Raw genomic sequence first — 72,089 nt, 5'->3', positions numbered from 1 at the left:
TGTGGAGGTATTAATCATTTGGCAAATATTTGTCCCTCTAGGAGATTCAGGCAGTTCTCTGGGTATAATAAAGAAACAAAGAGGAAAAAATCTTTGAAAAATGTTCCGTCTGTTACTATTGGCAGGGTTGAGGCGGAGATTGAAGGTTTTCCGTTTGCTTGTAGTTCCCGTTTTGTCCTGCCGGCTAGGGTGGCGCTAGAGAGCAAGAACATTTTTTGGGAGATTTTTGTGGATAGTGGAGCAGCGGTCAATCTCATTGATAATCACTTTGCGATAACTCATGGTTTCCAGGTGTGCGCTTTGAGAAAGGATATTCCTGTTTTTGCTATCGATTCCGCTCCACTTTCTCAGAAATCATTAAAGGGCATAGTTCACAATATCCGTTTAATTGTGAGTGATGCTCATGTTGAGGATGTGTCATGTTTTGTCCTTAGCGGTTTGCCCACCCCTCTGGTGTTGGGGCTGCCCTGGCTCACTAAGCATAACCCCACCATTGATTGGCAAGCGAAGCAAATAAATGGTTGGAGTGACTTTTGCAGAGAGAATTGCCTCATGACATCTGTTTCTGAGGTTGCTACTAAGACTATACCATCTTTTCTCTCTGAATTTTCGGATGTCTTCTCTGAGAGTGGAGTTCAGGATTTGCCCCCACACAGGGAGTACGATTGCCCTATTAATCTCATCCCAGACGCCAAGCTGCCTAAATCTCGTTTATACAATCTTTCCCAACCTGAGAGGATCGCTATGCGTGCTTATATCTCTGAGAGTCTGAGAAAGGGACACATACGACCCTCGAAGTCACCTGTTGCCGCTGGTTTTTTCTTTGTTAAGAAAAAAGATGGTTCTTTAAGACCTTGTCTGGATTTCAGGGAGCTGAACAATATCACAATTCGTGACCCTTATCCGCTTCCTCTGATCCCGGACCTATTTAACCAGGTTGTTGGGGCTAAAGTCTTTTCCAAATTAGATTTAAGAGGGGCATACAACCTGGTCAGGGTCAGAGAAGGGGACGAATGGAAGACGGCCTTCAATACCCCTGAGGGCCATTTTGAAAACTTGGTTATGCCTTTTGGTTTGATGAATGCCCCAGCCGTTTTTCAGCATTTCGTGAACAGCATTTTTTATCATTTGATGGGAAAATTTGTATTGGTGTATTTGGATGACATTTTGATTTTTTCTCCCGATTTCAAAACTCATAAGGAACATTTACGTCAGGTCTTGCTCATCCTGCGGGAGAATAAATTATATGCGAAACTGGAAAAATGTGTGTTTGCGGTTCCAGAAATTCAATTTCTGGGGTTTCTTCTCTCCGCTTCTGGTTTTCGCATGGACCCCGAGAAGGTCCGCGCTGTGCTTGAGTGGGAGCTTCCTGAGAATCAAAAGGCGCTGATGCGTTTTTTGGGCTTTGCCAATTATTACAGGAAGTTCATTTTGAATTATTCTCCTATTGTTAAACCACTCACTGATATGACCAGAAAGGGGGTAGATTTTTCTTCTTGGTCAGTAGAGGCGCGTAAGGCTTTTTCTGATATCAAGGAGAGTTTTGCTTCCGCTCCCATCTTGGTGCAACCTGATGTTTCGTTACCCTTCATAGTTGAGGTTGATGCTTCTGAGATGGGTGTGGGGGCGGTCTTGTCTCAGGGTTCCTCTCCTGCCAATTGGCGACCGTGTGCCTTTTTCTCAAGAAAACTCTCCTCCGCAGAGAGAAATTACGATGTGGGAGATAGGGAATTGTTGGCCATCAAGTTGGCTTTTGAGGAATGGCGCCATTGGCTAGAGGGAGCCAGACACCCTATTACCGTATTTACTGACCATAAAAATCTGGCCTACTTGGAGTCAGCCAAGCGTCTGAACCCGAGACAGGCCAGATGGTCGTTGTTCTTTTCTAGGTTTAATTTTGTTGTCACGTTCCGCCCTGGAGTTAAGAATGTGAAGGCAGATGCCCTGTCACGTTGTTTTCCGTGAGGCGGGAATTTTGAAGACCCGGGTCCCATTTTGGCTGAAGGTGTGGTGGTCTCTGCTCTTTTTCCTGAATTGGAGGCAGAGGTGCAGGCAGCCCAGTCAGAGGCTCCTGATCTTTGTCCTCCTGGGAGGTTGTTTGTGCCTCTCGCTTTAAGACACAAGATTTTTAAAGAACACCACGATACGGTCCTTGCTGGGCACCCGGGGGTAAGAGCCACACTGGATCTCATCGCTCGGAGATTCTGGTGGCCCGCGCTTTGTAAGTCGGTTGAGGGTTTTGTGGCAGCCTGCGAGACTTGCGCTCGTGCCAAAGTCCCTCATTCACGGCCATCAGGTCCTCTCCTTCCCTTACCCATTCCTTCCCGTCCTTGGACACATCTGTCCATGGACTTTATCACGGACCTGCCTCGTTCCTCGGGGAAGACTGTGATTCTGGTGGTGGTGGACCGTTTTAGCAAAATGGTGCATTTCATCCCTTTTCCTGGTTTGCCCAATGCTAAGACGCTGGCGCAGGCATTTGTTGATCACATTGTCAAATTGCACGGTATTCCTTCAGACATAGTCTCTGATAGGGGCACGCAGTTTGTTTCCAGATTCTGGAAGGCTTTCTGTTCTCACTTGGAGGTTCGGTTGTCATTCTCTTCTGCTTTCCACCCGCAGTCGAATGGCCAGACAGAGCGCGTCAATCAGAATCTGGAGACATATCTGCGTTGTTTTGTGGCGGAGAATCAAGAGGATTGGTGTTCTTTTTTGTCCCTTGCTGAGTTTGCTTTAAATAACCGTCGTCAGGAGTCCTCTGATAAGTCACCATTTTTTGGTGCATATGGGTTTCATCCACAGTTTGAGACTTTCTCGGGAGAGGGGTCTTCTGGTTTACCTGATGAGGACAGATTCTCCTCGTTTTTGTCATCTATTTGGCAAAAGATTCAAGATAATCTAAAGAGCATGAGTGAGAGATATAAGCGTGTGGCTGATAAGAGACGTGTGCTTGGTCCGGACCTGAATGTTGGTGATCTGGTGTGGTTGTCTACCAAGAATATCAAATTGAAGGTTCCCTCCTGGAAGTTGGGTCCTAGGTTTATTGGGCCTTACAAAATCCTGTCTGTCATCAATCCTGTTGCATACCGTCTTGATCTTCCTCAGACTTGGAAGATCCATAATGTTTTTCATAAGTCCTTATTGAAACCTTATGTTCAACCCATTGTACCCTCGCCTTTGCCTCCTCCTCCGATTATGGTTGATGGGAATCTTGAATTTCAGGTCTCTAGGATTGTGGATTCTCGTCTTGTCCGCGGTTCTCTTCAGTACCTTGTTCACTGGGAGGGGTATGGTCCTGAGGAGAGGATGTGGGTCCCAGTGATGGACATTAAAGCCTCTCGTCTCATCAGGGCTTTCCATAGGTCCCATCCTGAGAAGGTGGGTTCTGAGTGTCCGGAGTCCACTCGTAGAGGGAGGGGTACTGTCACAACCAGACAGCTGAGAAGCTCTGACAGAGGCCTTTCAGAACCTCCTCCTTGAGTTTCTGTGTTGTGGTATTCAGCTCCTCCTCTCGTTAGCCTTTCTCAGCTGTTATGTGTTGGACTAATTGCTTCCCTTTAAATTCTTCCCCAGAAGGCTTCTTTTCTGGGCGGCTTATATTTCTTCCTGGAGTAAGTGTGCATGCCCATCTGGTTCTCCTCTCCTCTACAAAGTTAAGTGTTATACTGTAATCTGTTATTTTCTGTTTGCTGGATCCCAGGTGACCCTGACTCCCTCCGTGTCCGGTGTAGGGAGCCGGTGGTCGTGTCCCCTCACTATTGTAGGGTGCTCAGGGGTTATATAGTCAAGGTACGTGGATATGCATACCTCCACCATTCGGATCTATGCATAGGCTGAGCAGCCAGGGAAAGTCCCAGGTCTTCTTCAGGGGTCTCCCTTTTGTTCCTTAGCTTCTGGATCCAGCGAGTCATTTATGCATGTTGTTTTGCCTTGTTTCCTGTACACCGTCCGTGACAACTTGTAAATCGCTTTTTTAGCACAATGAAGTCTTTCCTATCACTTTCCCTGCTGACGTCTCTCCCTGCACGAAGTACACTGGAAAATGGCTGAATCCAAGATGGCTGATGCTATTTATAGGGCTGTGACATCACAGGGCTGGCTGCTGATTGATTACATGGCATTGCATGGCATTGTGGGTGATAACTCATTCCCAGAGTTCCTTGCTCCACATCCTAACTAGCGATGAGCGGCATAGGCAATATTCAAATTGCTATATTTCGCAAATTTTGGGCCGAACCGTCCCGGCAGAGGTTCGTCCATCACTATATAGAATTATTGTGCCTCAGTATTAAATGTGGAGTAGGATTCTGGCTAACCAGGAGCAATGCCTTGGAGACTACTCAAACAAAACAATAGCTGTTCTTAAGGAGACCAGCTAAAGAAAACACTGTGGAGCCTCATTTAAGAGTCTCAACACAGCAATCCAAAGTGCAAAGCTCCCTGGGAAACAGTAATAACTGTAGAGCCCCAGTTATGGGTCTTCAACACAGTTTTTCCTTCCTTTCGGTTTTCCTTCCTTTGAAGGATATCTGGCTTTCTCTGTGTTGAAGAACCATAACTGGGGCTCCACAGTTATTTTGCATATTACTCTTTTTTTTTTTTTTTTTTTAAAGGGATTCATATCTACAGTTTTAAAAAATTATTTTTGTTTTTTCATTAGTTTTCCTTTTGACAGTACAGAGCCATTTACAATTTTAATGTGTACATTTTTAGACTTATTCTCAGTCTCAGTCTCAGTTTCATTTTTTGAAAGTTCTTCATTGTTTGTATTGTTTTCAGAGCATATAGTACGGGGCCCATTTTTGTTTTTTCATTTTCGTTTTTACCTTCCGAACATTTCAATAGCAATAACTTTTTTAATTTTCCATTCATTTAACAATGCAAGGGCTTATTTTTTGCGGGATACATTATACTATTTAAGAGCCATTCAATTTGCCATGTCTGCTATTGGAAAATGGGAAGAAAATTATTTCTGGGGTTAAATAGAAAAAGCAAAACTACAAAAACTTCCTTATTCTGCTGCTCATTACAAATACGATAGCAAACCTAAATATTTTTTTTATCTACCACTTTAAAAAAATAAAAACCTTTGAAAGAAATTTCACCATTTTCTGGCATCCATAACTTTTTTATATTTTGGTCTATAGAGCTATATGAGGGCTTATTTTTTTGGGGGGCGAAATTTTTATTTTACTGGTACCATTTTTGTGGTACGTACGACTTTGTGATCACTGTTATTTCATTTTTTTGGGTGAGGGTTGACAAATAAAAACAAATTGTGTGTTTTAATTTTTTTTCCATTACGGCGATCACCGCAAATGAAATTTTATTAATATTTTATTAGTTCAGACATTTTATAATGAGGTGATACCTAATATGTTTTTCTTTAATTTATGTATTTTTATATGTAAAATTGGGAGAGGGGGTTGATTTAAACTTTAAACTAAAGTTTCACTACGTTCGGTCCAATCAGAAAGGCAGAGGGAGGCGTATTCCTCTGCCTTACCTAACAGATGCCCCAATTGGTGTTGATTGCGAAATCTGATGGATTAAATGATGGGGTTCAGCAGGATCCCTATTCCCCATCATTGCTGCCAGGTGTCTGCTATATTATACAGCTGACACCAGTCGTGTATGGAGCGGACTCAATGAAGCAGGCGTACGGGTATAACTGATTTATAGACATTCATGACGAATGAATTCGTAACTAATCAAATTTCTTGTCAAAGTTCAGCGAATCAGCCGAATTGAATTTTTCAAAACTTCGCTCATCTCTAGTGATCACACACACCTGATGCGTCAATGAAAAAACTACTGATATGTGAACAAACAGATCAAAATCAATGTGTGCTATCCGCAGAAAATGCGGAGAGTGAATGGAAAATGGAAATGTGAAGGAGGCCTTATATATGTTTATTTTTCTGGATTTCTTATTACATATTTAATAATCTTATTGCGCAGTATCCATTAGCTTTCAGTAATAGCATCACGTTTATATGTTGGAATGCTTTAAACCAGGCTTCCTCAAACTGCGGCCCTCCAACTGTTGCAAAATTAAAACTCCCAGCATGCCTGCAGGTCTCAGCCTACAGCAGGGCATTGTGGGAGTTGTAGTTTTACAACAGCTGGAGGGCCGCAGTTTGAGGATGCCTGCTTTAAACTGAACCTAATTTTTCCCATTTCCTATATATACCGGTACAATATTTTTTCTCACGTTAGAAGTCAATAGCCACAGGGTGCAGCAGATGGCTAAACTAGTAGGTATCATGTTGTGTTTCATTCTAAAGGTGTCATTTTTTTTATCCTTGAAAAAATAAAACAGGATAGAAAACATAATGTGAAAAGCCCAACTCTGTCCTGCTAGATCTCATCCTCATTTGTCAAATAATTCTCACAAATCAGTTAATCTGGCCTAAAGATGGTAATGTACATTATTAGTGTTAAGCAAATTGAAGCCAAACAAATTGACTTTGATCTGAATTTCTGGAAAAAAATTCAATTTGCCTCGAAGCCGAATATCCTTGAGCTTCGTGGTAATGGATCTATTTTTCGTGAAACGGCAGGAAAAAAAACATACTTTCCTCATCAACTTGCTCTCGTAGAGGCCATCGCAGCCATCTTGATTGAAGATACCACGCAAAATCTCGTTACGAAGTAATTCATCACAAATCCAATTTCTTAGTGAAATTTGGGTAAGCAGCCAAATCAAATTATTATAATCATTATTTCACTCATCACCAGTGATGGACGAACATCTGCCGGGACGGACGGTTTGCAAACACGATCAAATGTTCGCGGACCGCAAGTTTGCGGCGGGTCCCATTCATTTTAATGGCAGGCGAACTTGAAAAACCTTCAGCTCATATTTGCAGCCAAGAAATAATTACTAGAAGTGCACAAATAGTCCCACAACATGGACAGTGACATACCAGATGTATTATTCAAATTTGCGATCTCCATTCATTTTATTTTTCATTGCGAAATATCCGCAATTCAATTTTCGCGTACGTTCATGCGCAAATGCACTATAAAGAAAGTATATTGGTATATAACACTCCGCTTCAATCTGTTTTTTTGGGGGATGATTGGTATATCACACCAGTATAAATTATTTGTTCCAATAACGCTTGTCCCTCTATATACCTGCAGTATCGCAGCAGAACCGCACACAACTGCCGCACAATACAAATGCACTATAATATACTGTCTAACATAGAAAGTATATTATAACATTGTACACGGAAGGCAATCCATTAGAATATACATGAAGATAAAACGTAACCTTTAATAATGTTACTATGAGGGTCCATTCACACGTCCGTAAGTGTTTTGCAGATCCGCAAAACACGGACACGGCAATGTGCATTCTGCAATTTGTGCACCGTCCAACGCCGGCACTATAATGGAAAATGCCTAATCTTGTCTGCAATTGCGGACAAGAATAGGACATGTTCTTTTTTTTGCGTAAACGGAAGCACGGATGCGGAAGTGCGGATCCGCAAATGCGGATGTGGATCCACAAATGCAGATGTGGATCCGCAAATGCAGACAGCACATTCCGGCCCTATTGAAAATGAATGGGTCTGCACCAGTTCCGCAAAATTGCGGAACAGATGCAGACCCATTTTGAGGACGTGTGAATGGAAAAGATATCCCTCAAAATTAAAATATATTAAATTATTAAAGTGAACCAAAAAGCATAGATGTGGTAGGCAATAAGAAGTGCTCGGCGGCACTAAATCAGGTGCTCGGCGGCACCAAATCAGAAACCATATGTCCTACCACAATCTGGGGGGTTCCAGTGCACATCCATGAATCCAGGAGGGAAAGCAAAAAACATCGATCCCTGGGCTAGATGATGATGTGGTATTGAAGGACAGGGTGAGCAAAGAACTGTCCCTGATATTGCCCTACAGAGGGGTGCTATTCTGGCCCTGATAGCCTAACCACAGACCACCCACCCTGATAAGAGCGACCTCGTCCGGAACCTTACCCTATATAAAAATGGCCCTAGTAAGCCCCTAGCCCCCTGACTTCCAGGTCACTATATAGATCTATGTGTTTTTGACTCATTATAAAAGTATATTATAAGTATCACACATATCGATAGCACACCTATACCAGTCCTTAAAAGGACTTTTGTGCTCCTATTAGCTAGCGTTTGGTGCCCCTAACAGCCTGTCCCTGCTCTACACAGCAACATCTCCCTACACTGGCAAAACACTGAATGTAAAATGGTGGCCAGATCAGATTTATTTATAAGGTAAGGGGTATGTCCATGTACTGAAATGTCTCAATTGGCTGTCCTGTACCAACTGATGGATGTGTCATGGGTCAAAGTTCTTCACAATGTAAAAGAATATGGCGGGTGCGAAATTCTCGATATGTTCGCATGTTCGTCGAATCGCAAACACTCAAAGTTCGCCGCGAAGCGTCCGCCGGGCGAACCGCAAGGCCATCTATACATCACTATACATTATGGAAAAATGGCTGAACCTAGCAATTTCTAATATGTATGGGGTTGTCTTAATTGCAGATGTCAAGAAAAGATACAAAAGGCAAGTTGAATTACATTTTCCTGATCCTTAACCTAGGAGATACGTTGTCTATTTTTCTTTTCTCACTGAAAACACATGCATAATTAGCCAAGTGAAGCATGCTTTAGTGTAGGTTGGCCAGAAGGAAAAGCTATTCAGTACTTATGGGATGCCTTAAACGGGTTGTCCAGGATTTATTTTTTCAAATTCCTTCCCTCAGAGGTACCTGTGAAGATATCTTTATGTACCTGTTCCTCGCCACTCCATTATGGCTCTTCGGTTTCCAGGCTGTGTTCACTGGTCTTCCTGTCCCCATTTATCCACTTCTGCATGAACAAGGTCAACCAAACACTGACCTCAGTGGTGATGTATATCCAAGTGGCAGGTCCCTGCTGGGTCACATACCACTTGGGGATACATCCCCACTGGGGCTAATAATTGACACATGAACCCGTCCCTTTAAAAGTTGACAGGTGAAGTGAAGTGAAGACAGCCCATGAGCCACAGAGCTGGAACGGAGTGGCGGGGATCAGGTAAATATACACTTCTTGACAGGCACCATGGGGATGGGGGGGCTTTTCACTTCTCAGCTTTGTGACTCTATATTGTTACTAAGTAAAATATACACATCTCAGTAGAATTTAAGTTATTCTCTCTACAATAGAATTTTTTTATATTTTATGCAATCATCATCAATATTTATATTGTACAAGCAAAATATTACTAAATATATGTCAGGCGGATTTAAAACTAAATTTCACATTCCTAGACACCATTCACGGCAGACATTCCTATTGTTAGCCTTTTTCCTAAGTTAATGCTTCAGTAATAGTCAGAGCAACACGTATAGTGTAATGATAGAACCATGAATTTAAAGGCAAGGTCAGGGATCAAATGGAGTCTGAGATTTTGCAGCAGGTAGGGAGGAAGTCTAACTGGGTGGGCCACATGGTTCCTATCTGCCAACAAATCATCTGCATCTAATACCCAATAATACTTAAAAAATCTACTTTTCTCAAGAAGCAAAGCGTTAAACTTCAACAATGCTTCCTGTATACAATGACACTTATGTATGTCTAAGAATTTACAATTAGAGGAGCTGCCGAGATTAATTCACCAAAATAATTCGGTTAATTCTGAACTTGTATCCTTATGGACCAGGCAAAAATAAAATAAAATATATATTACAAATTGTAATCTTAATTCATTGGTAAAAATAATCTCAAATAAAATTAGCTTCTTGTGTTCATTAGTTATTAAAAACAGCCAGAGCTTCTGGCTATGCAGTAAAAGCATTCATTGCATCAGTAATTGCTTAAAAAAAACTCAAGACTTGCAATGCAAACGACTTCCCTCCCACAAACATCTGTTGTTCTTGCCATCGCCTCATACTTCATTCGCAGGGATTAGACCCCTCATATTGCAGTTATTAGCCTGTTATATTTTTCTACTCACTAGAATATATCATTTTCTGATTGTTGACTTTGTAATGGGTGTTTAACTCACCTTCAATTTGTAGTGGCTGTTATTTTTGTAAATTGGGTTAAAACAGCCCACACACTTAATGTGTCCCTCCAACGGGGAAGATTAACCACTGCCTGGCACTCGGAGACCACCTGCACGGGTCGGTCAGTGTGATTTAGCATTTATAACTGTGAATAGCTTTGGATTAAATTAGGTGTAAAAAAAGTCATTTCCTTTAAGTGATAAATGAAAACACCTGCTTATGAGCTCAAGTATCTTGGAAGTAGGAAATTGTCTTTATTTAAATGTTTATTGGCTGTGATGTAGGCTTAATTATATTCATATAGCCTTTTACATTGCTTTGATGAAAAGTTATATATATATATATATATATTGTAGGAGAGTCCCCGGAATAATAATGGACGGACGATACGTGCCACCAGAGGTCCTGGCCTCGGTGGAGTAAGAACCGGATCATTGCGGTTACAGCGGCGAATGCTGCTGGCGCAGCGTGTCCGGGCCGGTTCTTACTGTTCCCCATGGCCACCCAGGTTTTTGGTGGAGCTGGGCCTTTAAAGAACCCAGCCTGCTGATGATGGGGGTGGGGTGTGTCTTGCTGTGCTGGAGATTTCCACAGACAGAGTGAGTGCTGGTGAAGGAGAGTCTGGGTGCAGCACACATTGAAGGATAGCCCTGGGACCTGTGGTGCTACGAGCCGAAGGGGCTCTGGCCTGAGGGAGACAAAGGCAGATAGCCTAGAAGCCTGCAGAACTGCTGTGGTCTGTCCAAAACAAGGTGACTCAAACCTGCTGTTTATTTTCTATGGAAGGACTTTTGTTTTATGCACTATGTGGATATGCACCTGTGTGGTCTGCACATTGCCTGTTATGCCATTGGTGTGAATAAAGTCACAGTGTATCACAAAGACTGTCTATGACTGCCTCAATACTGCCGCCGCTACCGTAGCCTACCACGAGCACATCCCCACAATTGGTGGAGGATGCGTGCATTCCTGCAGTGAGGCAGGCCTGAGGCAAAAGTTGTGTTGGACAGCATGTCATATATCAGGCCTGCAAGTTTTATGGTTCCTGACAAGATGGAGGAGGCCATTAAGCACCTGATTCAGAGTAATGTACAGCAGCAACAGGCATTGCAGGCTCAGAAGGAAAGACATGATGAGGCTATGTGTGCACAGCAGCAAACAAACAATCTCCTAATGCAGCAGCTGGTAGCCATGCAAGAGTCGGTGCGAACATCCCTGCCAGGAGTTTCAACTGCGACAACCCCGACTGTGTCTACCGCCAGGGACAAAGTCCGATCCGCCCTGAGGAAAATGGGTCCGGGAGATGATATAGAGGCATTCCTGATGGTATTCGAAAGAACCGCGGAGCAAGAGAGGCTGCCGTTGGAGCAGTGGGCCGAGGTGGTGGCGCCTTTTCTGGTGGGGGACGCACAAAAGGCCTATTTTGACCTCAGCTGCGATGAGGCCAAGGACTATGAGAGGCTAAAAACTGAGGTGTTGGCCAGGTTGGGGGTAAACACCTATGTGCGAGCGCACAGGGTGTATCAGTGGGTGTTTGCCGAGTCCCGACCCGCCCGGTCACAAGCCTATGACTTACTTCACCTAGTAAAAAAATGGCTTCAGCCTGAAATATTGAGCACTTCTCAGATGGTTGAAAGGGTCGTGGTCGACAGGTTCGTGCGTACCCTCCCGAGAGCCATACAGCGCTGGGTGGGACAAGGCGATCCAGGCAACCTGGAACAACTGGTTAGCCTGGTGGAGAGGTATATGGCCACTCAGGATTTGGTGCGGGACTCAGCGGTACTACCGAAGTCACGTCAGCCCCCGCTGCCGACCCGGGATCCTGAAAAAGGGATCCCACCACATAAGGAGGGAAGTGGATCTCCAGTCCGTGGGAGGAATACCCTGGGGAGGAGGGAGGCTGCGAGGATCAGATGTTGGCATTGTCAGGACTGGGGACATGTGGCATCCAACTGCCCTAGGGCATCCGAACCCATGGACTGCGGGTTCGCTCGCCGGTCCTCTTTTTATGCCCAACCGGTGTATATAGCTGACCCCCTGCTGGCGGCGGACAACCCTCTGGTGTGTGATGTCGTTGTTAATGGACACTCCGTGCAGGCCCTGCTGGACTCTGGGAGCCTGGTAACTCTGGTCCATGAGTCGCTGGTAACGGAAAAACTCCCAGAAAGGCGAACCCTTACCATTGTCTGTATACATGGGGATCGCAGGGAGTATCCCACCACTAAGGTTACCCTGGCAGTGTGTGGAAAGGAGGTACCACATGTCGTCGGGGTGGGGAGACGGCTCCCTTATGCCGCAATATTGGGGAGGGACTTTCCCCTGTTCTGGACTTTGTGGAGGAACGGGTTGCCTACCTATGGGGAAGGAAAATGTCCAGGTCCCGAGCCCGAGGACCCCGAGGCAGGGACCCCAGCTGTAGGGGTCACCGTAGAGGAGGTAGAGTGTAACCCTGACCGGTTTCCCCTAGAAGTATTGGCGGGTGAGACAGTAGAAAGTTCGTCCATCCTGGATCTGGAGGTACCCCGAGAAACCTTCGGGACCGCACAGCTCCAGGATTCGACGTTATTGCGGGCTAGAGAAGGTGTGTCGGTGGTTAATGGTGTTGCCCAGCGTCCCGGCGCCGATACCGTATTTCCTCACCTGGCCTATAACCAGGACCTGTTATATAGGGTAGACAAGGTGAGGCAGGAGGTGGTGGAACAACTGGTGGTGCCCCAGCCTTACCGGCGAATGGTCTTGGATTTAGCGCATGCGCATGTGTTGGGTGGTCATCTAGGGGTTAAGAAAACGCTGGAGCGAATTCTACAACGGTTCTATTGGCCTGGGATATATGAGGAAGTCCGGAGGTTCTGTCAGTCCTGTCCAGTGTGTCAGCTGACTAGCCCCCAACCTCACTATCGCAGTCCACTGGTACCTATGCCCATTATAGAGGTGCCCTTCGAAAGGATCGCCATGGATCTGGTAGGCCCCATTATTAAGTCAGCCCGAGGTCACCAACACATCCTGGTAGTGTTAGACTATGCCACTCGCTATCCGGAGGCGGTCCCATTGCGCCATACGTCGGCCAAGGTAATAGCTAAAGAGCTCATGAGTATGTTTGCCCGGGTGGGGATACCAAAGGAGATTCTGACGGACCAGGGGACACCCTTTATGTCCAAAGTAACAAAGGAATTGTGTAAGCTATTAAATATTAAACACCTGCACACGTCCGTCTACCATCCCCAAACCGATGGGTTAGTAGAACGGTTTAATAAGACCCTGAAGTCCATGCTAAAAAGAGTCGTGGCTAAGGACGGGAGGGATTGGGACTTACTGTTGCCCTATGTTTTGTTTGCGGTACGGGAGGTGCCCCAGGCGTCCACGGGGTTCTCGCCCTTTGAGTTGTTATATGGGCGACATCCCCGTGGGCTACTGGATATCGCTAAGGAAGCATGGGAGCAACAGCCTACGCCTCATAAAAGTGTGATAGAGCACATAGGAAAAATGCAGGACCGAATAGGGGTCGTGTTGCCGATCGTCCGTGAGCACATGGAAGCGGCACAACTGGCCCAGAGTCGGGTATATAACCGAACCGCCCGGGTAAGGACATTTCACCCGGGGGACCGAGTTCTTGTACTCGTGCCCACGGTCGAGAGTAAATTCTTGGCCCGGTGGCAAGGACCCTATGAAGTTAAGGAGAAGGTGGGCCCAGTTGATTACAGGATATACCAGCCAGGGAGGCGGAAGCCCGAACAGGTATATCATGTGAATCTACTAAAACCTTGGAGAGACAGAGAGAATTTGTTTGCAGACAGCCCGCCCTCTGTCGGGACGTCAGGGAGTGACCCGGGGTCACCAGGTGTTCCGGAGAACGCTGCTGGGGTCACGATAGGGGACGGACTGTCGACCAAACAAGCACAAGAGGTGAAAGAATTTGTTAGTCGGAATAGGGACGTATTCTCTGACCTTCCTGGACGTACCACCTTGATCGAGCATGACATTGTCACCGAGCCCCGGGTGAAAGTCCGCCTAAGACCATACCGAGTACCGGAGGCTCGGCGACAGGCCATTTCGCAGGAGGTAAGATCGATGCTACGTCTAGGGGTCATAGAAGAGTCAAAGAGCGAGTGGGCTAGCCCGATTGTCCTTATTCCCAAGCCGGATGGTTCATTACGGTTCTGTAATGATTTTAGGAAATTGAATGAGGTATCAAAATTTGACGCTTATCCCATGCCTCGGGTAGACGAGTTGATAGAGCGGCTGGGAAAAGCCCGGTATTTTTCGATCCTAGATCTCACGAAGGGCTACTGGCAGGTACCTCTGACGGAGGCGGCAAAGGAGAAGACGGCCTTTGTCACCCCGGAGGGGCTTTTTCAGTATAGGGTGTTGCCTTTTGGGTTGCATGGCGCCCCGGCTACGTTCCAGCGTCTGATGGATGTCGTCCTCAAGCCCCATCACCAGTATACCTCCGCGTATCTGGATGATATAGTCGTGTTTAGCCCAGACTGGGAGGGTCATTTGTCAAAACTTCAGGCAGTGATAGATTCTCTAAGGAAGGCGGGGTTAACTGCCAACCCAAAAAAATGCTCGGTGGGACTAGAGGAAGCTCGCTATTTGGGGTATGTGATTGGACGCGGAGTCATTAGGCCCCAAGTGAATAAAGTTGAAGCAATCCGGAATTGGCCTAGACCTCGTACGTCCAAGCAAGTACGGTCATTTTTGGGCCTGATTGGGTACTACATGAGGTTCATTCCCCATTTTGCCACCTTGGCAGCCCCGTTAACCGGCCTCTTGAAGGGTAGAAAGTCGGTGATGGTTCGCTGGGGGGAGAAGGAGGAGGAGGCGTTCTCCCGTTTGAAGTCGGCCCTATGTGAGTCCCCAGTTCTGGTGACGCCCGACTTCAAGCGGGAGTTTGTAGTTCAAACAGATGCCTCGGGAGTAGGACTAGGGGCTGTGCTTTCCCAAGAGCTCAACGGGGAAGAGCACCCCGTGGTTTTTCTAAGCCGCAAGCTTACCCCAGCAGAAACCCGGTATAGCATTGTGGAGAGAGAGTGCCTCGCCATCAAGTGGGCACTCGAGTCTCTCAGATATTACCTTCTGGGGAGAAGGTTCCGTCTGGTGACCGACCACTCCCCTCTCCAGTGGATGAGTCGGGCTAAGGAGGGGAGCGCTCGGGTTACCAGGTGGTTCTTGTCCCTCCAAAACTTTAAGTTCACTGTTGAGCACAGGGCCGGCCGCTTACAGGGGAACGCAGATGCCCTGTCCCGGGTACACTGCTGTGCGTGTGTTCACCCCCTCAGGCTTGAACGGTATGTTCAAGCCCTCAGGGGTGAACAAAGGGGGGGGATATGTAGGAGAGTCCCCGGAATAATAATGGACGGACGATACGTGCCACCAGAGGTCCTGGCCTCGGTGGAGTAAGAACCGGATCATTGCGGTTACAGCGGCGAATGCTGCTGGCGCAGCGTGTCCGGGCCGGTTCTTACTGTTCCCCACGGCCACCCAGGTTTTTGGTGGAGCTGGGCCTTTAAAGAACCCAGCCTGCTGATGATGGGGGTGGGGTGTGTCTTGCTGTGCTGGAGATTTCCACAGACAGAGTGAGTGCTGGTGAAGGAGAGTCTGGGCGCAGCACACATTGAAGGATAGCCCTGGGACCTGTGGTGCTACGAGCCGAAGGGGCTCTGGCCTGAGGGAGACAAAGGCAGATAGCCTAGAAGCCTGCAGAACTGCTGTGGTCTGTCCAAAACAAGGTGACTCAAACCTGCTGTTTATTTTCTATGGAAGGACTTTTGTTTTATGCACTATGTGGATATGCACCTGTGTGGTCTGCACATTGCCTGTTATGCCATTGGTGTGAATAAAGTCACAGTGTATCACAAAGACTGTCTATGACTGCCTCAATACTGCCGCCGCTACCGTAGCCTACCACGAGCACATCCCCACAATATATATATATATATATATATATATATATATATTTATATAACAATAATCAAGTGAGAAAGAATGGATTAGTCTATGTTATACAAATGATATTGAATTATGGGGCCCCACATACTGGGGCCCCACATACTGATCCTGTCAAATTTTTAGACAGAATACAAACAGTCTGAAAATACTCCAAATTTATTGGCTAATGCCGGATCATGGATCTGGTACATCTTTAGGGCCCATACACACAACCGTATGTATTTTGCTATCATCAAAACACAGATCCTCAAAAAATATGGATGACGTCTGTGTGCATTCCGTTTTTGTGGAACGGGACAGCTGGCCCCTAATAGAACAGTCCTATCCTTGTCCATAATGCGGTCAATAATAGGACATGTTCTATATTTTTGCGGAACGGATATACGGAAACGGAATGCATATGGAATAACTTCCATTATTTATTTTTTTGCGGACCCATTGAAATGAATGGTTCTACATATAGTCCATAAAAAAAAACTAAATGGACACGGAAAGAAAATACGTTTGTTTGCGTGAGCCCTTAGACTGTCTAGTCTAATTTATACCTCCTATTAGTCAGTTTAACTAGCACAGAAAATGTGCCTCAATGCACCAAAATTCTTTCTCTGAGCTAACAATCTGTCCCCATTCACTAAAATTCTGTCTTTGAGCCAAAAATATGCCCTAATGTTTCAAAATTCTGTTTACAATCCACAAATCTCTCCCAATATGCCAAAATGATATTTCTGAGCCCAAACATTTTCCCAATGCATCAACATACTGGAATTGTGATCACTGGCGCTATTCCGAAATGCAAACTGATTTTGCTGCAGGAAAACTGTCGGTAATGCAACCGACTAAAAGAATTGCAATATAAAAAGGAGCCAATTAATAGAGGGTTTATATTTGATAGCTTGCTCAGAAACAATGCAGTTTTTTTTTTTATATTGCATCAACATACTGTCTCTAAGACAAAAAGTGTCTCAACTGCCAAAATACTGTCTCAAAGCCAAAGATCTGTCCCAATTCACCAAAAATGTGGTCCCTGAGCCAAATGTCTGTTCCAATGTGCCAAAATTCTGTTTCTGAGCCAAAAATCTGTCCTGATGTGTTTCACGAACCAGTGGGTGTGAATCTACTGTGTCATGTGTCCTACCTCCTCTAAGGGCATTGTCTAAGTGAACCCCTCGTTCTTTACAGTACCCCTGATGGTGGGGATAGACTTTCCCAAGGGGATCACCAGGTCGCTCTTGAAGAGGATTGGCACACGAGGCAGCTGGTCCAAGCGGATCAGGAGGTACCGAAGCAAAGTACCAGAGGCACAGGCATTGTCAGCAGGCTGATTTGTAACCAGGAGCAACAATGCAGGACCGAAGGATAAGGCAGAGGCGAAGTCAAACAGGCAATAGGTCAGGGCAGGTGGCACAGGTACAGGTCAGGCAATCCGGGTCGGCAACAGGAGAATAAAGGCAAGCAGGCAGGGATCAAATAGGTAGTAGAGTCCAGGAATACAAGTACCAGTCAGGAACACAGGAACACAAGCAGATATCAGGAACCTAAGCAAGACACAAGGACCTTGACACTGAGGTATCTGGGAAGGGGGCTGAGCCACTTATATATGTGCAGGAGGGCTAGGATTGGTTGGTGAGGTCACATGATCTAACCCATAAAACACAGGAAGTGACGCACATAAGGAAATGCTGCAGGAAACAAGCAGCAAGCATGCTGTGGCCAGGGCTGAAAGGAAACACTGGCAGTAGATCACTGCTGAACACGTCGCCCGGGACTTCGGCGGTAAGCAGGGGAACAACGGCGCACAGCAGCCGCTGTTACAATGTGCCAAAACGATATATAGCCAAGCCCAAAATTTGTCTCAATCTGCTAATATTCTGGCTCTGAGCCAACATTGCACACATTATGCCAAAATTCTATCCACCAAAAACTTTACACCATGAGTGAAATGATTGGTTAGAATCAAAACTCGACTTAAAAAAATAAATAAAAATATTGAATTTCTTTAAGGCTACTTTCACACTAGCGTTCAGAACGGATCCGTCTGCATTATATTAGCTAAAAAAAGCTAAGTGTGAAAATAGCCTGGGACGGATCCGTCCAGACTTTCAATGTAAAGTCAATTGGGGACGGATCCGCTTGAAGATTGAGCCACATTGTGGCATCTTCAAACGGATCCGTCCCCATTGACTTACATTGTAAGTCTGGACGGATCCGCACGCCTCCGCACGGCCAGGCGGACACCCGAACGCTGCAAGCAGCGTTCAGCTGTCCGCCTGTCCGTGCGGAGGCGAGCGGAGCGGAGGCTGAACGCCGCCAGACTGATGCAGTCTGAGCGGATCCGCCTCCATTCAGACTGCATCAGGGCTGGACGGCTGCGTTCGGGTCCGCTCGTGAGCTCCTTCAAACGGAGCTCACGAACGGAAACCCGAACGCTAGTGTGAAAGCAGCCTAAGTTCGTTTAGGTATTGTTCAATAGAGGAACAAAGACTTTCCAGACATTTAAATCACTTTTGATTTGGATAGAATCAATTCATGCCCATATGGAATGTCTTGTCGATTCAAATGAATTGGACCGAAATACATTTTACAAGATTCACTCATCTCTACTTTAGATCAACTCTGAGTTGCTCTGATCTGCACCACTTTGATGCACCAGAATCATTAATTTTGAAACATTGGAACATCTGTATTATACAGTAAATGTGTCTAAAATGAGGAGCACTAGAATTTTGGCATGAACAATGCCAAGAAAGCAGTGCATTTGTGATAGTAAGTGTGGACCACTGGCAATGTACATGTTTTCTTAGGGACATACAAGCTCTAAAAATCATAGTGTAAAATACTGCAAACAACAGATTATATTATCAGATGTAGTGATAAAAAGGAGCCTGTTGAGACCAGTATAGTGTAATGTTCAATCTATATTATCAATAAAACTGAGAAAAAAGTATCATTCTAACTTAAAGTGGTATCATACCTACTATAAATGAAAAAAATAAAGGCTTTTTGCGCACATTTTTGATCAAACGTGTGTCGGCCCATCTACCAGGCGTCAAGGTGGCTTCTGCAGGTGGGTCCCTAACACTAACAGAACTGCCTCACCTGGGCTTGACTAAGCCTACAATATTCAGGGCAGTGTAGGAACCAGCTATATGCTCAGAAGCCCCACGCAGAAGAATGATCCTTATTTCTCAATTTTATTGTTTGTATGTAAAATATTGTGCTGCCATACCTTTTTTTGTTTGCTTCTTGCATGGTAGCTTTATGGATATGCATCTGTGATTATGGATGTGCTAGTCTAAATTCTCTTGTAGTACAATCTACTGTATATTATCGACTGAGATATGATCCAGTTCCTGTTGACCCAATAGATTATCCAATGGTGAAGTGGGGTTCATAGTTTTTGTGACATAGTGGATACAATAATGGGAAGTTTTAGACTGTCTCATGCTAATATTAAGATATCAGCGTTCATTTAGGGTCCTCCCTTACGGGCAGATTTTGCCCTCTTGCAAGCAATGATTAAAGAAACAGAATGTCGCTAGGAGGGAATTAAGTGGCAGTTATAAAAGGTGACCATTGTGAGTAAAGGGGACTAATGATCACCATTCGTCCACACACAGTTTTTACTTGTTGACAGCAAATTCCCTGTTTACACAGGTCAATGTGCTGCCAAAAATCAGTGATTTTTATTACTGCATAAAAGATGCACCAGATGCTCAAACATTTATTTGTTAAATAATCACCAAATGATCATGAGAAAGTGTTATTTGTTCTCAAAAGAGATGTCCGAATTTTCAAAAAGTTTTGTGTCAGATTTGATTCAAATAAAATAGTGCCCTAAAAAGTTTGTTTTGACACTCTGGAGTCTCCTAGGACTGTATCCAAGCCCTTTAAGGATCTTTAACACTAATACAACATTGTCAATGTCAAAATGACAGTGACATACTGTATATATGGCTATAGGTAAACGGATGGTATTCGGTGGTAATAACAAATGCACTGTCAGCTTTTTTTTTAAAGTTTAACCTCTTCCCAACATGCTGCTTACATGTATGGAGCATGACTGCGCCCAATCCACTTTTACACAGCAGTAACCCGGAAGCAATGTCTGTGATCAGCAACAGCAAGATCACCAGTATTTAACTTCTCAGATACTGTGGTCAATTTTGACCACGGCATCTGAGAGGCCTTTCCCCAGGAGCAATGTGCTTCACAGGGCCTAAATGGCTACCCCGATCCGCAATCAAGGGAGCTGTTTGGTTGATACGGCAGCCTTGGACCCTCTGAAGCATCTGAAGACTGCCACAGCCATGTTTCTATTTGACTCTCCCATAGTCTGTAATGGTAATTCACTACCGTCTATGGGAAAAGTGATCAGATGATCCTACATTAGTCCCCTATGGTAACTTAAAATAACGTAAAAAATTAATTCTTAAACATATATTTTAAAAAATGGTGGCCACCATTTTGAGTGATTTATGCCAGATAAAACTCAATGCCAAATGCAAATCTTTTGTGAAATTTGTAATGTACAGTATTTGGTTTGTGCCAAATCACTTCCCTTTCTTCTCTTAGTTCCCAATCATCAGCTCATGTAATAGGACCCTAGTGCACCAACACTTATTTATGAAGCAGAGTAAAGTGTCTTCCAAGCTGTTTTGCTTTCACTTTTGAGGCACACATTCATAAATTCCAAACTTTTCTTTCACTAATAATAAAAATTTAGGGGTAGGGATGAGCGAACACCTGGAAGTTTGGGTTCGTTGGGTCAATGGGGAACCGAACTTTGGTGCACTAAAATGACTATAAAATAGACATAGTAAGGGCTAGAGGGCTGCAAAAGGAAGAAAAATGGGGGTAAGAGCAGGACAATTGCCCTGCAAACAAATGTGGATAGGGAAATTAATTAAAATAACATAGAAGAGAAAAATATAAAAATAAATATAATCTTGAACAAGGAGGTGGAGGTCAAAGTGGAGTAGGAGGTTGAGGAGGTGGTGGACGTGACGGTGTAGGTAGAAACAGTGGTGGTGGAGGAGGTAGCCAAAACATATTTTTATTTTATTTTTTTCTCCCTTTATTTTTATTTTTTTTTCCAATAAATTTGGGAAGACTTCAAAACGATGGCAAATAGAAAAGAAAATGGAAAGAGAAAGTGCGCTGGAGTATAACAATGGCTGGGTGCGGCCGGTATAATTGTCTACTCAGCACAAGGTACAGACAAGTCTTGTGGGATCCATGCCTGGTTTATTTGAATGAACGTGAGCTTTTCCACTTTAGCTGTGGACAGGCGGCTGCGCTTATCTGTGATCACCCCCCCCCCCCCGCCATGCTAAACACACGTTTGGACAATACACTGGCGGCAGGGCAGGCCAGCACCTCCAAGGCATAAAGAGCAAGCTCAGGCCATGTGCCCAATTTGGAGACCCAGAAGTTGAATGTGGCAGACCCATCAGTCAGTACGTGTAGGCGTGTGCACACGTACTGTTCCACCATGTTGGTGAAATGCTGCCTCCTGCTAAGACGTTCCGTATCAGCTGGTGGTGCTGGTTGTTGTGGTGTGCTGACAAAGCTTTTCCACATTTCGGCCACGCTGACCCTTCCTACTGAGGTGCTGATGGTGCCCCAGCTGCGTTGGCGAATTCCTCCTCCTCTGCCTTTGCCTTGTGCTTCCACTGAGCCCCCGCTGTCAGGTGGGAATGCCATCAGCAGTGCGTCTACCAGCGTGCGCTTGTACTCGTGCATCTTCCTATCATGCTCCAGTGATGGAATTAAGGATGGCACGTTGTCCTTGTAGTGGAGATCCAGAGGGGTTGCCACCCAGTAATCAGAACTGGTTAGGATGTGGTCATCCCAGCTGTCATTGCGTAGGCACTGCAGCATGTAGTCGCTCATGTGTGCCAGGCTGCCCAGAGGCAAGGACAAGCTGTCCTCTGTGGGAGGTGTATCGTCTGTGTCCTCTGTATCCCCCCAGCCATGCTCCAGTGATGTCCATGAGCTGCTTTGGGTGCCACCCTGCTGTAAACATGGTTCCTCCTCCTCCTTCTCCTCCTCCAGAACTGTGCCCTGGCTGGACAGTTATGGACCTGGCCTCTGTTGGACCCACCCTTCGAGCCACTTGTAAATGACTGGCCTAATAACCGTGGAAATGAATCCTCTTCCTCCTGCTTTTCCTCCTGTGCCACATCCTCTTCTATAATCCAGAAGTGTTTTTTAAAGGAGACACAGAAGTGGGATAGTAACACTGAGGATGGCATCATCGGCACTGGCCATGTTGGTGGAGTACTCGAAACAGCACACCTCTCGCATGGAGGCCCACTCGTTAGTGGTGGTGAAGTGGTGCTGTTACGCATAGCGACTCACCCGTGCGTGCTGCAGCTGAAACTTCACTATCGCCTGCTGCTGCTCGCACTGTCTCTCCAGCATGTGCAAGGTGGAGTTCCACCTTGTGAGCACGTCGCATATGAGGCGGTGAACGGGAAGGTTGAAGTTACACTGCAGCGCAGACAGGCGAGCACTTTATGCAGCAGCTCGGTGTCATTTTTCAGGAACCTCCGCACCACCAAATTCAGAACATGTTCCAGGCAAGAGATGTGCGTCAAACCAGTTAGGCCCAGAGCTGCTACAAGATTTCACCCGTTATTACACACCACAAGGCAGGGCTTAAGCCTCAGTGGCGCCAACCACTCATCGGTCTGTTGTTCCATGCTCGTCCACAACTCCTGCGCGGTGTAGGGTTTTTCCCCCAAACAGATGAGTTTCAAAACAGCATGCTGTGATTTCCCCCTGACTGTGCGGAAGTTGGTGGTATAGGTGTTAAGCTGACTGGATTAAGGAGGTGGTAGAGGAGGAAGCGGAGTAGGAGGAGGAGGCAAAGAGAAACGTCCTGCAATTCTCGGTGGCAGAATGACGTGCGCCGAACAGTTATCTACCTCAGTCCCAGCCACCACTGCATTTACCCAGTGTTCAGTTAGGGTGATATAACGTCCCTGCCGGTGCCTACTAGTCCATGTATCGGTAGTTATGTGGACCTTGCCACAGATGACGTTGCGCAGCGCACACTCAATTTTGTCTACCACTTGGTTGTGCAGGGCAGGGATGGCTCACCTGGAAAAGTAGTGGCGGCTGGGAACCACATACTGTGGGAAAGCCATAAGGTTTTTAAAAGTCTCGGCCTCCACCAGACGGAATGACAGCATTTCAAATGCCAGGAATTTTGAAATGCTGGCATTCAGGACAAGGGATCGTGGGTGGGTAGGGGGTACTTCCTCTTTCTCTCCAGTGTTTGGGAGATGGACAGCTGAATGCTTCAATGGGACAGTGTGGAGATGCTTGGTGATGGTGACGGAGGTCGTGGCATTGCTGCCACATCCTCTGTTTGCAGGGTGACAGATGCCACTGTCACTCCAAAGGGGGAGGAATAGGCCAAGACTGCAGCAGAATTGGGAGCAGGAGGAGCCTGAGATAATTCCTGGTTTTTGAGGTGTTTACTCCACTGCAGCGCGTACTTTGCATTTAGATGCCTGGTCATGCAGGTGGTGATCAGGTTTAGAACATCTTGCAAATAACTTGCGTCTTGTCGTCAGCACATTATCTGAAGAACTGCCACACCAGGTAACTCCTTGGAGCTGGCTTTGGTGTGCTCAGTCACTGGGTGTTGTGGGCAGTAGAAGGCATACTGGCAAGGGGACAGCCACTCTGCTTTTTCACTCTGCTCCCTCTTTTGCTGTGCGGCTGGCGCTGTGTGACCACCACCTCTTCCTCCGAACTGCACACATCACTCGCATGACCTTGATTCCATGTGGGGTCTAGGACCTCATCATCCTACACATCATCTTCCACCCACTCTTTACCCCTGCCCTCCTTGCCGGTCTGCACACTGCAGAAAGACGCAGTTGGCACCTGTGTTTCGTCATCATCAGAGACGTGCTGCGGTAATCCTCCCATGTCCACATCCTTAAACATAAGTGCACCACTCAATCTCTTCCACTTCTGGGGAAGGACTATGTGGACGGACCACGAAAACCCTGCCAGCAGAGTCATCAAAAGGTATAAGAGACTGCTGCATGACTGCTTGGCTGATTTACAAGGGGGTGAGTTGAAAGACAGATTCTCATGGGCTGCAGCTGCCAACTCTGCGTTTTCAGCAGGGTACCGAGTGGGAGACAATGTGAAGGAACTGGAGGCACTTTCAGCCACCCAATCTACTACCGCCTTCATTTGTTCTGGCTTCACCATTCATACACCGGTATTCGGGCCTACAAAATAACGCTGAACGTTCTGTCGCCTACGTGCACCTGAGGAAGGTGTTTCATTTGGGCGTGTAGCTGGCAAAGATCGACCACATCCTCTCCCTGCAACAGGAGCTCCACCAACACCAGCAGCACCTCGACCAGGGCCACGTCCCTTATTTGATGCTCTCCTCATTCTTTGAGTTCACCCACCGAACTAACAGACGGATTAACTATAATTATTTTCATGTCACGTATTCAGTGCAGGTGTACTTCGCAACACAAGAATGGGAATATGTCACCCACCAAACTAACAGACGGATTAACTATATTAATTTCCCTGTCACGTATGCAATGCAGGTGTACCTCACAAAAAATGGGCATAGGTCACCCACAGAATTAACAGCCAGATTAATTATTATATATCTGTGTCAGGGGTGCAAAGCTGGGGTATTGCACCCACAAAAAAATTATTATAATGTAGGTCACCCACACAACACTCTCCCTCACTTCAGCTTCCTGCTTCCTGTCCCTGTAATACTCAGAGCTGATGGGCGGTTCTACACGTGATCCAGCTTGTATAGCGGCTGGGTCACATGATGCACCTGCCAATCACAGCCATGCCATTAGTAGGCATGGCTGTGATGGCTTTGAAGAGCCTACAGCTTAAAGGCTTGTAGATTGACTGCCCTGCAGCCTTTCAACAATCTTTATTAAAAGCCCGAACACCAAATTCTAACTTTTCCAGCAAAGTTCGGGTTCGGATCCAGGTACCCAAAATCGTAAAGTTCGGTAGGGACCCGAACTTTACAGTTCGGGTTCACTCAACACTATTTAGGGGCACATTTATTAAGACTGGCGTTTTGGACGCTGGTCGTTTTAATAAAACTCCTTAGCTGGTGGTTGATCCGCCGGCGTTATGAAGGGGCGCTGGCCTCTTCATAACTTTGGCAGATCCTCCGCCATTTCTAAATGTAAGACGACTTCCTTGCTGTCTTACATTTAGACCTTTTTTCTACACCTAAAACAGGCTTCGAAAATGGTTAATGTGACAGGCCTGCCAGCCCGACCCCTTCCCTACCCACGCCATGCACACTTTTTAAGACCTTGCTTGAGCGGGGAGAAGTCACACCATTTGCGCCGCAATCAGCACCTGAAATACTCCTAATTTAGGCAATTTTCCGATTGATAAATGTCCCCTTAATGCAATCTATGCACCCATGGAGTGAATAAAGCAAAGATATAAAAAAAAAAAGATTTCATGCAGCAAAACTGAAAATGAAATAAACAAAATATGTGAATGATCTTGGCTCAAAAGTTTGTTTGTTTTTGTATGAAGATTGTGCTTTTAATCAGCATTAGAAAATTGAGTGATAACCAATATAATTACCTTTTAAAGTGCCCACTCATTCAGCTTTCCCAGACTCTTACATGATAATCTGCTTAATCACTTACCAGTTGTATACATAATTGAGATATATTAACAAATCTGATTAGTTGCTGAAGAATCTTGGGCGAAAATTCCTGCTTTAAAGGTAGAGTGGAAAACATTGATGGACCTTGTTTAGGACAGGCATCAATGTTTTATGTATGGGGGGGGGGGGGGGGTCTGACCATTAGGCTCCTGCTGATGAACAGAATTAGGACTTAATGGGGATTGAATGGAGCTGACATGGAGTACCACTTTCATTCTGCTGATCAACAAGATCCCAGGAATCAGACTTCTAAATATTAAAGGCTATCTATATTTTCTTCCTGGAAAACCTTTTATAGCCTTACTTGACTCATAGTTTTTTGTTTTTTTTGTGTGTGTGTGTGTGTGTGTATGCTTTTTTCACTGCATTTTAGCAGCATTATAAAGGGGTTATTCAAGATTTTGATACTGATTGGATAGGTCATTAATATTAGATCTGTGGTGGTCCAAGTCCCAGCACCCCCTCCGATCAGCTTTTGTAGCTCACCAAGCATAGCATTGTCCATTGGATTGAGGCCGTGCTTGGTATTTTAGTCTAGCCCTGTTAGCTTGAGAGAGACTGAAGGCCATGTAACTGATGTACAGTGAAGTCACCGGCCTAGGAAGAGGCGTAAGTGCTCAGAGCGTTATTGCCCCTTCGAAGAGCTGATTAGTAAGGATGTCAGGACTCTGACCCTTGACAATCAGATATTGATGACCTATCCTGGGGATTAGTCATCAATATCAAAATCCTGGACAACCCTTTTCAGTGTTATTTTTATTTTTTATTATAGATCACTAGTATTCACCAAATCAAGCCTCGGATCCTAGATCCGAAGTCGATTCGCTCCGAACTTCGTGTTGGTGTGCCCCGTGACTCTCCTGGTCTGTATGACATTTATAACTATTTTTTACATAGATGTTATTCATTGGCTGTTATATGGGTTGGATCTATAGGGTGTTGATTGCATGCTAAGGACGGTTGTCCTCTTTATATTTTATGCTTGCAACTGTTTGACCAACCTGCTAGGCATTTTATGTGGTATGTTGTATTAGCTGTACTTGGGACAATTGGGTTTGGGATAACAATGTGTAACATGTAATTGATACCAGGATTTGTCATCACCCAGTGTCTCATGGTGATGTCATTTTCTGACTGGGAGTATCTAGGGGATACACCTTGTGTATCAGTACTTCTAACATTGCTGCTTACTTTTATATTTATTATTTTCTTTGATATGTAATTGATTTGTAATAATAAAGATATGTTAATTTACTATATGTGTGTGTCCTGTTTTTGGTGATTGTTGATGATTTAATCTTGGTAGGTTGTCTACTTGCTTTGGTTTTACTAGTGACCACATGTGGCGCTTATACAGTACATTTTCTGCAGTGGAATTGCATGTGGGCAAAAAAAACTGCAGTATTAACAGTAGTCACAAAGTAGATGAGATTTAAAGAAATTTTATGTAATGGAATCTTTCCATAACTTGACATGTTTAAAGGGGTATTCTCTAGGACAGTGGTGGCGAACCTATGGCACTGGTGCCAGAGGCGGCACTCAGAGCCCTGTCTGTGGGCACCCGCACCCTGGAAAAAGTCTAAGTCATACCAATATGCCTTAGACTTTACCCGCCATTCATCAGTGCAGGGCGCACTATGTACGGCACAAGCAGCGCACTAAATGTAGGCAGGTTATTATAGCCAAATGATAAAGTACATAGAAGATGTACTATTTCGGACTGTAGTATTCAGGGTAAATTGCCGTGTTGGCATTTTGCGATAAATAAGTGGGTTTTTAGTTGAAGTTTGGCACTCTGTCTCTAAAAAGTTCACCATCAATGCTCTAGGATATGCTATCAATGTCACATGGGTGCTGGTCGCACCTCTAGGACTCACTCAAACCCAAAAAAGTACCCCACCCTCAATATCTCCAACTCAAACTGCCTAATAGTAAATCTGCCTTAGTTGCCCATAGCAACCAATCAGATCTCAGCTTTCATTTATTCAGAGCTCTGTAGGAACTAAAAGCTAAGCTCTTATTGGTTGATATGGACAACTAAGAGTGATTTATTATTAGGCAGTTTGATGGACCACTATATATATATTTATATATATATATATATATATATATATATATATATATATATATGAAATACAACCTTTCTTATTGTGAGGTGTCATATATAGCATGGCCCGCTGCCTAACCCACTGAATGATTTCCTACCATCCTATACATATCCTATACATATTCACTGATTTTGCCTCCCGTCTAATTATGTACTTGCATATGCTACGGCCTAATTTAATCTTTATTACACATTGCCATATTGCAATTATACATGCTATCAGGGTGTTAACACGTACTTAAACCTGTTATCTCTTTTGTCACTGACTTTCAAAGAAGCACCTGTACCAGAAACAGCTGTCAGTTCCCAACAAGATCAGGCGGCTGTAAAACTAAAGAGAAAGGAGAGAGACATTGTGAAGTGAACGTCGTGATGATCAGAGGCTAATGCTACAGTTCATTATGTTTTGTCATCTCTCTATAGAACTGTACCGCGCAATAAAAATTATATTCATAATGGTTACTAATGAGATTAATGGCGCTCTGTCGAAAGCCCTGATTCTGGCAGCGGATTGAAATTAGTAGGTGCCTGTAATTGGAAGGAATAAATCAAATATGGAACTTCGTTTGTATTAATTTGTCTGCCGTTCTTTGTGATGGTAACAAATGAATCCTGTACGGCTTTCTGGCGGCCGAAGCAGCAGTGTTTCCCACAGACAAGGCTTGTAGTTTATTATGTATCTCAGACAAGTCAACTGTGTCCAACAAATTCCCAAATATTACACGCTAGCAAATTATGACGGTTTATTACAGCTGGGTTAATTAGACTAATACAGTGTCACAGTTGTTTCTGGAGTAGATTTAATAAAATATATTGTATTCATCCGAGAGTAAACTGAAGTTTGCTGTGCAGAATTGGAATCTTCGCCTGCGCTGACAAACATAGTAACATAGTACATAAGGCCAAAAAAATAAATTTGTCCATCCAGTTCGGCCTGTTATCCTGCAAGTTGATCCAGAGGAAGGCAAAAAAAACAACCTGTGAGGTAGAAGCCAATTTTCCCCACTTTAGGGGAATAAAAAATTCCTTCCCGACTCCAAACAGAATAACTCCCTGGATCAACGACCCCTCTCTAGTAGCTATAGCCTGTAATATTATTACGCTCCAGAAATACATCCAGGCCCCTCTTGAATTCCTTTATTGTACTCACCATCACCACCTCCTCAGGCAGAGAGTTCCATAGTCTCACTGCTCTTACCGTAAAGAATCCTTTTGTCACGGACGGTGTACAGGAAACAAGGCAAAACAACATGCATAAATGACTCGCTGGATCCAGAAGCTAAGGAACAAAAGGGAGACCCCTGTAGAAGACCTGGGACTTTCCCTGGCTGCTCAGCCTATGCATAGATCCGAATGGTGGAGGTATGCATATCCACGTACCTTGACTATATAACCCCTGAGCACCCTACAATAGTGAGGGGACACGGCCACCGGCTCCCTACACCAGACACGGAGGGAGTCAGGGTCACCTGGGATCCAGCAAACAGAAAATAACAGATAACAGTATAACACTTAACTTTGTAGAGGAGAGGAGAACCAGATGGGCATGCACACATACTCCAGGAAGAAATATAAGCCGCCCAGAAAAGCCTTCTGGGGAAAAATTTAAACGGAAGCAATTAGTCCAACACATAACAGCTGAGAGAGGCTAACGAGAGGAGGAGCTGAATACCACAACACAGAAACTCAAGGAGGAGGTTCTGAAAGGCCTCTGTCAGAGCTTCTCAGCTGTCTGGTTGTGACACCTTTTCTATGTTTGTGTACAAACCTTCTTTCCTCCAGACGCAGAGGATGTCCCCTCGTCACAGTCACAGTCCTGGGGATAAATAGATGCTGGGATAGATCTCTGTACTGACCCCTGATATATTTATACATAGTAATTAGATCTCCCCTCAGTCGTCTTTTTTCTAAAGTGAATAACCCTAATTTTGATAACCTTTAGGGTACTGTAGTTGCCCCATTCCAGTTATTACTTTAGTTGCCCTCCTCTGGACCCTCTCCAGCTCTGCTATGTCTGCCTTGTTCACAGGAGCCCAGAACTGTACACAGTACTCCATGTGTGGTCTGACTAGCGATTTGTAAAGTGGTAGGACTATGTTCTTATCACAGGCATCTATGCCCCTTTTGATGCAACCCATTATCTTATTGGCCTTGGCAGCAGGTGCCTGACACTGTTTTTTGCAGCTTAGTTTGCCGTTTATTAAAATTCTTAGATCCTTTTCCATGTCAGTGTTACCGAGTGTTTTATCATTTAGTATGTACGGGTGACTTGCATTATTCTTTCCGATGTGCATAACTTTACATTTGTCAGTGTTAAACCTCATCTGCCACTTATCTGTCCAAGCCTCCAATCTATCCAGATCGCTCTGTAGTAGTATTCTATCCTCTTCAGTGTAAATTACTTTACACAGTTTAGTGTCATCTGCGAAAATTGATATTTTACTATGCAAGCCTTCTTCAAGTTCATTAATACATATATTGAAAAGAATAGGGCCCAATACTGACCCCTGAGGTACCCCACTAGTGACAGTGACCCAATCTGAGTGTGTACCACTAATAACCACCCTCTGTTTTCTATCCCTTAGCCAGTTACTTACCCAAATACAGACGTTTTCTCCCAGTCCGAGCATTCTCATTTTATATACTAACCTTTTGTGTGGTACAGTGTCAAATGCTTTGGAGAAGTCCAGATACACGACATCCAATGATTCGCTGCTGTCAAGTCTAGAACTTACCACCTCATAGAAACTGATTAAATTAGATTGGCATGACCGATCCCTCATGAAGCCATGCTGATGTGGCGTTATTTGCTTATTTCCGTTGAGATGCTCTAACATAGCAGAAAACCTTCAAACTGTTTACCCACAACTGATGTTAAACCTACTGGCCTATAGTTTCCAGGCTCTGTTTTTGGACCCTTTTTAAATATTGGCACCACATTTGCTATGCGCCAATCCTGTGGGACATTCCCTGTCAGTATAGCGTCTGCAAATATCAGAAAGAAGGGTCTGGCTATGACATTACTTAATTCCCTTAGGATTCGGGGGTGTATGCCATCTGGTCCTAGCGATTTGTCTATTTGAATCTTTTTAAGTCACTGTTGTACTTCTTCCTGGTCAGACAGGACACTTCTAATGGGGAATTTATTTTTACATTCAGCATTTCATCTGACAGTTTATTTTCCTCAGTGAATACATTGGAGAGAAAAATATTTAACAGCTTTGCTTTCTCCTCGTCGCTCTCTGCGACTCCCCCTTCATTACTTTTTAAAGGGCTGACACCTTCAGATTTATACTTTTTAACATTTATATAATTGAAGAACATTTTAGGGTTAGTTTTACTCTCTTTGGCAATTAATCTCTCGGTCTCTAGTTTGGCCGCTTTTATTTGTTTTTTACATGTTCTATTTTTTTCCTTATAGTTTTTCAGTGCTTCCATGCTACATTCCTGTTTTAGTGTTTTATATGCTTTCTTTTTGTCATTTATTGCTTTCTTTACAGTTCTGTTTATCCACATGGGTTTCTTTCTGTTCCTTAAAGAGGACCTTCCATTACAATAAAACATCTAAACTAAGTATGCTGACATGGAGAGCGGTGCCCAGGGATCTCCCTGCACTTACTATTATCCCTGGGCACCGCTCCATTCTCCCGGTATAGGCTCCGGTATCTTCAGATTTTCGGCTCAACTGGGAGGAGCCTGCTCTTGTTCTCCTGGGTGTCTCCTTCTCCCAGGCTGGAGTGCTGGCCAATCGCAGCACTCATCTCATAGTCTGAGAGTTTTTTTTCTCCTAGGCTACGTTTTTTTTTTGTTTTTTTTTGTGTGTGGCCTGTTTGCGGAACCATTGCCTTCAATGGGTTCTATTATTGTTCTATTATGAGCTGGCTGTTCGGCAAAATACGAAACGAACACAGCCGGTATCCATGTTTTGCGGATGCGCAATTTGAGAACCTGCAAAGCATCCAATGGTCATGTGCATGAGACCTTAAACAGTTCCCTTTGAAATTAGTGGGTAATCTGTTAAATGCATTGCCATGCCATGTTTTCCAGAGGGAGAGGGGCTTTTTTTTTAAGAAATAGAAATCCCTAAGAGGGTATTTGAATTTTCTTTTTCAAATCAGACACCCCCTTTAAGTTTCAAAGTTTTTTACAGTGTCAATTCAACCTACCAAAACTATCATTTATGTTTATGACTAGAGATGAGCAAAACAATTCCAAAAATTTGGGAATTAGTTCTAAATTTTCCCAAATTTTATGAGAAAGAGAGAGAGTTGCATTTTAAGAATTTTAAGATATTCACTCCACTCTGCTTACAACCCTAAATAGGTAGGAACATTCAGTCCTAGAAGATGAATACATAATGTAAGACTCCTTTTGACAGTTGTTAGATAGTATTGAGCGAATCAAAGTTCACAAAGTGGACTTCGATACAAATTTCAGGAAAAATTTGATTATCTGCAAAGCCAAATTCTCTTGTGCTTTGTGGTAACAAATCCATTTTCCCTGAAATTGTAAAAATTAAATAAATCCTGCTTACCTTATCAATTTGATTGTGAAGAGGCTGCCACAGACATCTTGAAGATCCCACAGTAAATTTTATGCGTTGTGACCCATATGACACCATGTCGGCTGACATGATAACGTCATCACATGCTGTGCGAGATTTCGCACTGGATCTTCAAGCAAGATGGCCGCAGCAGCCTCTTTGCTTACAAATGGATAAGTACAATTTTTTTATTAGTAAATACTAAAATGTTTTAATATGGATCTCAAATGCCGCAATATCTGAAGGGTTCAATGACGGAGGGTGGCTCAATTGTTGTTCCTTGTCAATGTACCTGCTATTTACAAAGAAATGCACTTTCTGACAAAGTAATTAGTCACAAAGCAAATTTTTGGGGTAAAATTCGGCGAAGCAGCAAAATCTAATTTTAGAGAACTTTTCTTATTTTTAGTGTTGGACCATCGGTACTTCTTGACCAAAGAAAATAATGTAAATTAACCTTTTTGTGTAGGGACTTTGCCATGCTATCTATTCATAAAGCAAAGATTTTGCTATTCAAAGTTTCTTAGATGGTCACAGGCCACCCACCGAAAATGTTTTATCCCAAGGCATCTCACATCTTTTAAAAATGTCCCTGGATACAGAATTGTTATTTCGCTATACGCATGATTTGTTTTTGCAGCAAATATACAAGTCAACTAATAATAAATCTTCGAAACAAAAATACTTTTTGAAGATCATTACTCAAGGATTCTAGGATGCGTCATAAGTTTATGAACAAGATTTGGAAAAATTCCATCCTATACCTTATTTGGGTTCAGGAGGAAAATCGTGCAGTCAGCAATGACCTGTGTGTAACAAGCTTTCGTCTTTTTTTTTTTTTTCCCCCTTAAGCACTAGAGACGACTGTCTCGAGTTAATTGTTAGATTAAATATTTGATTTTCCTTCTGTGTTAATGGTACAGAAAAGCTTTATTCTGAATTTGAATGCAAAACAAAAGAAAATGGAGTTGATTGTAAACAAGCTAAATCAGAGAACAGCTGACTTCATAACTTAAAAACAGAAGTTGAACTCATTTTTCCATTACTGTAAACATATTAAATGCTATTTATTGTGATTAAATGTGTGTGGCCTGCTACAGTCTAAATAGGAACATTCTCATGGTCGAAATATCTAAACATCCCATAAGTTTAACATCATTATTAGAGATGGAAAATCTAAATATTAATTTTAATCCAAAGGTTAAAAAATTCAATCTTTCCAAACTAAACTGATTGTAATAACATCCTTTTGCAACGAGTACGCCTATGTTCAGACTACAGGTGGTATAAAGTAGTTGTTTATGTGATTTTTTGACATGTGTAGTAAACAATAGAATTAAGAAAAATGTTTTTCTTAAGCAAACATTTTAATAGCGTCATGTCACCGGGAGACGTAGAAATGGAAAACAACAATTTATTAAAAAGTAAATGAGCCTTGTCCTGTCATTTTGGAGACAATTATAATCCACCGTTCCTAATTTTGGATAACCACCTGCAATATAAAAAGGTTACATAGACTTTAAATAGTAATTGGGATCAGGACTAAAAAAAGGATTGGCACACTGGAGGACCAGACAATCTTTCGGTGGACCCAACATTTGATTTTTTTATTAAGAAACAAGAAGATTCAAACAAATACATGATTAATCAATAACATCATTAATTCTTGTCCCTCTTTTTTTCTCCATTCCCTACCCATTCAACCCAACCGTACCCTCCCTCCCCTTGCAATGCATCTCTAATCCCTCCTAAGAGAGAAGAAAAAAAATATATATATATATAACATAGCGAATCAATTGAGAGAAACTACCACTTCCAACCTCCCCATATCCTGGACCATTTTTTCCTCAGAGTTTCTTTGGCTATATAAAACATATTCATATCTCTTCAGCTTGTTAACCAAGTATAACCACTCATTGAGCTTTGGGATATTTTGTGAGAACCAGAATTTGAATTTGGAATCATAACTTATTACATGTGGATTTGGATATAACCTTTTAGACCTTGATAACATGTCCTATCTGTGCACAAATAACAACTTCTTCAATGTTTCATATGGAAAATTTGCAGCTTTTTAAAACAGAATAAACTTGCAACTGTTGCTTGTTTTTAGAGTTGTTCTAGTTATATTGATGTAGAAAAAAAATTTGATAGGTTCAACTATAATGCATCTACTCACATCTTTAAGATGAGTGCCTGAATGAAAAGTCACAAGTATACCTTATTTTTCACCCTATAAGTAGTGATGAGCGGCAGGGGCAATATTCGAATTTGCAATATTTTGTAAATATTTGGGCAAATATTCGTCATAAATTCGCAAATTTGAGAATTCACCATTATTTTCTTGATTGTGAAAATAGGCAATGTAATATGCGTGTATTGTGCTCGCATTACAGGCGCTACAAGCTGCTAGAAGTTTCCTGAGACTGGATAAAATGGTTGGCACAGCAGAACATTACAATAGCTTTATATGCAGATAGAGTGCTCCAATATATTCGCTATTGCGCAAATCGGTAATTAATGATGCACATATTTTAGCGCAATACGTGCAACTTCACATTTTAGCATTTAGCATTTCTGCTGTTAATTCTGGTGAAAGCGTATAGGGGCGTATTTCAATAAAATAAGAAAAAAATATATATTGTGGGGATTCGCTCTGGTAGTTAGAACTAGCAAATGCAGTATAGAGGCAAAGTACACAGTTCTTGAATCAAACAGCGGTGTTTATTCACACATTGGTGTACCGTATAACAAAATGCAGATAAGCTGTATCACAAAACTCAGGTGGCTTGGTGTTTGTTCACACACAAGGAAAGTTGATAAACAACAAAAGTCACCTTTTCTCCTGGGTGTTAATTCACACCCTTTTAGCAGTTTAGCCTCATCAAGTCCATAGGCGGCCTGTTAGAGGGGCCTGAGTCCTCCAGCCCGGCTCAAAATTCAAATCCCAGCACAGCCCTCAGTTCACAGCACTCAGATTCCTAAGCTCCACTGTCAGAGTGAGGTAAATACACACACCAGGCAGTTTTGGCTGCTTTTTATGCCTGACAAAACCCGTCCTGGGACATGGGGAGTAGTCACCCACCCAGTATTTTGACTACTCACTCCTAGTAAGAGCCGTCTCGTATCAGCTATGACAGCCATGCTAACTCTCAAGGTGTCAATTAGCAATAGCTGCTGATGACACATAAAATACCGGCTCTTACTTCTTACTTCACCGAGGCCTGGAACCTCGGTGACACATACCTTCCACCCACGATGATTCCAAGTACCTTCTTACAATATGCACTGCACTGTTGCAGTTATTTCTGGTGAAAGCGTATAGGTGCGTATTACAGTAAAAAAAGAAAAATATATTCTCAGTGCATTTCTGCAGCTAATTCTGGTTAAAGCGAATAGGGGTGTATTACAGTAGAATAAGAAAAATATATATGCACTGCACTGTTGCAGTTATTTCTGGTGAAAGAGAATAGGGGCGTATTACAGAAAAAAAAAATATATATATTCTCAGTGCATTTCTGCAGTTAATTCTGGTGAAAGAGTATAGGGGCGTATTTCAGTAAAATAAGAAAAATATATACGCACTGCACTGTTGCAGTTATTTCTGGTGAAAGCGTATAGGGGCTTATTACAGTAAAAAAAGAAAATATATATATTCTTAGTGCATTTCTGCAGTAAATTCTGGTGAAAGCGTATAGGGGCATAGGGGCATATTTCAGTTAAATAATAAATATATATATGCACTGCACTGTTGCAGTTATTTCTAGTGAAAGCGTATAGGGGCGTGTTACAGTAAAAAAAAAGTCAAATATATTCTCAGAGCATTTCTGCAGTTAATTCTGGTAAAAGCGTTTAGTGGCGTATTTCAGTAAAATAAAAAAATATATACACGCACTGGACTGTTGCAGTTATTTCTGTTGAAAGCGTAAGGGGCATATTTTAGTAAAATAAGAAAAATATATACGCACAGCACTGTTGTAGTTGTTTCTGGTGAAAGCGTATAGGGGAGTATTATAATAAGAAAATAAAAATATATACGCATTTCACTGGTGCACTTATTTGTAGAAAAAACGTTCAGTGGCCTATTTCAGTACAGAAAAAAAAAATATATTCTCATTTCATGTCGGCGGTTATATGTGTTGAAAGCATCGCTGGGAGTTAGCAGGGTTGCAGCAGTGGGAGGTCGGGAGCCAAATGTGCCCGGGGTAGAGCACCTGCTTCGCAGCAGCAGCCTTCCTACATGGGAAGTAGTGGTGCAGGGGTTCACGGAAGTAGCGGCAGTAGCAGTCAGTCAGTGCAGCAGTTATATGTGTTATTTTGTATTTCAGTACAAAAAGAAAAATACATTCTCAGTCCACGTCGACGGTGGTTATATGTGTTGTAAGCATTTAGTGGCCTATTTCTGTACAAAGAGAAAAATATATTCTCAGTTAACGTCGGCGGCGGTTATATGTGTTAAAAGCATTTAGTGGCCTATTTCAGAACAAACAGAAAAAATACATTCCCAGTTCAGATCAGCGGTGGTTATATGTGTTGAAATCGTTTAGTGGCCTATTTGAATACAAACAGAAAAATACATTCTCAGTTCACGTCGGCGGTGGTTATATGTGTTTAAAGCGTTTAGTGGCCTATTTCAGTAGAAACATAAACATGCATTCTCAGTTCACGTCGGCGGCAGTTATATGTGTTTTAAGCATGGCTGGGATTTAGCAGAGTGGCAGCAGTGGGAGGTCGGGAGCCAAGTGTGCCCGGGGTAGAGCACCTGCTTCTCAGAAGCCTACCTACCCAGGAAGTAGTGGTGCAGGGGTTCTCGGAAGTAGTGGCGGTAGTAGTCACTCAGTGGTAAAATCTTTATTGAAGTATTTTGGTCGAAAAACTAAATTTATTCAGCAGTTAGTGCTGCGGTTATATGCGGTTAAATCTCCATGATGTCTCCATGATAAATCTGCAGCGTGTGGGCCCCGTGTGGCTTCTTCACACTTTCAAAATAATCCTTCAGCGGAGCAAATAGATGCCGGATGACCGGGAAGCTCCATGACCTTCCCAGGAATACCACCTCTAGACTCTGTCATTGTGCCACTCTGTGGCCTACTCATGCTGCCACCACCTACAGACTCTGTCATTGTGCCACTCGGTGGCCTCCTCATACTGCTTCCACCTCCAGACCCTGTTGATGAGCCACTCTGTGGTCTCCTCATGCTGTTCCCACCCTCCCCACTTCATGAGTGGTCCACTATTTAGACTTTCAGCCTGGCTGAAATCATCATTTATTTGACCCTACTTCTGATCTGTCAGAAGGAAGGAAAAATGAGATGCACAATGGATCCTATCTGTGTAGCAGCTTTAAGGCCTGTATGGTCCCATCAGAATTGGCTTATGATTTGGCAGCCAAAAGCAGGAGTGGGTAGAAAACACAGAAGACATGCAAATATTCCATTCACGATCTCTGTTTTAGATCCTCTTCGGTTTATTTTTCCTTTAGCAATACTGATGGATTACTGACCAAATGGACTGCACTTCTTCATCCCTCTAACATCTACATGTAAGGCTGAGTTGATACTTGAGTTATTTGGTCAGTTTTGGCCCCGTGACTGCCCAAATAAGTAAAGTGTGCAGTGATTCTAAGAGCGACGCCTGTCATCTGCACGTCATACGGACTCACAGTATTATTTCACTACCACAGCAGACTCCCTATGCATGTTACTGCAAGGCACAGTGTTCTACAGCCAGGAAATAACCGTTTTTAAACAAATAAATTGGGATCAAAGCAAATTTTTCCGAAAAATTTGGTGAACCGGACTAATCAAATTTTTACAAGATTCGCTTGTCTCTACTGATAACCATAAACATTTCATTTTATTCTTTCTTTCTTTCTTTCTCATATCTATTTATCTGTCAAAAGTTAAAAAAGCTCATTTATTGCCTCCAAATATCTATCTTGTTTTGTCATTTTAAGCTATTTAGTCATTCAATAAATTTTTTCTTTGAATAATTATCAGTAATCTGGGGGGATTAAGGTTAAAAGGCCAAATATGGTTTGGTAATGATTTCACTGGAAATGAGTCATGTATCCAGAATAAACAAAGAAATGTCAATGAATATGAACAAATCAACAAGAGGCAAGATGTATTTTAAGTAATAAATTGCTGCAACCCACATATTTGCTTTAGTAAATGCACGTAGATCATCTTACTGCAAAGTTTACATTTATGATGAAATACAATAGGTCTGGGATTTATTTTATGAGTGTAAGATTCTACCTATGGAGTTAATCTTAGTACACCAGTTATGCTTCCAGCGTCTAGACATAATTACTGTTATTGTTTCGCTTTTACTCTGCGTCATAATATGCTAATATAGTACAGACTCATTCTAATCATGCACATTTTATCTTACAAACAGGACAGCAGAAAAATGGATATTTCACTTATTATTGATCAGCCTCTGGCACTTAAACTGTGTGTGTTTAAAATGTATAAATCCAATGTCACAACATCCAAAGCCTAGAAACTGGAAGTGCAACAAAGCACTAAACAAATTTCATTACATATAAATTCAAGACAACACTTTAAATATAAATAAGACATAACATAATATGGTTAAAAATGATGTGACTTTCCCAGTTAAAAAGTTGTGGTTTAATAACACATTTTGAGCTTCTGTAAATAATATTAGTAATAATAATAATACAAAAAATAAAAATAATAATAATAAATCATTGTCATTATCATAATAGTAGAATAGTTCAAGAGTAATATATGTTAAAATGATTCAAAATCATAATTATTAATATTTTTATTATTATTATTATTATTATTATTATTATTATTATTATTATTATTATCATTTAAATAAAGCTGGAAACACAGAGGTTAAAAAGGGGTTGGATACAATCCTAGAAGACTCCAGAGTGTTATATATGACTTTCAACTTTTCAAGGCAATCTTGATTAAGGTCAAATTTATTCATACCTAAATCAAAACTACTGACAGAATCTGATCTAACACATTATTTAGGGTATTGTTATGACTGTAGGTAGGGGCAGACAAGGACAGTGATCCCTAAGGCTCGAACCCAGCCTGCTTTCCCTACCGAAATAGCAGTACAAGCCCTTGATAGCTAGACACAATTGGTTGACGGTCCCTACACTATTTAAGTGCAGATACAGACTAACAAAAACAGACAAACACAATACCAGTGTTGCACATAAATGGGTCAAAACCAATGCAGTACCAAATAAGAGACAGAGAGTGGACAAGCCGAGATCAGAGGCATAAGCAATCCAATAAGCATAGGAACAAGGAACCAAGAACACAGCAAGTGAGTCAGAGACTATCACTGGCACTGGTGTATGGCCAGGAGGAGGTTTAAATAGAGCGCAGGGTCCCTGGATCAGAACCTGATAGGTCCATGACTCGGCGCTCCATTAGTCAGAAACAATAGTGCACAGTAATAGAGCAGCTGAGCTAATCAGCCCACTGCTAATCTCCCCCAGCACACGCCCGCTGCATGGAGAAACACAGCAGGGGGAATGATTTAGCAGCACATCTCTCGTGGCAGTTAAAATTTATTCCATTCCTCATATATTTTATTCCTGAATTATCCCATGGCAGCAACATATTACAGCAGAAGGACAGCCAGTCAGCAGAGCCTGAAGAGGAGAACACCAGCACACACTGCTGACCAGAGAGAAGAAGCCTAACAAGAAGACTGAGTATGGTGAGCTTTGGCGCTGTGCATCTGTGTCTATTTTTCAGTCTCTATATCTTATTGAATAAGAGAATGAAGGAGGATGGCTACTGGTGCTGGCTATGTATCCTATATATAGGCTTGGGAAATTGTACACAGTGCTTGACATTCAGTGCCAGTGTGAATCATGCTGCACTAAAATACTGCCTCCTTATTGTACCATGCTGACGCCTGCATTACCAACACAATGCATTACCAGGCCATCTGCAGGACTACTGCCATGCACCCACAAAACGACTTACACCAAGGAAATATCCACCTCCATAAGTCAGAGGGCCCCAAAGTCCAAATGTACCCCGAGGAAAGAACAGGTGCACCTTCCAATCACTGCACGGTCTAAGGAACACTAGAGTGAAAGCTACAACTACTTCCATCCTCTCCACCACCACTGCGGCTTTTTGCAAATGTTGTGGGGGAAACCTGCAGTGTAGACTAACTTGCACTGCAGTTTTAAGTCTGCATATCAGCTTATGCTGTGGGTTTCACCTGCAGCATTCAACCTATTCAATTCAAAGAGTGAAAGCTGCAGAAGACTCGCTGCGATCCCAACATTGAAACCACCACTAGTGCCAGCCCGTTTCAGGTGACTTTTGTACTTGTAGATTTTACTCAGATTCCCTGCAGATATTAATTCAGTAATTTCTCTTGATTTTCGGGATATCAGGGAAAACTTAGCATAGAGAGTGAGGAATTGGTCACTTACTCAGTTGTTTAATACAGCTCGCTGGCAAGTTCTGCATTACAGAATTCCTAAAAAAAAATAACTCTTATTTTTCTGTATGAACAACTAGTCAGTGTTATTTTTTGCAAAAACGCTTATGAAGTTCATAGGCTTATTACCATCACCCCAACAGTATACGTTCTACTGCAAACACTAAATATAACTAAATCTTTTTTTCTAAAAGAAATACAGCAACAACATCATTAACCACTTCCAGACCGGGCCTAATTTTGCAAATCTGACGTGTCACTTTATGTGGTAATAGCTTTGAAACACTATCATTTATCCAAGCCATTCTGAGATTGTTTTCTAGTAACACATTGTACTTCATGATAGTCATAAATTTGAGTCAATATATTTGACCTTTATTTATAAAAAAATCCCAAAGTTACCCAATTTTTTTTTAATTCACAATTTTCTAAATCTTAATTTCTCTGCTTTTAAAACAGAAAGTGATAGCTCATAAAAGATGTATTACTTAACATTCCCCATATGTCTACTTTATGTTGGCATCATTTTGTAAATGTCATTTTATTTTTTTAGGATGTTAGAAGACTTTGAATTTTAGAAGCAATTCTTAAAATTTTGAAGAAAATCTTCAAAACCCACTTTTTAAGGATCAGTTCAGGTCTGAAGTCACTTTGTCGGGCTTACATAGTGGAAGCCCCCATAAATGACCCCATTGTAGAAACTACACCCCTCAAGTTATTCAAAACTGATTTTACAAACATTGTTAACCCTTCCGGTGTTACACAAGAATTAAAGGAAAACGGAGATCAAATTTCTAAATTTCACTTTTTTAGCAGATTTTTCATTTTAAGCCATTTTTCTCTTTAACACATCGAGGGTAAACAGCCAAACAAAACTCAATATTTATTGTCCTGATTCCTAATAGATGCCATGTCCCATTTTAAGCCACCCTGATGCACCTTACAGTAAAAACTCTCAAAAAGTGACCCATTTTGGAGACTAGGGGATAAGGTGCCAGTTCTATTGGCACTATTTTGGGGTACATATGTTTTTTAATTGCTGTATATTACATTTTTTGTGAGGCAAGGTAACAAAAAAAATGGCTGTTTTGTGAGTTTTTAGTTTTTACAAAATTAATCTGAGCATGTTGTTTCGAATGCAATGATATAAAATATGTCTACTTTCTTTGTTTGTTTCAGTTTTACATAATAAAGCATTTTTGAACAAAAATTATGTTTTTGTGTCTCCATTTTCTGAACGCCATATTTTTTTTACATTTTCTGCCTATCGTCTTATGCAGGGGCTCGTTTTTTGCAGGAAGAGTTGATGTTTTGTATTGGTAATATTTTTGGGTACTTATGATTTTTTGATCATTCATTATTACACTTTATGGGGTAAGGTGACCAAACCAAAAAAACAAAAAATTGGTTGTTTTAGCACAGTTTTTTTTTTTTTTTATAGCTTTTACCTAAGGGGTTAGCTTATGTGACATTTTTATAGAGCAGATCATTATGGACTTGGAAATACCTAATATGTATACTTTTTCTTATTTATTTAAGTTTTACACAATAATAGGATTTTTGAAACAAGAAAAATGATGTTTTAGTATCTCCATAGCCTGAGAGCCATAGCTTTTTTATTTCTTGACCGATTGTCTTAGGATCTCATTTTTTGCGGGGATGAGGTGACAGTTTGATTGGAAATATTTTGGGGGGCATACACCTTTTCGATCGCTTAGTGTTGCACTTTAAGTGATGTTAGTTGACAAAAAATGAGGGGTTAGTTCATGTGATATTTTTATAGAGCAAGTTGTTATGTACGTGGCAATACCTAATATGTCTACTTTTTTTTATTTCACTTTAACACAATAATAGCAATTTCAATCATAGCAATTTTGAGGCAAAAAAAATCATATTTTAGTGTCTCCATTGTCTGGGAGTCATAGTTTTTTTTTTTTTTTTAACCAATTGTCTTAGGTAGGGTCTGATTTTTTGCAGGATGAGGTGACAGTTTGATTGGTACTATTTTGAGGGGCATATGCATTTTTAATCGCTTAGTATTGCAATTTTTGTGATGTAAGGTGACAAAAAATGTTATTTTTTTGGCACTGTTTTTATTTATTTTGTTATCACCTGAGGGGTTAAGTCATGTGATATTTTTGTAGAGCTGGTTGTTACGGATGTGGCTATACCTAATATGTATTTTTTTTATTTATTTCACTTTAAAACAATAATATTTTTGAAACAAAAAATGATGTTTTAGGGCTGTTTCACACGAGCGGATGCCGTGCGTGGCATCCGCTCCATGAAAGAGTGCCAAGACCCGATGCAGACTGCAGAGGCACGGAGCATTATCAGTCATGTTAATGCTCCGTGCCTCTGCAGTCTGCATTGGGTCTTGGCACTCTTTCACGGAGCGGATGCCACCCACGGCATCCGCTCGTGGTAAACAGCCCTTAATGTCTGCATGTTTTGAGAGCTATAGTTTGGTGCTTATTTGTGCGATTTTCTTATGTAGGGGCTCATTTTTTGTGGGGTTAGATGATGGTTTTATTGGTACCATTTTGTTCGGCATATGCCTTTTTGATCACATGGTGTTTTTGTGATGTAAGGTGACAAAAATGGCTTTTTTGACACAGTTTTCAATGATTATTTTTTTTATGATGTTTATTGGACCAGGTGGATCATGCGATATATTCATAGAGTCAGCCGTTATGGATGTGACATTACCAAATATGTCAATTTTTTTCTATTTTAATTTTTTTTCAATTACCTTTCTTTATTTTTTTTACATGTGAAACCTTTTTTTTTATTTTTTTGAAAAACAATTTATTTTTTAACTTTTTATTTTACACTTTGATGCCCCTATAAGGTCATACAAGACTTAACTTTCTACTATTGATTTCTCCTGTAACTGGGGCTGACATAGTAGCCCCAGTTACAGGGAAAATACACCCCCAAAAGAGGCTGTACAGCAGTATACAGTGCTGTACAGGGTCAGTGCAGGGCTGATCAAAGTCTGTGGAAGATCCGACAGCTCCTGCACTCCCCCGACCCTGGCGGTCGCAAGACCACTGGGCCGGCCAGGAAGCGCATAGGGAACTGTCCCTGCCTTCTGTCTGGGGTACCCTGCTGTCACTAACTGCGGGCCCCTCATTCGGCATCTGCAGATAGTCTATGGGCGGTCATGAAGTGGTTAGCACACTATTGCTATTGGACAAGTTGCATAGTACTGCAAGGTACCTCTCAGTGTTACATCAAAAGCATTCTTGCAATAGCACCATTATAACCGTGTTGATAAACGTGTAGTATATTATTGCAATGGTAGAAGTAGTAGTATGCCACCACATTATTAATGAGGCCACAAAGGATGTCATTGTGGACTGGATCATTTACTCTTTCTCTCAATCAAAAAAGGATGATGTCCCTGTCACCTCTTAATCTGACACCATGCCAGGGGTCAGAGCATTTCTCCTGCTTCTCTTTCTTACAAGCCTAGAGAAACCTTTCAGTTACATAATCTCTGTCTTCACTGCACCATCTTTTTTCCTAAGAAAAGGGAACAAAGATTGGTCAATGTTTTTTAGAGTGGCGGTGAGGCGTGCTGCAGCAGCAAGAAGACCAGATCCTATTGACTCCTCCACATTTGCGTCTGCCAGGTTCTCACACCAGGCACTCATTAAAATCTTCAACATCCTCCTCCATGGACGTCCCCCTGTACTCAAGAGAAGCAGGGAAAAGTGTTGCTCCCATTCCCTTTTCCTCCTATCACATGTGTAAAGTGATGCATTGCCATGCTATGTTAAAGCTGATCGACAGTAGCCACATAGCCAATCATTGCTAAAGTGTATCAAGCAGCAAGCATCCATCTGGTTGTCTCCCCGCCAACTTAATTAGGCAAGGTGGTCAGCAACAATGACCGAAACTTTGTGGCCACACTGCTATTGGGGAATTAGCACATGTTCTATGCATGGCGCACATGATAAAGTAAGTGGTGCAACACTTTTTGAAAAAGTATGGTGGCTTAGGCTACTTTCACACTAGCGTTCGATCGGATCCGTTCTGAACGGATCCGATCATAATAATGCAGACGGAGGCTCCGTTCAGAACGGATCCGTCTGCATTATTTTGGCATATAAAAGCTAAGTGTGAAAATAGCCTCGGACGGATCCGTCCAGACTTTCAATGTAAAGTCAATGGGGGACGGATCCGCTTGAAGATTGAGCCATATTGTGGCATCTTCAAACGGATCGGTCCCCATTGACTTACATTGTAAGTCTGGACGGATCCGCTCGCCTCCGCACGGCCAGGCGGACACCCGAACGCTGCAAGCAGCGTTCAGCTGTCCGCCTGTCCGTGCGGAGGCGAGCGGAGGCTGAACGGCGCCAGACTGATGCAGTCTGAGCGGATCCGCATCCATTCAGACTGCATCAGGGCTGGACGGAAGCGTTCGGGTCCGCTCGTGAGCCCCTTCAAACGGAGCTCACGAGCGGACCGACGAACGCTAGTGTGAAAGTAGCCTTACAGAGGGTGCTGTCCATGTCAAAGATACTGTCCTCGCAATTCAGCCATTCTTATGTGGCAATGAACTCCCTCCTGGACTTGCAGTGACAGAATGATCCATCATTGCATCACTTCATTTTAGATGTTCCAACTTGCTGGAATTCCACCTTACGTATAGTATCTGTAGGAGCAGCGTAAAGCGGTGAATGTTTTTGTCATGCCCCAGACCATCTCAGCATGGAGCATGTGTTGTTTTGAGGTCAGGTAGTGGTAAATTAACAGAGAGGCACATTACGTATTCCAGTGACCCCAGGTTTTGATGAACTAGTGACCTCCAAAGGTTTAGTAAAAAAAGGTCCAGGAGAAAATAAAACATTTGGAGCTGCCATTGGAGATAATAGCTTGCAACTAGCGTCTATTTCTTTGATTGAAACCTATTAGACATTATTGATGATAAAGAGGTCAAGAATAATTTCTTCTGGTGGCCCCCAGGAACCCCTGTCTGACACTGCGCACACTGAGGTCATTAGAAGAGGCCATGAGTTTTGTCAGTTTATATTTATCTTAGATGCTCACATTGATGCAACAAGAGATGGGGGTAGAAGAACAGTAATGTCACGTTAACTGGTCACATGACCTAGCTGCAGCTCAGTCCCATTCCAGTGAATGTGGGCCTAAACCACAATGCAAAGCACAGCCACCATACAATATATGGTGTTGTGCCTGGTATGCTATGAGGTGTCTGCAGTGCTTGTTCTGAAAAACCTCTTTAAGATACAACCCAATTTAGTTCTTAGATTTTTATTTTCATTTTTTTCATCTCCTTGTTTCAAAAACTATAACTTTTTATTTTTCCATCTAGCAATGTGAAGTCTTTTTTTGTAGACTGTGTTATATTTTGTAGTTTATATTTATGCCATTTTGGAGTACATGTGACTTTTATAAGACATGAAAATAAGAAAAAACAGCAATTTTGCCATTGTTTTTCCAGTTTTTTTGGTGTGTTCCCCATACTAATAAATATTGTAATTATTTTCTTGTTCCAGTCATTACGAAAGTGGCAATGCCAATTATGTATGTTTTTTTTTTACAGTTTTAATTTCACCCAAAAAATGTTTTCATGTGAAAGAGGCATATTTGTTTGCTTTTAAAAAAATTTTGTTTTTCTAAACACCTTTTTAACATTAAAGTAAACCAGCTCCTTTTAAAGGGGAAATGCTCTGAATGCCTGGAAGAGTAAATTTCTCTCCTTGATTCTCCAAAATCAAATCACACAGAATTTGTGTTCAATGTAAACTTTATTAAAAATTGGAGTCAAATTTCCTAATTTTAGAATTCAATCACTCTGTAACTGTAATGTAATAGTATGGTAGCTCACGCTAACTAGCAAATTCTACTGTAATTTCCTAGCAAATTTCAATTTTGTCACTTTCCATGTTTCTCAGGGAACACTTAGGGCTTATTTTCAGGTCATATAATAATCGTGGACAGACTATCTGCTTATATACTAGCCTGCATAATAATTGAGAAGGAACTCTTTCATCTGACAACATAGGATGTCTCAACAACAGACTGAATGAGTCTTATAATTTAAATAGAAAATTACCACATCATTTAATTTCAATCCTAACCAAAGCTTTTGCAAATCACAGTCTAAAGACCACAGGAAAAAAACAAGTCTAATCTAAATATGTACTAGACTGATCCACTTTACTTTAAATTTAGTTTACTTGACAGATTAAAGACTTTAAAGAGATTCGACTAAATGGAGCGCACTTCCCTCAAAAAAATCTTATGAATTAACTTCAATGTTTGTTCAAAAATAACCCGGAATAATTTGATTTGTAATGTATTTCATCTGGTTTTAAACTGTCTTATATTAGGGGGAAAAATGACTTTCAGACACATTAAACTGGCCTTCCGACACAATAATTATCATGCAAGTGACTGATTTACTTTAAAATAAACATGAAGGGCCGCTGAACCAGGAATTTCCTGCCCCACGTAATGTGCATAAAAGAAATGAGCATCAGTAATCATTGTCAAGAGCTTCTTGTAACTAAGAATTGAATCATTTGTCTGTCTCAATGTGCAAATTATTATCATTTTCTGTCCCAAAGAGAAAGACAGGAGTAATATATGTAGTAAAATAACGGTGAAAGAGGGCTGGAAATATTTTATTTATGTTTGACAGAATTCATTAAGGTACTGTATATGGAATGTGTCTATATTGTTTAACAATGTAACAAATTATCAATATCAAATATTGTCATAAAATACACTATATATAGGTGTATATAAAGGGTCTGTAAAAGATGAATTCCTTTAGGCTGTTTAAGGTGCCGTTTTTCGTAAGCATAAGTGAAGGTTGGATCGACATATTGTAGTACGCTTCAGTGCCATCAGAGGGAATGAAGCATTATTCAGTGACTGTCCAGCATCTCTATGCTATAGCTATGAGCAGAGAATCCCGGTGTGCTTGGACATTTTGCACCTATGGTAGACTGGACAATTTACAGTTTTGACATGTACAAATAAAATATCCACCCAAAACTCCCACTGCCACCTGTAAAAGGTATACATTTTATTTAGATAATCATGTTAAAAAACATACCATATTTTTTGCTTTATAAGACACACTTTTTTCCCAAAAAAGTGTGGGGAAATGGGAGTGCGTCTTATAAAGCAAATGGTGCCATTTTTTTATGTTAGACACTAATACATTGCCGGCTGCTATGCTGAACAGTGCGGCCTGCGATGTATCAGTTACAGTAAACCTCTTTCACGCAGGGTAGGATGAGGTGCTGGAGGCTGGCAGCTGCTGTTGCGCTCGCGGCGGTGCCCACTGCAGTCAGTGTACTCCATTACACCGGGCCCCGCTCCCAGCAGTCTTTACATGTAAAGTCTGTTTATTTAATGCTCAAGCAGTGGCTCTGGTTTGTTAAACTAGTGTAATTGTTTGTAGTAGTACTCACTATCAAAGTGGCGGTCAGGCCGGCACCGTAACTTCACTCACTCAGTCACGCTCCTGCTCCGCCAGCTTCATTAGTGAGGTGGGAGGAGCATGACTGAATGAGTGACGTTACGCTGCTGGCCTTTCTGCCACTTTGATAGTGAGTACTACTACAGACGATTACACTAGTTTAACAAACCAGAGCCACTGCTTGAGCATTAAATAAATAGACTTTACATGTAAAGACTGCTGTGAGTGGAATCTGGTGTAATGGGGTCACTATTCCCACAGGGACATGAGGGGACACATTCATAACGTAATACTGTAACACATATAGTCATGAGGGGACCAGCATAAGATGCTATATGTGTGTTATCCACAGATCCCCCAATAACAGTATCATCCACAGATCCCCCATAATAGTGTCATCCACAGATCCCTCATAACAGTGCAACGTCCACAGATCTCCACATATCAGTGAGGCCTCTTTCACACGGGCGAGTATTCCGCGCGGATGCGATGCATGAGTTGAACACATTGCACCCGCACTGAATACCGACCCATTCATTTCTATGGGGCTGTTCACATGAGCGGTGAATTTCACGCATCACTTGTGCTTTGCGTGAAAATCGCAGCATGCTCCTCTTTGTGCGTTTTTCACGCAACGCAGGCCCCATAGAAGTGAATGGGGTTGCGTGAAAATCGCAAGCATCCGCAAGCAAGTGCGGATGCGGTGCGATTTTCACGCGCGGTTGGTAGGAGACGATCGGGATGGAGACCTGATCATTATTATTTTCCCTTATAACATGGTTATAAGGGAAAATAATAGAATTCTGAATCTAGAATGCATAGTAAAATAGCGCTGGAGGGGTTAAAAAAAAAATTAAAATAAATTTAACTAACCTTAGTCCACTTGATCGCGCAGGCCGGCATCTCCTTCTGTCTCCTTTGCTGAACAGGACCTGTGGTGACGTCACTACCGGTCATCACATGATCCATCACATGATCTTTGACCATGGTGATGGATCATGTGATGACCGGAGTGACGTCATCACAGGTCCCGTTCCTGTAATGAATGCTCACCACAGGTCCTGTTAAGCAAAGGAGACAGAAGGAGATGCCGGCTACGCGAGCAAGTGGATTAAGGTGAGTTAAATTATTATTTTTTAACCCCTCCAGCGCTATTTTACTATGCATTCTGTATTCAGAATGCTATTATTTTCCCTTATAACCATGTTATAAGGGAAAATAATACAATCTACAGAACACCGATCCCAAGCCAGAACTTCTGTGATAAAGTTCGGGTTTGGGTACCAAACACGTGCGATTTTTCTCACGCGAGTGCAAAACGCATTACAATGTTTTGCACTTGCGCGGAAAAATCGCGGGTGTTCCCGCAACGCACCCGCACATTTTCCCGCAACACCCGTCTGAAAGAGGCCTGAGTGATCCACAGATCCCCCATAACAATGCATCAGTCACAGATCCCCCATAACCGTGTCATCCACAGATCCCCCATAATAGTGTCATCCACAGACCACCATTAGTTCAAAACCCACCAAAAGCATAGCTTTTGGTTTAAATTTTTTTTTTCTTATTTTACTCCTCAAAAACCTAGGCACGTCTTATCATCAGGTGTGTCTTATAAAGCGAAAAATATGGTATATGGCACAAAAATATATAAGGCACAGTACAACCACATCATATTAGGAACACCACATGGTAAAATAAAGTGCAAGTGCAATGTGCAAAAAACATTAAAATGTATTGTAAATATATTAAATGGCTAAAAGGCGTAATGCATACACATATATGGTAACAATATGGTTGGATTGCAGCAATACAAGCAACACAGTATTAGAAAGTTATATATTTCAAAATGCAGTCGAATATCACCACTACCTCCTAAAAGCTCAACAAGTAAATACCAACCAAATGTGGTGACGAGCAGAAACACCCAACATGTGTTTCACAGTTGCTTCCTTAGAGGTTGGAAACACTCAAATTTTTAAAGAGGCTAGAACCAATCAGTAACCAGAAATAAATAAATCTACTGCATCCGTACAGTTAAACAAACAAAACCAAAATTGCAAATTAAAAAAATCAATCTAACCCTAGTCCATGCCCATGTTTTTACCAAATATAGACAACACCCATTGTCAAAATGCCACTTTATACTCACAGGCGCCTTCAGACAACTTTGTGTCAAATACAAGTGTAATTTTTTCATACAAATTGCAAAATAGTTGATTTTGGGTAAAAGTGTAACCCTGGCAGAAAGTCATATGGACCACACCTCCTAAAAATAAAATGTCAACATATGCAGTGTTCATACATACATTTCAGGCGTAAATTTACAGGCATATATCTTTATAAAATCACTAGAACTGGAAAGACAAAAAATCTGATATTAAGCTTATTTTTTTATTTTTTTAAGTACCAGCCTAAAAAATACAGGGATTATCGTCCTTGAAAAATAAGTCAACCCCCAAAAACTATCTATTTCCTGAAAGCAGACAACCTGATGATTGATTGCAGTTATGTACACCTAAGCAGAAGTTTACACAGAAAAAACTATGTAAATGTGATATATTGAGGTTTGCAAATTTCATATATACCACATATATACCAGCTTATCATTTTTAAAACACTGCAACAGAGGCCACGCAATAGATGGTCTAGACTCTAGAGACAATAAGGCATCTATGATGCTACTTGAACACATAATATATGATCATCATCCACATGTGTGTTAAAAATGTATACTGTAAAAGGCAAACCGCTTCTTGGTAACCAAAATCTACATTTTAAGAAAGCAGAAAACATAATGTGCATAAAAATGTAGCCTAATAATTTATACACACAACAATGATTATTAGTACAAAAAGAATGGAACTCTATGGTGATGGAGGCATCCATGAACATATACGTTTTCTTTGTGTACATTGAACGTAGGACAAAAACGTGATGCAAACCCAGTCTTAGTGAAAAAAAGTTAAATCCCCTCCAGGGGTGCACCTAGCCTTTATGCTGCCTGAGGCAAAAACTGAAATGGTGCCCCTCCCTCCCCAATGCCAATTTCTTGACCTAACCCCTTCCCTTCAGCCCATGGCCCTTCGGTTGCCCCTCTCTTGCCCCTACCTGGTGCTGCCTGAGGCGATCGCCTCATTGGCGGTGCTCCCCTGATCACCTCCCCTTTCCCCCTAATAAAAATAAACAATAAAAAATAAACATCATTAGAATCGGTGCATCCCAAAACACTTAAACTATTAAAATATCAACCATATACAATATAGGCACAGTGCTCACCTGCTACCTGCTCATCGTTTGGATGGCATGGAGGTGCTTGGAACACAGCACTAAAGGTAAATCCAAAAAGAGGAACAAATTGCAGCTTCCCAATAAATACAATTATCTTTATTAAACAGGCATTAAAAACTCCCATAGAAAAAAACACTTTTATCTACGCTTTTCGGAGTAAAAGAATAGACTCCTTACTCATGACAAGTGCAAATGTATACAACCCACATTGATATAGCGGACTGCCTCCAATCAGGAATGAGGAACAGCATGTCAGGTGTTGTCAATATCAGCATAAGAAAAAAGTGGAGCCATGTGTGCTACAAAATTTATAGCAATGTCCGCAATTGTATTCCAATCATCATCAAATTTTAGTACTGTAACCCTTTTCTTTTCCATGTGCTGTAACCATGGAAATATCTCCTTTGCAAAATGCAAGGTTGACACCGATACGTTTCTGGTTTTGTATTGTGAAATGTCCGAAATGCGTTTTCGTATTCTGTTTTTTATTGCATTTGTGGTGCAACCCACATACTGCACAGAACATTTCCCGCATGTTATCAGATAGACTGCATAGTCAGTGTTACAATTAATATATTGCTTAATTTGATACTGTTTATGATTCACCTTAGAAACAACTGTCTGGGTAACCATCATATAATTGCAACATATGCATCTATTCTGGACACATTTATAGCTTCCTTCGTAGCTTAACCAAACTGGTTTGAGGGCAGGGCAGTCATGGAAAAGACAGCTATACAGCAGAAGTCTCAGATATATATTTATTAAATTTTTTTTATTTTTTTTAAATAACTAGCCATGTAGCTCTATAGTGTAGTGGTTAACATTCTTGGCTGTAATGTAGAAGGTCGAGAGTTTGAATCCCATCAGAAACTTTTCAGAAATAGAGGCTAAATTAGATTTAAATACATTGACTTGAGCACACGTGATATTCGGCCGAGCATAGCAGTGTTCGGCCGAGCATGCTCACCCAACACTAATGAAGTGTTTTGCCAATTTCTTTCTCCAAAATTCTATTTGATCCAAATTAATTTGTCACAAAGCGCGTTATAAATCAGCTATTTCCCGGCCTGCAGGGAGAGTGTATCTCAGTGTATATTACTGGCAGTGCAGAAACATGCATAGCTACTCCTTTCTGGTAGTGAAACTCTTACTGTGACAGGTGTCACTCTTAGACTCAGTTTACACTTCACTTATTTGGTCAGTTACAGGTCAAAAACTGAACAAATAACTGAACTCAGCCATACAGGTCAATACTTAACCGTGCAGTGGCCCAAAATTCTATAGAGTGAAAGAGCGCTCTCCTTTTACACCATCTGCTGATTCCACATAGATTGATAGAGAACCTGTTCTGTTACATGCTGATACAAGTAGCAGGCCCATGACCGGTTTACAACCAGATTAAAGACGCGTGCCATGCAGAGAGCATGGGTCAGCCCTCCTTGACGCAGCACCGACACTTTATCAATGACCATGGTTTTGATCTTCAGTTGGTGGGGAGAAAGCCAGGATTTGATTTCTTGATTGATGACGTGGGGCAGTTCCTCCCCGTTGTGATTCAGTTCATCCAGGCAGGCCAGGTGCAGAACAGCGTGACACTGCTGTGCTCTGCATAGGTGGTATGCTGGAGGACCACTCTGAACTGGGCCTACAGTGAAAGCTGAGGACAAGGTGAAAGATAAGTAGGTAGATGAGGACATTGGCATCAACAATTACAGAGGTGGGATTGCCATCAACTGGCCAAGTTGTTGGTGTGCCTAGAACAGAACCACATTTGCCCAGTGGGCTGTAAAGGACATATATTTTCCTTGACCATAGTTACAGCTCCACACGTCAGCGCTACTGTGAACTGTACCAGACATCTACAGGTTAAAGGACTGGCCCACATTTTGCTGTACGTACTTATGCAGAGCTGGTACAGCTTTTTTAGAGAAGTAGTGACAGCTTGGGACTCTCCACCTTGACTCGGCACAAGCCATCAGTTCTCTGAAAGGTGAAGAGTCCACCATATGGAAAGGGAGGGACTGTAGTACCAGCAACTTGGCCAAGAGCAGGTTCAGCTTTTGCACTGTTGGACGAGTGCAAGCATACTGTTGTCTCTTTGCAATCACCTTGGTGATTGATTGCTGACGAGGAGTAGGATGAGCATCAGGACCAGCAAACGATGGGATGGAAACACAGCTCCCTTCAGCTGAGGTGGTGGAGCCCTGACTGCTAGAGAAGGGGTGGGGGCCACTGTGAGATGTGTCAAGCTATACCACTACATTAGCGCCACAGTTTTCCCAGGCCACTTTATGGTGACACAAATCCCTGCAGAAATCACTTTATGGTGACACTCCATGTGTTGACGCAGGGCCGTGGTGCCAACATTGGTGCCCTGGCTGTGCTTCACCTTCTGCCCACAGATCATACATATGGCCATGCTGATGTCCTCAAGTGACAGGTAGGCTCCTGAGTAGCAGTCTACCACGGGCATGTTTGGCTCCAGATCTTTCACTGCTTCCACCCTGCTGGCTATTCGGCACGCTGCCACCCTGCTGCTCTCTGATGGGCCTGCTGTCACCCTCACCCCCTGATGATGATGATGATTATGAAGCCCTCTATTCACCTGGCTCCCACGTATAATCGTCTACATCATCATCCACTACTGTCTGCTCATCACTTATTCCCTTCACCAGTCTCATGGCCAGGTACCTGACCGCTCTCCTCGTCACTACTTGCACATCTACAGGAGGAAGCAGCGGACCTCTCCTCCAAATCTGTGCTGGGCAGTAGCTGCTTACTGTTCTCAGTAATATCTTCCTTGCTGAAAAGCGGAGCAGAGCTGGAGGCATACATCATTTGCTGGCACAAGGAGCAGAAAAGGAAAGAGGAAAGTTCAGGACAGGTGAGGGCACAGAGCTTTCCAACTAAGTGTGGTGTAAGAGGAACCACAGACTCCTGGCTATGGGTGTCTGATATCAGTTGAGATGATGTTGAAGACCCAGTCAACCAATCAAGGACTGTGGGATTGGTCATCAAAACACGACTGGTAGACACTGGCAGCTCTGCCTGTTTCTGCGGCTGCTTATGCGGACTCCAGCAACAATTTTTCCACTGCTAGTTCCTCTGGAAATTCCTGGCACCTCTTTGTTGGACATACTGTGCGGTAACAATAACTGAAAATGTTAAATAAATTATTCAATATTAATGTGGACACCCCACTCACAGTTTTGTTACACAACCCCTAAATGAGAATCAAGGCGTAATAGAATTGCTTCTCTATGACACAAGGTGGGTACCCAAATTACAGTTAGATTACACAGTTTATTCACCCAATTTGAGAATACAGACATAATAGAATTGCTCATCTATTGAACAAGAAGGACCGAAATAACAGTTAAATTACACAGCTTATTCACGCCAATTTGAGAATAAAGGCATAATAAAATTGCTTATCTGTTAAATAAGGTGGGCTCTCTTCAATTAGATAGCTTTGTGCCCTTCACAGGGATTGATGCAAACTGCACTTTCTCCTAAAGATCCCTGCAGCTTACAGAGTCTGCACTGTGCTGCAGTCTCCCTATGCTCTCCCTATGATCTCCCTTCACTGTCCCTATCCCAGATTATACTATTAAAATCTCTGTAAAACAATTTCCCTAGCACTTGTCATATCTGTCCCTATGCTCAGTTCACTGGAAAATGGCAGGGACCAGGCAGGATTAGGTTTTTTATAGGGCTGTGACATCACAAGGGCTGGCTATCTGCTGATTGGCTGGCTGCACAGCATTATGAGTGATTCCTCATTATCGGGCCTCTTACTTTCACTTTGAAACATGTGCAGCATCCATTTTACAAAAAATTTTGTTTTGTTACAATGAAGCACAAGGAATTTCGGATTTGTGATGAATCAAACTTTTCCTGAAATTCAGGTTAAATTCCACCTCATTAACTTCGATTCACTAAACATTATAGATGTCATTATAATCTGGAGGAGGCCCAATACAACAAGGGTTGCCTTTGGTCAGAGCATTATCAAAGTCATGATCTCGTATTACCTTCCTTTAGCTTTTTGAAAGAGTTGCGATGTTTTATTGTGTCCCCAGTATACACAGCATAAGCTAAACACTAAGGATATGTCAACCTATTATGAGGACTCAATGAACAATGTGAAATCTACAATATCAAGAATAATTTTAATAAAAGTTCCTTAGAATGTCTTTTTTTTGTTAGAAGTGTTTTACACAATTTTCTCTTTTTTCCTTTTGACAGTGACATTGATGTCATTACCTGATTTTTATCACATAAGTACATTAGAGGGATGTTAAAAATGATCCATATTGACACGAAGTCAGAAAATCATTGGATTCTGTCAAGGCAACAAAAAATCTACACTCTATCATAAAGACTTCATGTCGCATAATAAGATTTCAAACCCCTTAACATATAACATCTCACACATGACAGGGTCGTATCCTTGTAAAACACAATTAAACTGCTCAAATAGTTATTGGGAAGCAGGCAGATCTGAAAAAGCCGCTGGCAGAAGTGCAATCAAGATATTGATTCTAAAGCAATTTGATCCATGATAAATGAGAGCGCATTTAGGATATGATTCAGTCACTGATCAATTAGACTTCCAGCAAAAGGAGTGAACTCAATTTTTATCTCTAGCAAACATCCATTTTTTACTGCAGCATTTCTATATTTCCCAAAAAGTTTTTTCTTTTTAGTTTTTTTGTGTGCCAGAATTAGCATTTATTAATTTGATTTAGAACTTTCTAATATTATGGTGATTCTTAGCCCCATGGACAAACTACAGTGAGTTTAATATGGCAAAAAAAAAAATGTTTTCATTAGAATGTCTGGCAATTCACCAAATTCAGAAGAAATCAAGAAAAGCATAGACAATATAATTTTTTTTAAAAATGAGTAACAAATGCAAAATATAGCAAGTGCACAGCATAAATGCTGAATGAGCTCCTGCAAAACTTCAGGGCCAGGTGTGAGTATGTCCCTTTTGGTCACTGGTGGGGGTGTGGCATGAAAGGCAGGGAACATTGCCCTTGTTGCTCCTAGGGGTGCATTTGCATATTATAAGGGCATTAATCAAGAATTTGGGCACCTAGGAAGAATGGACTCCCTCAGGTGGGACTGTTTTATTGTGACATATCTGATGACAGAACCCCTTTAAGATAATACTGCTTTAGGTTTTATGGGAAATGGGAAAGATACCTTCTATAACAAAATCTACATGAATTTGTCTCCTAGTTGCTTCATTTTTCATGTAATATTATAATATGTGAGATAGTAAAACCCCTGGTTGTAAATGTAATATTATTATTAATTTTATTATTGTTATTAATATTTATTATTACTACATAAGATGTTACAAACTAATAAAGAATAATGTCAACCAATGGCAAAGAGAGAACATGAGCTTCCGGACCTCCATGTAATGTTGAAAGTATACTGTAGGACCTCTTTTTAATGAATTTGTGTCAGTCTACCACTGGTAGACACAGTAGATGAGACTTCTTGTAGCAGCCTCCTCACACTATGTACATTCCTGATCAAAAGTTTAAGACCACTTGAAAAATGGCAAAACATCATATTTAGCATGGCTGGATCTTAACAAGGTTCCAAGTAGAGCTTCAACATGCAACAAGAATAAATGGGAGTGAGACAAAACATTTTTTGAGCATTCAATTTAATGAAAACAACAAATAAACTGAAACAGGCTGTTTTTCAGCTAATCAAAAGTTTAGGACCACACCTCAAAAAAAAACTAAACCCCCCCAAAACAGAAATCCAACTTCCAAACATGAACTCAGTAATGAGTAGCTCCGCCGTTATTGCTTATCACTTCAAGCGTTTCCATGAGGTGAGTGGGAACATTTCTCCAAGTGGTGAAGACGGCCGCACAAAGACCATCTACTGTCTGGAACTGTTGTCCATTTTTGTAAACTTCCCTTGCCATCCATCCCAAAAGGTTCTCAATTGGATTTAGATCAGGGAAACACGCAGGATGGGCCAAAAGAGTGATGTTATTCTCCTGGAAGAAGTCCCTTGTCCTGCGGGCATTGTGTACTGTAGCATTGTCCTGTTGAAAACCCCAGTCGATACCACACAGACGAGGGCCCTCAGTCATGAGGAATGCTCTCTGCAACATCTGGACATAACCAGCGGCCGTTTGATGCCCCTGGACTTCCTGAAGCTCCATTGTTCCACTGAAGGAAAAAGCACCCCAGACCATTATGGCGCCCCCTCTACTGTGGCGCGTAGAAAACATCTCAGGTGGGATCTGCTTGTCATGCCAGTAATGTTGGAAACCATCAGGACCATCAAGGTAAAAAAAATTCTCATCAGAGAATAAAACTTTCTTCCACCTTTGAATGTCCCATGTTTGGTGCTCTCTTGCAAAGTCCAAACAAGCAGTTCTGTGGCGTTCAAGGAGACGAGGTCTTTGAAGACGTTTTTTGTTTTTGAAGCCCTTCAGTCTCAGATGCCGTCTGATGGTTATGGGGCTGCAGTCAGCACCAGTAAGGGCCTTAATTTGGGTCGAGGATCGTCCAGTGTCTTGACGGACAGCCAATTGGATCCTCCGCCTCAGTGCTGATGACATTTTTCTCCTCCCATCTCCAAATGGAAAGAACACGGCACAACAGCAAACCTGTCAAGAGACGGCCGCCCACCAAAACTATTGGACCAGGCAAGGAGGGCATTAATCATAGAGGCAGCACAGAGACCTAAGGTAACCCTGGAGGAGCTGCAGAGTTCCACAGCAGAGACTGAAGTATCTGTACATATGGTAGGACGACAATAAGCCGTATGCTCCATAGAGTTAGGCTTTATGGCAGAGTGGCCAGAAGAAAGACATTACTTTCAGCTAAAAATAAAAAGGCACGTTGTGAGTTTGCGAAAAGGCGTGTGGGAGACTCCCAAAATGTATGGAGGAAGGTGCTCTGGTCTGATGAGGCTAAAATTAAACTTTTTGGCCATCAAAGAAAAATCTATGTCTGGCGCAAACCCAACACATCAAATTACCCAAAGAACACCATCCCCACAGTGAAACATGGTGGTGGCAGCATCATGCTGTGAGGATGTTTTTCAGCTGCCAGGACTGGGAAACTGGTCAGAGTTAAGGGAAAGATGGATGGTGCTTAATACAGGGATATTCTTGAGCAAAACCTGTCCCATTCTGTGCGTGATTTGAGGCTAGGACGGAGGTTCGCCTTCCAGCAGGACAATGACCTCAAACACACTGCTAAAGCAACACTTAAATGGTTTAAGGGGAAACATGTAAATGTGTTGGAATGGCCTAGTCAAAGCCCAGATCTTAATCCAATAGAAAATCTGTGGTCAGACTTAAAGATTGCTGTTCACAAGCGCAAACCATCCAACTTAAAGGAACTGGAGCAGTTTTGCAAGGAGGAATGGGCAAAAATACCAAGATGTGGCAAGCTCATAGAGACTTATCCAAAGTGACTTTGAGCTGCCATTGCCACAAAAGGTGGCTCTACAAAGTATTGACTTTAGGGGGGTGAATAGTTATGCACGTTGACTTTTTCTGTTATTTTTTCCTATTTGTTTGCTTCACAATAAAAAAAAAAATCATCTTCAAAGTTGTGGGCATGCTCTGTAAATTAAATGATGCAAACCCTCAAACAATCTATGTTAATTCCAGGTTGTGAGGCACCAAAATACGAAAAATGATGTGGATCAGCCATCATGACGGAGCCGCGCTATTCATGTGGTGTGTCTCATGTGATTTCTCTTACAATCATTTAGTACCCACCTCTTTTCTCTACATATACCCTCATTTTATCTAAATAAACACCTCCTGACGAAGCCTGAGGGGGCGAAACACGTGTTGAAGTGCTAGTACGTGGGGTGACATCTCAGTGTATCGCAAATCATGTCTATGCGTAGGTTGTTATAGCCTTATATGGCTCCTTCTCCTTAGTAGCTGGTAGCTTGAGAGACCTGTTTTCAGCTCACCTTGTAATGACTGTAGGTAAGGACAGACAAAGACAGTTACCCCTAACCTAGAACCTTGCTCGCTTTCCCTGCCAACTTGCCCTACTTGGCAGAACAGCAACTGGACGACAGTCCCTGCTCTAAATACGTTTAGAGACAGACAAAAAACGACAGACAAAAACAGAGTCGTACAGCAATGAGTCAAAACCTGAGGGTCACCACAGTACCAAATGAGTGACAGAGGGTGGTCAGAAGACACGCCATGGTCAGAAGCACAAAGGAATCAGTACTCAAATGCAGGAACAGGGAAAAAGAAACCTAGATGGTGAGCCAAACAATATTATCACTTAAACTGGCGTATGGACAAGAAGGGATTTAAATAGAGTACCAATTCCCTGGATCAGAACCTGATAACTCCATTATTCAGTGCTCCATTAGTCAGAACACTAGTACACAGTAATAGAGCAGCTGAGCTAATCAGCCCACTGCTAATCTCCTTCAGCACACACCCCCTGCAGGGAGAAACAGAGCATTGCATCTTGTTACTAAGGAGGTGGCTGCGTCACCAGGGCGCGTCTCTTCCGATGCGGCTGTGCCGAGGCTGAGGATCGCACTGATGGAGCCTAGAAAGGTAAGTTTTTTGCAGACCTATCGGATGACCGTGCCATGTACATGGCCTATACTTTTGGTCTTGCAAAGATTATAGAGAAATTACTAGTAGCTACACAACACAATTTTAGGCACCCCTGAAACAAATGGATCAGATGGATTTTTGTCACCTTTAATAAACTAATTCCTAAAATGCCACAGATCATAATCCATGGCTTTGGAGTGAGATCAAAGCTATGCCCTCTTAATCTGTTTCATGAAAGGTCACCAGTACAGTGATTAAGTAGGAGATGCAGGTGAAGAGCCTCCAGCAAGGATTCAAGTGTTACCCCCATTATCTTATGACTCATAGTACATTTTATTTTTAATGAGCATTGATATCTTAGGATGTTTTTTGACAGGCGGCTGTGTAAATGAATCTCTCTGCAGAATATACATTAGTGACAAATGTATTTCATTTAGGGCACTCTGGTATTGAACACTAGATTTCCATATATTGTTTGTTCTCTTTTTTTCATTCAATGATTGTGAGTTAATACGAACCCCTCTAGCCACTATGAAAAAAATGAACCATCAACAAGTATTTAATGCAGACTCCAACCCCATTAGACAAATTTCCTCTAAAGCAATGCATTGATGAATGGAACGTCTCATGCTAATGCAAGAATAATCAATTTGGAATGCTTATGACAATTAAGAAAGCTGGAGATAAGCCTACAATGGGCCACGCTTTGTCAGCCTTGATTTGGCTAAAACTTCTACTAATAGGTTCATTTTTCTTTCAAAAGGTATCCATTGAGACAAGTCTATCAATTAATATGAATTATGCATGCATAAAAGGATTGATGCCATTCATTAGAGGAATTCATTTTATGATAGTGTTAGTAAGGAAACATAGATTATATGGTAACCCTGATGGACAGCTTCTGGTCAGGGTACAGTGTTAATAAAGAATGTACACATTATCATGTTTGGCATATTCATGGCAGGGTTTGCTTTAATATTTAGTTGATGTTGATGACTTAGCAGGGCCATTGATCTGTTAATGCAGGTGGAAGAAGAATGGGACATTAATCTTATGTTACTGGACTGAAGTGTCCATGTATGATTTACCACAAGGCAATTAAAGAGGTGACACCTGCTGCACTATATATATATTATAGAAAGCGGCCAGCACTCCAAAATTGTGACCAAAAATAAAAATACTCTATTCACCCATATGGCAAGGCAACGTTTCAGCTCTATACAAGAAACGCTGCCTTGCCATATGAGTGAATAAAGTATTTTTATTTTTGGTCACAATTTGCTGCCCGCTTTCTATACTTTACATATTGGGTGAGCTTATTCCCATTGGGCTGTGCACCCAAGTTGGTTCATTACTTTCTTTTTTCCGGTACTGCCTTTTTTTCCATATATATATATATATATATATATATATATATATACAAACCGGATTCCAAAAAAGTTGGGACACTATACAAATCGTGAATAAAAACTGAATGCAATGATGTGGAGGTGCCAACTTCTAATATTTTATTCAGAATAGAACATAAATCACGGAACAAAAGTTTAAACTGAGAAAATGTACCATTTTAAGGGAAAAATATGTTGAATCAGAATTTCATGGTGTCAACAAATCCCCAAAAAGTTGGGACAAGGCCATTTTCACCACTGTGTGGCATCTCCCCTTCTTTCTACAACACTCAACAGACGTCTGGGGACCGAGGAGACCAGTTTCTCAAGTTTAGAACTAGGAATGCTCTCCCATTCTTGTCTAATACAGGCCTCTAACTGTTCAATCATCTTGGGCCTTCTTTGTTGCACCTTCCTCTTTATGATGCGCCAAATGTTCTCTATAGGTGAAAGATCTGGACTGCAGACTGGCCATTTCAGTACCCGGATCCTTCTCCTATGCAGTCATGATGTTGTGATTGATGCAGAATGTGGTCTGGCATTATCTTGTTAAAAAATGCAGGGTCTTCCCTGAAAGAAATGACGTCTGGATGGGAGCATATGTTGTTCTAGAACCTGAATATATTTTTCTGCATTGATGGTGCCTTTCCAGACATGCAAGCTGCCCATGCCACACGCACTAATGCAACCCCATACCATCAAAGATGCAGGCTTCTGAACTGAGTGTTGATAACAACTTGGGTTGCCCTTGTCCTCTTTGGTCCAGATGACATGGCATCCCAGATTTCCAAAAAGAACTTTGAATCTTGACTCGTCTGACCACAGAACAGTCTTCCATTTTGCCACACTCCATTTTAAATGATCCCTGGCCCTGTGAAAACGCCTGAGGGGTTTTGCTTAGAAATGGCTTCTTCTTTGCACTGTAGAGTTTCAGCTGGCAACGGCGGATGGCACGGTGGATTGTGTTCACTAACAATGGTTTCTGGAAGTATTCCTGAGCCCATTCTGTGATTTTCTTTACAGTAGTATTCCTGTTTGTGGTGCAGTGTCGTTTAAGGGCCCGGAGATCACGGGCATCCAGTATGGTTTTACGGCCTTGACCCTTACGCACAGAGATTGTTCCAGATTCTCTGAATCTTCGGATGATGTTATGCACAGTTGATGATGATAGATGCAAAGTCTTTACAATTTTTCGCTGGGTAACACCTTTCTGATATTGCTCCACTCTCTTTCTGCGCAACATTGTGGGAATTGGTGATCCTCTACCCATCTTGGCTTCTGAGAGACACTGCCACTCTGAGAAGCTCTTTTTATACCCAATCATGTTGCCAATTGACCTAATTAGTGTTAATTGGTCTTCCAGCTCTTCGTTATGCTCAAATTTACTTTTTCCAGCCTCTTATTGCTACTTGTCCCAACTTTTTGGGGATTTGTTGACACTGTGAAAATCGAATCAACGTATTTTTCCTTTAAAATGATACATTTACTCGGATTAAACGTTTGATCTGTCATCTACGTTCTATTACAAATAAAATATTGACATTTGCCATCTCCACATCATTGCATTCAGTTTTTATTCACAATTTGTTTAGTGTCCCAACTTTTTTGGAATCCGGTTCGTATATATAAAGATATCATATAATACATATCTCTATATCCTAAAGTTCAGCCCAAACTTATTTCCTCGAATGCAAATAGTCTGTTCCCACCATTTTAAAATAGACAGGCCCACTTGTTGTGTGGTGAATGCGAAATATGTTTGTGCGCCAAAATCAACCCCCTCCCTCCTCAGCCAAGTACTAATGGCATATTTGGATGGACATTACAATCAGCACTACCAAACATACAGGAATATACAGCACTACATAACTATTATTTCCAGTAATGTCTCTTCTAATGTAGACATCTCTTTTCTCATCTGTCATGATGACATCTTTCAACCATTTCTCGTCTCTGCAGAGTTTACCACACAGACCTCTTAGATTCTTTCCCATCACCCCCCCCCCCTCCTGATGCCTCAAAAGTGTTATCCTGCTGCTGCTAAGCCGAATACTGTGCTTGTTGTGCTCCCCAATGCCCCCAATTAGTATATTGAAGTAATAACAGTACACATAGGGTCCTCTGTAGTGATAAAGCTCCCCTAATTCCTCCCAGTAGTAATAATGCCCTCTAAACCCACAGTAGTAAAAAGGCCTCTAAAGTGCACCCAGTATTAAAGCCCCCTAAAGTGCCATCTGTAATAATTAGGCCCTTAATATGGCCCCAGTAGTAATAGGGTTCCAATATAGTTCCCCCAGAAGTTATAATGCCCTCCATTGTGCCCAGCATTTATAATGCCCCCTGTATTGCCCCAGTATTTATAATGTCCTCCTGTAGTGCCCTCAGTAGTTATAGGGTCTCCAATAATTATACCCCCCCCCCATGTATTGCCCCCTGTGTGGCTTCAGAATCAACAGAAAAAAAAAATACTCTCCATACTTCAGGTTGCAAATCAGGTAACAAGCGTCTTGTATTCTGTGACCTGTGTCGCTCATGTCCCGACACAAGTAGTCTCAATGAAGTCATTGCGTTACCTGAAGCCTGGCGCAATGATGTCATTTAGACCACCTTAAACCTGCTGCAGTTGGTTGTTATGATATCATCACTTTATGACTGTCTATGCTGACTCATTGGCTTGAGGACTGTTGGCTTGTGGCCTGTAGGAGTGAATGGCTGGACCAGGAACCATTGACATCAACGCTCCACAGAACTACAGTATATCACTGTATCACCAGCAATAAAGTTGTTTCTGCGTCGGCCACAACTTTGGGGGCCCAGGGCAAAACATGAGGACTCAGATGTTTGGCCTAGTGACACCCAGGAGAAGTTGGCCCACTCCAGCACTGGCCCATCTGGCATTTGCAAAATACTGACCCAATACTGACCATGTGAAAGTGGACTTAGCTCATTTTCACATGGTCAGTATTTGCATCAAAACATGTAAACCAAAACCAAGGGTAGAATCTCAGAGAAAAAGTATAATGGCAAGGTTTGCGCATATTCTGTGGTTTGTGGGTACAAATACTGACGGAAAATACTGACCAAATACTGACCGTATGAAAGTGACCATACTCTACTTTCACACAGTCAATGTCTAGTCCATAGTTCTCTGTAGGATCCACTCCTATAAATACTGATGTAAAATACTGACAAAAAAGCAAACACAAAATTGATAAACACATCCTGCACGATATGATAAAGATAGATACGAGGATGTACATGGCCATAATTTAATTTGTATTAATATTAGTATTAATTAGTATTAATTTAAAATTTGGTAACATTTCAGAATTTTTAAATTGATTTACTCATCTCAAGTTGGGAACTTCTACCTAGACAACCTGTTTCACTATACAACCCTGTACACAGCAAACTGTGGAGTAACTTCTTCAAATGTCTATCTAGAAAATATGTGAATGGGTTAGGTTTCACACTGCTACTATGATTTCCTGTAGGCTTTTCTGGTGGAGAACAGCCTGCAATAGCTCTCTGGATCCGGCATTGCCAGATGTTACTGGAATGCCCACCGGCCTCATTGACTATAATGGGGTCAGTCGGAGATCAGGTCGCTACCCGGCACATATGGATTCAGCCACACAAAGAATGTTGCATGGAACGCTGCCGAAACATTCTGCCGGAACTCCTGACAGCAGTGTGAAACAGGCCTTTTGGTGGACAGCTGAATCACCATCTGTTTTTCTTTTTGTAGAATTGATACAGGAGATTAAAATAGATTTTCTAACCCAAAGACAGTAATGAAGATTTGTTACCGAGCTGTTTGGGTGATATTAACAAATGAAACTCACTGTCCTCGCAGAACATGAGAAAAGCATTTCTTGCATGTTTTAGGATTTGCAGTTGATTTCACTGGGTAGAGATGATTACATTAGAGATGAGAAAGAGAGAAAGAGAGGGAGAGACAGGTTTTCAAGGCATTAAAAGTACTTTTGATTCGAGTAGAATCAATTTGTACCAAATTCGAATCACATGGTTGATTTGGACAAATTGGAAACAAATTAAAAATTGGTTCATCTCTAGATCACATTCTAAGGTCTCTTGCACACAAACACTTTTTTTTCCGTTTAAGCTCCATTTTTTGCGTTCCGTATATGGACCGTATACGGAACCATTCATTTCAATGGATCTGAAAAAAAAACGGAAGGTACTCCGTATGCCTTCCATTTCAGTATTTCCTTTATTCCGTTCCATTCAAAGATAGAACATGTCCTATTATTATCTGCATAACGGACAAGGATAGTACTGTTCTATCAGGGGCCAGCTGTTCTGTTCCGCAAAAAATGGAATGCACACGGACATCATCCATATTTTTTGCGGATCAGTTTTCTGCGGCCCGCAAAATACTGAAAAAGCCATAAGGTAGTGTGCAAGAGGCCTAAGACTGAAGTTGCTAATGTTGCTCTATGTCAGCAGAAAATAGCAACATCAAATATGGTTCCACAGCCATAAAATATTTTATCACCTATAAAAAGGCTTCTGAGAGGAAATACATATCCCTAGTAAAGGCACCATGTGCTGTGCATACTGAGATGATGGCAGCGGTGGCCAGTAATTGATTGGTGCAGCACATTATTGTCATGGCGTGGGCATGTATGGCTGCCAGTGGAACTGGTTCTCTTGTATTTATTGATGATGTGACTGCTGACAATAGCAGCAGGATAAATTCTGAAGTGTTTCGGGCAATATTATCTGCTCATATTCAGCCAAATGCTTCAGAACTCATTGGACGGCGCTTCACAGAGCAGATGGACAATGACCCAAAGCATACTGCAAAAGCAACCAAGGAGTTTTTTAAGGGAAAGAAGTGGAATGTTATGCAATGGCCAAGTCAATCACCGGACCTGAGTCCGATTGAGCTGCATTTCACTTGCTGAAGACAAAACTGAAGGGAAAATGCCCCAAGAACAAGCAGGAACTGAAGACAGTTGCAGTAGAGGCCTGGCAGAGCATCACCAGGGATGAAACCCAGCGTGTGGATTTCTATGTGTTCCAGACTTCAGGCTGTAATTGACTGCAAAGGATTTGCAACCAAGTATTAGAAATTGAAAGTTTGATTTATGATTATTATTATGTCACATTACTTTTGGTCTCTTAACAACTTGGAGGCACATATGCAAACTGTTGTAATTCCTACACTGTTCACCTGATTTTGATGTAAATACCCTCAAATTAAAGCTGACAGTCTGCAGTTAAAGCACATCTCGTTCGTTTCATTTCAAATCCATTGTGGTGGTGTATAGAGCCAAAAATGTTAGAATTGTGTCGATGTCCCAATATTTATGGTCCTGACTGTATGTGACTATGTATATGTACATGTGGATGTGGAAAGGCATCCAATAAGGAGTAAAAAAGGAGTATAATTTTTTTTCACCTATGCTATCACATTTTTTATCCACTTAGAAATTGTAGCTGCGATGTGAATCATATAAATTGTGCCCTGTGATTATTTCCCAAAATCCTGTAAGTTTGTTTGTAATGATGGGAGATTAATCCTACAGATGGGCCATGCTTTCAATTTCCATATCCAAAATCAGTATTTCGAGTCGTGAAAAATTGCTCCAAATCTGTGCAAAAGCTGTACTTTCACTTTACATTTTACATACGAAAACCACTATAAATTTATCACACATTGAGACCATTCTGGTGATCACAGTTGGAGTTATTAAGCTGGCTTCTTATGGATTCTACCGTGGAACCAACCGGGAACCACCACAGAAAATCTGTAACCAATCATTCATATTGAAGGACCATTCAGCCTCTGAAGAGTGTTAGACCTTTTGATTTAGAAATGCACAGGAATGAGCAGCAGTATGGTATCTGCCACGTCTCTGGATAGTCAGTAGGCGCGATATACGACCGTAGGGTTGTGTCTCATGCTATTGACTATCCATCAAGAGATGTAACAGATACCATGCTGCTGCTCATATCTGTGCAATTCTTCTCCCCACTTCGTCACCACCACTGGGGTTCCAGATAGCATCGGCTGCACCGACCCACCACCGCTATAAAGCCTTCACTGGAGTTGTGCTCAAGCACGCACAACAAATACAGGTGAGTAGACTACATAGCCCACCAGGGTCCTTTCACCTGTATATACTTTCCCTATGAACACCTCCTCTCTCTCGTTCTCTACTTTGATTTCGAAAGTCAGTGATAGTCAAAAGTCCCACCAATATGACTGTTTAGCAAAAATACTATATATATTATATATATATATATATATATATATATATATATAACTTTTTAAGATAACTTTGGCATCAAATAATTACAATGCTATTTTGCTGGTATGTTTCCTGTGTTCCATAATTTGATACATCATAATTTCTCATTGGAAGTTAAAGAAATTCAAAAACACATGGGACTTATTTATGAAAACATAAGAAGAAGAATGTGGCATCCTAACACATAATGAGAGTGAAATACTACTTTGTGTTGGAATGAAACAGATATCATAAAAAGGTCCTGGAGAAAGGCTATTTTATGGCATCTGTTGACTTACTATAAAAGCTGACAACCCCAATTTGACCACAAGATGTAGTCATGCACCTTGAAGGTCAACTCTAAAATACAATTCTATTTCCTAATTTTTGAGCATTTTGAGGATATAGTCAACCATATGTAATACATATGTCTATAATAAACCTTAGAGAATCAGACTGGAATTTAATAGTGATAATTAATCAAGGAGACGCTCTATAAATATCTTCCTGAATTTCATCTCTTGCGGATACCATGTTGCAACTGTTTGTTTTATCATATTCAAATTTGACAGTGGATTATTAAGGACATGAGTTGCTCGGAGGCATTTTGAAGCTATTCTTTGCTTATATGCATGTCAGCTTTTTAAGCATACAGTTTTTCCATATGCAATGTTTCATCCACACCTAATTGTAGTCATGATGAGGTCTTCTGTCTTTGTCAAGTGCATTGTATGTTACTATTCAGTAAAATGAACTAAGCGTTAGACCCTCTCTCCAATGACCCATTAGCATTTGTATGTTACATTTCTCTATGAACGTGACCCCTACACAATTACAGAACTTCCTGAGCGCAAAATGGTTTTGTCGCTTTTATATAAATAGCAGGTTTAAGTCATTGGTCATTGCTATTAGAAAATAAGTAATTTTATTTAAGAGTATTGTGCGCTGAAAGCATTTAATGTAGTATTAGATTTACTAGTAATAGTCTTTGCAGTAGTAGTACCTTATACATGTAGAGGGATTTACAGGAGAGGCGTAACTAAGATTCATAGGGCTCCATTGCAAAATAACGAGGAGCCCCACCACCTCATGTAAGAAAATTGAAACAACAGCATAACTAGCAATATCTAAAGATATGTATAATAGCAACATAACAAAACCCACATTATAGCAAAAAGCTGGAATATTGTTATTACCCACAAAATTGTACAATCAATATTTTTACACTGTGCAGTACTATGGCTGCTATGGCTATAGTTACACCCATCATTAACTCCTTTTGGCCTCTTTCCCACAGTCGTGTGCGCCCTGTTGCCATATTGCAGACTGCATTTGCGGATTTGCAATACATAAGCGCCGTTCCGTGGGCATTCCGCATCACGGATGCGGACCTATTCACTTCAATGGGTCCGCAAATCCGGAGATGCGGAATGGTGCGAAAACGAAACCCTACGGAAGCACTACGGAGTGCTTCCATGGAGTTTCGTCCCGTACTTCCGTTCTGCAAAAAGATAGAACATGTCCTATCTTTTTGCGTAACGGCCGGATTGCAGACCCATTCAAGTGAATGGGTCCGCGAACCGCTGCAGCTGCCCCACGGACTGTGCTTGTGCATTGCGGGCCGCATTTTGCGGGCCGCAGCACGACCACGTGGCGCACATGCCCGTGGGCAAGAGGCCTTACTAGGATAGATCACAGCATTTAATAATGCACAATACTTTCCAGATTCATCTCTATAACTTAAAGAGGTTGTTCACCTTTTTCAAACACTTTCTACAGACCCCACAGCTTGTCAGAGCTGAAGCATTAATCATACTTACCTGATCTCTGCTGTTGGAGTGTGATCCATTGCTGCCTTGCTGGCTCTGCCGTTACCAGGTCTTTGCGCGTCAAAATCCGACTTGATGCAAGACAGGGGCACGTAACTGGTGCAGCCAATAACTGGCTGCAGCAATGACATTTCACTCATGTGTCATGACACTTGGTCACACGTTTACTAAAAAGTTCGGGTTCGGGTCCGAGGTCAAAAAATCCTAAAGTTCGGTACGAACCCAAACTTTTCAGTTCAGGTTCGCTCAACCCTACCAGTGACATATCACCTATATGACATGTGACCAAGTGTCATGACACATGGGTGAAATGTCACTGCTGCAGCCAGTTATTGGCTGCACCAGTTACGTCCCCCTGTCTTGCATCAAGTCGGATTTTCGAGATCGGTGTTCCGCAAGTTAATGGCGCTTTTTGAAAGGCTGCAGAGCAACAAGCAAGCGTTTAACTTGTGTGCCCTTAGAAGCCATTACAGCCATGCCTACTAATGGCATGGCTGTGATTTCCCAGTGCAGCATGTGACCCAGCCTCTATATAAGCTGGAGTCACGTAGCGCTGCATGTCACTCTGCTCTGATTAGTGTAGGGATAGGATGCTGCTTCTGTGAGGGAGAGAATAGGAAAGAATCTTTCATCTGAAGTGCTTGTTAACTCAGCAATCTACCTAGATCTTTGTTGTGTGGGTGCAGTGCACAATCTTTTTACTCTGCCCTGAGCCCAGTGACAGAGAAAAATATCTTTTATCCGTCTGTTAGTTAGGTGGACGGTGGCGGCCATTTTATGCAAGTTCTGTGCAACAGCATATTTGTATTTGTGACAGTCAAATAGAAGCTTGAAATACTGCAATTATATTCTGGGTTTAAAAAAAATCACCCATTTTTGGCAATACCCTCCATCTGGGGCCTATGCAGCATTTGTCAGTGTGAAATTTAAGCTTTAAATACTGCAATAATTTTCTGGGTTTTAAAAAACACCCTTTTTGGGCAAAATTCTAAATTTTGCAGCCCTTGCTGCATCTGTCAGTGTGAATTACAAGCGTTAGATACTGCTATTATATTCTGTTAATAAAAAACCACCCATTTTGGGCAAAATACTAAATTTGTGGCGTCTGATGCATCTGTCATTGTTAAATACAAGCTTGAAATACAGCAATAATTTTCTGGGTTTACTAAATTTTACAGCCTTTGCTGAATCTGTCAGTGTGAAATACAAGCGTTATATACCACTGTTATATTCTGCAATTAGAAAAACACTATTTTTGGGCAAAATACTTAATTTGCAGCCTTTGCTGCATCTGTCAGTGTGAAATACATGCATTAGATACTGCTGTTATATTCTGTTATTAAAAAAACCACCCATTTTGGGCCAAATACAAAATTTGAAGCTTTTGCTGCATCTGTCATTGTGAAATACACACGTTAGATACTGCTGTTATATTCTGTTATTAAAAAACACCCACCCATTTTGGGCCAAATACTAAATTTACGGCCTTTGCTGAATCTGTCAGTGTGAAATACACACGTTAGATACTGCTGTTATATTCTGTTATTTAAAAAAAACACCCATTTTGGGCCAAATACTAAATTTGCAGCCATTGCTGCATCTGTCAGTGTGAAATACAGGCATTAGATACTGCTGTTATCTTTTGTTATTAAAAAAACCACCCATTTTGGGCCAAATACTAAATTTGCGGCCATTGTTGCATCTGTCAGTGTGAAATACACCCGTTAGATACTGCTGTTATCTTCAGTTATAAAAAAAACCCATTTATTTTAGGCCAAATACTAAATTTGTGGCCTTTGCTGCATCTGTCAGTGTGAAATACACAGTGTCAGATACTGCTGTTATCTTCTGTTATAAAAATAAAACACCCATTTTGGGCCAAATGCTAAATTTGCGGCCTTTGCTGCTTCTGTCAGTGTGAAATACACGCGTTAGATACTGCTGTTATCTTCTGTTATAAAAAAAAAACACCCATTTTGGGCAAGATCCTAAATTTGCAGAGAATGAGGAGAGCATCGAATAAGGGACTTGGCCCCGGTCGTGGTGCTGCTAGTGGAGCTCCTGTTGCAGGAAGAGGACGTGGTCGATCTGTGCCAGCTACACGCACAAGTGAAACCCCTTCCTCAGGTGCGAGTAGGCGACAGAACCTTCAGCGTTATTTGACCTAATGCGGCTCTACGAATGTTGAGGCCAGGACAAGTACAGGCGATAGTAGATTGGGTTGCTAACAGTGCCTCCAGTTCCTTTACATTGTCTCCCACCCAGTCTCCTGCTGAAAGATCAGAGTTAGCACCTGCAGCCAATGTCCATCAGTCTTTCATCTCACCCCCTTGCAAATCAGCCAAGCAGTCTGAGGCCCAAGTCATGCAGCAGTCGCTTCTGCTTTTTGATGACTCTGCTAGCAGGGTTTCCCGGAGCTATCCACATAGCCCTGCCCCAGAAGTGGAAAAGATTGAG

The sequence above is a fragment of the Bufo gargarizans genome, chromosome 10 (assembly GCF_014858855.1).
Source record: "Bufo gargarizans isolate SCDJY-AF-19 chromosome 10, ASM1485885v1, whole genome shotgun sequence".
Taxonomy (NCBI): domain Eukaryota; kingdom Metazoa; phylum Chordata; class Amphibia; order Anura; family Bufonidae; genus Bufo; species Bufo gargarizans.
The sequence above is the reverse complement of the archived record's forward strand: the minus strand, read 5'-3'. Positions refer to the sequence as shown.